Source organism: Ruditapes philippinarum, unplaced genomic scaffold (assembly GCF_026571515.1).
Source record: "Ruditapes philippinarum isolate M1 unplaced genomic scaffold, ASM2657151v2 ctg1837_1_1_1_1, whole genome shotgun sequence".
Classification (NCBI taxonomy): Eukaryota; Metazoa; Mollusca; class Bivalvia; order Venerida; family Veneridae; genus Ruditapes; species Ruditapes philippinarum.
In genome coordinates, this window is record NW_026865453.1 from 1,994 (window position 1) to 74,082 (window position 72,089).

At 32.1% G+C, this 72,089-nt stretch overlaps 4 protein-coding genes across 4 annotated transcripts; 2 read left to right on the forward strand and 2 right to left on the reverse strand.

Annotated features, from left to right (window-relative positions):
• The first annotated feature begins 891 nt into the window (after positions 1–891).
• LOC132729089 (probable peptidyl-glycine alpha-amidating monooxygenase pamn-1) lies at positions 892–7,737 on the forward strand. The gene is made up of 3 exons (XM_060714832.1): positions 892–1,058; positions 6,524–6,624; positions 7,079–7,737. The coding sequence occupies exons 1-3, from the start codon at positions 917–919 to the stop codon at positions 7,211–7,213; spliced, it is 378 nt and encodes a 125-aa protein (XP_060570815.1). The 5' UTR covers positions 892–916; the 3' UTR covers positions 7,214–7,737.
• Positions 7,738–13,676: 5,939 nt separating this feature from the next.
• Positions 13,677–24,961, reverse strand: LOC132729090 (heme-binding protein 2-like). The gene is made up of 5 exons (XM_060714833.1): positions 24,821–24,961; positions 17,343–17,523; positions 16,340–16,472; positions 15,860–16,040; positions 13,677–14,034 (listed from the first exon to the last, which is right to left on the reverse strand). The coding sequence occupies exons 2-5, from the start codon at positions 17,520–17,522 to the stop codon at positions 13,863–13,865; spliced, it is 666 nt and encodes a 221-aa protein (XP_060570816.1). The 5' UTR covers position 17,523; positions 24,821–24,961; the 3' UTR covers positions 13,677–13,862.
• Positions 24,962–37,794: 12,833 nt separating this feature from the next.
• Positions 37,795–42,157, reverse strand: LOC132729092 (heme-binding protein 2-like). The gene is made up of 5 exons (XM_060714835.1): positions 41,913–42,157; positions 41,555–41,705; positions 41,142–41,274; positions 39,570–39,750; positions 37,795–38,928 (listed from the first exon to the last, which is right to left on the reverse strand). Exons 2-5 carry the CDS (start codon positions 41,702–41,704, stop codon positions 38,757–38,759), a joined length of 636 nt encoding a protein of 211 aa, XP_060570818.1. The 5' UTR covers position 41,705; positions 41,913–42,157; the 3' UTR covers positions 37,795–38,756.
• A 19,074-nt stretch (positions 42,158–61,231) lies between these two features.
• LOC132729091 (retinal homeobox protein Rx1-like) lies at positions 61,232–68,936 on the forward strand. The gene is made up of 3 exons (XM_060714834.1): positions 61,232–61,632; positions 66,337–66,698; positions 67,766–68,936. The coding sequence occupies exons 1-3, from the start codon at positions 61,497–61,499 to the stop codon at positions 68,348–68,350; spliced, it is 1,083 nt and encodes a 360-aa protein (XP_060570817.1). The 5' UTR covers positions 61,232–61,496; the 3' UTR covers positions 68,351–68,936.
• The last annotated feature ends 3,153 nt before the right edge of the window (positions 68,937–72,089 follow it).

Here is a 72,089-nt window from a genome sequence, read left to right on the forward strand (position 1 = left end):
AATAAGTAACGATGTGCACGTCGCGGTACTCATGACTTGAGTAACGTTGTGAATGTCGCGATACGCAATCAAGAGTAACGTTGTGAATGTCGCAATATTCAGTCATGAGTAACGTTGTGAATGTCGCTATACGCAGTCATGAGTAACGTTGTGAATGTCGCGATATTCAGTCATGAGTAACGTTGTGAATGTCGCGATACTCAGTCATGAGTAACGTTGTGAATGTAGCGATACGCAATCAAGAGTAACGTTGTGAATGTCGCAATATTCAGTCATGAGTAACGTTGTGAATGTCGCAATATTCAGTCATGAGTAACGTTGGGAATGTCGCTATACGCAGTCATGAGTAACGTTGTGAATGTCGCGATATTCAGTCATGAGTAACGTTGTGAATGTCGCTATACGCAGTCATGAGTAACGTTGTGAATGTCGCGATATTCAGTCATGAGTAACGTTGTGAATGTCGCGATACTCAGTCATGAGTAACGTTGTGAATGTCGCGATACTCAGTCATGAGTAACGTTGTGAATGTAGCGATACTCAGTCATGAGTAACGTTGTGAATGTCGCAAATTTTAACAGTTTAAGAAACAGTCAGAGTTATTACAAAAGTAGAAAATCATTTAAGCTGTCTTATTTAAATCTCACGTTATATAGTATTAGTATTCAAAGGGTAAAGCACCTTGATTTTTAAAACACATCTTGTATGACATTTGTTCCAAACTGAAATTATTTTGTGAGAGACCGGCAGGTACTTTGATGAATAAGATGGGAGAACAATCGTACAACAAACATTATTACATTTAAGCAGAGTTTCTTCCCTTTTAATAAAAAGGTACTTTTGAAATTATATAGGGGTTGTATTATGAAAGAATTATCATTTTAATTAAACGTTTATTAATTGGATACTGTATTGTATGTATATTTCTAATAGCTGTCTATGTATTTACAGGATTCTGTGTTATACGGCTGGTCTGAATGGAACAAAGGAAGGGGAGTTTATAAAACGCTACGAGCCACAGAGGGGCACTATTTACGCCATAGAGTTTGATTCCAGCGGTATAGTTTTGTATATTTATTCATGAATTACCTTAAAGATGTACATGCATTATCTTAGGTTGTTAACTGTAAGTGAAGGTTCAAGTCAAAGCATCAGTGATATATTTACTGAGAGTTATGGTGCCGTATAACCATATAAAACTGTCATATAACTGGTACAGCTATCGTATATAACCGTATACATTTATCGTATATAGCTATATCCAGCTACAGTATGGCCGTATACTGCTATCGTAGAGCCGTATATAACTGTCGCATAACCGCATACAGACTATTACAATAATGTACATGTTTTTTTTTTGTTTGTTAGTCCCCTACCGGTTTTCCCTCCGCCCGTCTGTCCGTCCGTCTGTTCAATCCGTCTGTCAGTCCGTCCGTCCACAAAACTGGATCCCGCGATAACGCAAAAATGCTGATAATATTTTAATGAAACTTGAAATATGGATAGATGGCAGTATACAGATTATGCACGTCTTTTTCTTTTCTTCCTATGTTGATAATTACTTGTTATTTTTCAGTTCAATATGCTTGTTTGTCCACGTAAGCTATATTAAAAGAATAAAAAAAACATGTGGGTGTTGTTAATTTAACAAGAACCACACACTACACCAAGGATTGTTTTTCAAAATCTAATTTCATTCAAAGATAGTTTTTCTTTTTTAAACTTTGCTAACTCAAGATGCTTAACTTAACTGCACTGTTCATTTATTTATTTATTTATTTATTCCGCCGGTTTCAAAACATATTGGCTATGTGTCGGTGGTCGGTCCATCTAAGCGGCTTCCTGGATAACTAACCAGTAATTACCAATTTCTTCGCGAGTGACCGCCAACATATCCTAAATGATTCCAGAAACAGCAGTAAAAGATTACTATATTAGACGGACAGTTATCACAGAGAAATTTCGGCTCGCCCGAGAAATGCGAGAATCTAACCTGCGGTCCGAATCTAAAGAGCTTAAAGCTGCATTAAATATAATATGTTAACATATTTTTTCGTCTGCTTAAAAAACAAGCATTCTATAGTTTCGTTAACATTCTAACAGTATTGTTGTAAACCTTATTAAAAATTGTCCATAAACTATGATTTTTAAAGGAAACCCCCACGGTAACACTAAAGTTCGTATACGAATGAAGACTATAAAAAAATCTTTTTTATAGTTTTCGGTATTTATTTCCACAACTATGTCTGAATTTGCACAATCCTGCATTTTTTTAACAATTCTGCATTATGGGATATATACGACGCTTATATTATTGGTGCATATCGAATCAAAGTCAACTTCTGCATCTTTCTTTCCCAAAATATTACTTTCAGTGAGAGTATATATATAGAGTTAGTTCATATTTATTATAAGACCGTTTTTCTCATTTTTTCCCAGTTACTTTTACATTACAATTTGGATTGTGTATACCAGTACCAAGAATACGACTTGCGCTTCCATTCTAGACCACGTGCTTGCATGCGCTCTTATAACGGATGATGCTAATTAAGAATACACGGAAAGAAAATTCTTCCAAACATGGATGAAATTCAAAGAACATTTAAAAACAGCCATCATAAAAAACAACAACAACAAAACCCAACTTACATAACGTTGTAACTACATGTATTACTAATATTTATTCATAGAACCCTGTCTTTTACTTTCCTTTGAAAACATCGTATATTTTAATTATTTAAGAAATAGCCTGATCACCTATTTACCATGAAATTTATTATATATAAAGATAAAGTCTTCCGCTTTTATGATTAGAAAACATTTTTATCTTCCTCAGTATTTGTTTATATTATTTAAGTATAGGTTAGAGTGCATATTGGGTGTTCTTCGTAAATAAGAAAGCTAAAAAGGAGCGGAGCTTGCGAAGCTACTGTAGCTTTCTTATTTACGAAGAACATCCAATATGCACTCTAACCGGCTTAGTGCTCCGCCCACTTGCGTTTTATAATATAAAACGTCCAGTTTATATAAAAACTGTTCTATTAAGATTTGTAACCTGAAAATTTGAAAAATCCTCGTCGGTGATTGGCTTAAAAAAATTGGCGAGCACTTAATTAATATGTTATGTATTCATATATCAAAATAATGATCTTACCTTTCCCTACTCGACAAGTTCTGTTTTCATTTTCTGTGACTCAACAAGTATATTACCTGACCTTATTACATAATGAAACCCCACGAAATTCACGAGAATATTCAAATAACACCTGATTTGTGAACGAATTACAAGAGCGTAGCGGATGGTATCTTTGCTTGGCTTTGGAATGATTAAGTACATAAGAAGTATGTTTCTTGTGAGTAATATTAATAAATACTGAGCTAAAAACTGATGTATGGATAGAAAAAGAAAAGAGCATGTAGGTAAGATAGTTACCGCACTCGGTATAGGTCTGCATAGTATTTACAGACCCGGTGACCTTTTAAAAACCTCGATCGCTACGCTCTCTCGGTCTTCAAATCGCCACCCGGGTCTGTAAATACTATGAAGACCTATTCCTCGTACGGTAACTATTACTTGTTACCATGTGGATTACAGCAAATATGAGATATTCTTGTGCAAACAAACTTTTACCGTTTTAGTTTCACGGTGCATTAGCCCTGTCAATTACAAAAGAGTAACTCATAAAAAGATCAAATTTGAATGAAAAACATCCGTAATATAATGCGGAAATATACCGTTAAATTCGGACTGCTACTTAAAAATGTGTGTTGATTTTCTATTGATGTACGGATGACCCAAAGGCGGAGTTTCTCATGCAAATAGAATACTTCCGATTTCGCCACTATAAGGTTGGAGAATTTTAGGCTTATAAAACTCATTTTTGTTGTCTGGACACAAAAATAAGAGCGGGAGTCGATATGAAATACATTAAATGTAGCTATTTCTTTTTTTTATGAAATTTATTTAATGCAGCTTTAACATTACACTGTCCTAAACTGTACTGGTCGGTGATTTGCTTATCTGAATTTATGCCTTTTATTTCACTTTAATATTTCTGTAATATTCTATAGTTCAAGTAACTATAAATTATTCTGATGTACTATTTTATACCCCACTATTCCCTTTGATATTGCTTTTTTATATAGTTTACTGATTTTTTCTATGCTATGTTACAATTCACTTAAATTTACTTCTTTTCATTTTGCTTTACTTTCATTTATATTTTACGACATGTTTTAAAATTATACCGACACTCTTACAGATCGTCTTGCTACATTCAATTTTCGTTGACGAAAACAAATTCCAAAAGTGTCCATCTGTTCTCATTGATTTAAGTAATTTGAATAAAACAACAACATTCCAACAAGAACCATCGGTAGCCTTCTGGCTTCAAACAATTCAGAGTCCCTGTCTGAAATCGAACCAACAACTGTATGGACAAGTGAATCGATGTCCGTGACTTAAGCCACTCGGCACTTCCCTAGAGATTTTCCAATATATGACTTGTTTTTAATTTCAATATCATTTGAAATAATGTACCTATTTTCACATTGTTTTCATAATAAATCAATACCATTCTTTGTTGAACATGTACATGTTGTTGTTGGTTATGTTTTTCATAACAACGGATGTTCTCACGTAGGAACGATTAATTGTAATATAAAACAATATTTAGGTGTTAATTTAGGTAAAAATAAGTAAACAGACAATTGTTGGCTACTCCTAGTTTTAGGAATATTTAATTTTCAATAAAATAACAATATGTAATATCAACGTGTACGCGAATATTCATAGAGATATTCATGATTGAAACATATCACAGTATACTACATTGTAATAATTAAACGGTATAAAGTTATATATAATGAAATATTGCATACGTATAGATAGTATTATTACCCTTCCAGATTTTTTTCCGCCTTTTTGATTGGATATTGATCACCCGAAAGAAATTTGTATAACCGAGCCAGACGGGTAATATACACACTAAGTTTCCCCGTTGGGTACCCAACGTTGTAAACAACATGCGCTGAGGTGATGCGCGTACGGTTCGATTTTACGCGGTGTAAATTCCGAATTAAAAGCACTTTTTAACTGTCAAATGATAAATATTTACCAAAGAAGAGTAATGATACATATTACCATCAGTATCGAAAACAAATATGATATTGTGAAAGCTTGATATTAATTACAAAAAGGTGCGTTCAATAGACTACTCCTTTTCTCTTGTTTACATTCGTTAGGTACGGGAAAAATATGTCATGTATTTATGCAAACTCCTCACACTGATTACCTCCCTTGGCAGAATTGTAATCACTGCCTTCACAGACGTCACATGATGATGAAAGTCACATGACGTAACGTCGAAATTCAAATGTAAATATCGACCGTTACATAGAAAATCTAACGTCATTTTTCTCTTTCTGTTTTATTTTTAACTTTTTGTACGTACGTCCGTTATATTTTATCAAAAAATTATCAAAAGTATACAAAATAATGAAAAATAAATTAAAAAGCTAAAAAATATAAATATCCAAATATTGATATTTCAATGTGTGTGATGGCAGAGATCTCTGTACTGATAAGGGGAGATCACTGCGTAGGAGATTGGTATTTATGTGACGTCATGTTGTGACGAAGAGGTACCCTAAAGGGACTCTTATTTCGACGTTTCATTTGAAACAGCAATGATTTTTTTTTTAAAAATCGTCTAAACACGGCAGGGGAAGGGTAATAAAATTATTATTTTGGTTTTGGAGTGATATATGTGGATATATTTCGGAGTGATCACCACTACCCTTAGTTGTGCATATCGCCAGTACGTTCCACTTCGCTGAACAAAATGGCTGCCAGAGCTATAAATAGAAAAATATTGTCAGGCTTTCACAGATATAACTGCTGGTTTTCAATGAAACTTCACAGGAGTGAACAGTACCACCCCATTGTTGTGCATATAGCCGGCATGTTCCGCTTTGCTGCACTAAATGGCCGCCAGAGCTAAAAATAGAACAATCTTGTCCAGCTTTCACAGGTCAAGCTGCTGGTGGCATTAAAAAAGGCTACCAGAGCTAAAGAATAGAAAAATCCTGTCCGGCTATCACAGGTCAAACTTCTGGCGGGATTTCCACCAAAATTCAACCATACATAGTTTATGGAGACATAGGTTTTGTGACAAAAAAAACCTTCTAGTTATACTGCAAACTTGTTACGTCGCTTTTTCAGCCAATAGTCATGACGTTTAAATTATTAGTAATTAATATTTTTGACAGGTTATATGGCCTAGCGGCTCGAGTCATATTTCCAAACAACCGTTTATATACGGCAATATATTTATAACGAATTTACAATACAGCAAGCGTCTTTTTTGGAGAAAAAGTGAGATTCTTCATTGTTTCTGAGGTTATTTAAAAAAAATCAAATATATAGCATTTTACACAAGATAAAAAAGATAATAATTATCAAAGTTTTTTTAAATTGAATTTAATGCGATTTAAATGGATCTTTTTTTTTTATTATGTACAGGTAAACTGTTTGCTGTGAATGGTCCAGGATTCCCTGTCACGGAAGGATTTACATTAGATACGATGGGAAACATCGAGGAATTTTGGGGACCAACCAATAATGTAATTGTTTATCAATTCCATTTATTTGAAATCTATTGTATTTTTTTTATTTATTTGCAATATTCAGTTTGTTGCCATTTATTTACGAATCAAAGTCAGTAAGACTTATGTATGGTATCAGTTTTTACACTATAAGTTAATGTAACCTCATCAAGATTAAAATTGAAAAAAAAAATCTCTCTGAACAACCCTCGTTGAATACGTAATAGCCAGAGTATTTTATACTCTGAAAGAAAAACAAAACGATCGGTCGATTTACAACAGTTGCAATTATCAATCAGAACTTACCTAAAAAGCCGTTCAATAAAAGGAAAGTATGCATGCATACACACATGGGAAAAGAATTATGAAATAACCATTACTGTGATATAATACTTGCTGTTACTTACAGTAAATTATTGGAGCGAGCACATTTTTGATAAAAAATTATGTGAACTTTATTTGCATCTTTCAGGGCTTCCCGGGACAACCGCATGATGTGACTGTATCACGCGACGGCAGTAATGTATTTGTTGGAGATATTGAAGGGTCTCCAAAATTGTGGAGATTTTCAAGTACAGAAGTACCCGTAAAAACTGTTGGAAAATGAATTTGAAAAGATATTTCTTTAAAAAATAATAAACTAAAATAAAAAAAAAATAAGTAAACCATTTCAACATATTGTGACACTATTATATTTTGTATATATACATTTATTCGGGGTTGCCATACATAGACTCATGTGTCTGATTTATATTAAAGTAGGTCAGATTAATATTTAAGAAAGTTTATATTTGAGCTGAGTTATTTTCCCAAAAGTATCCAATTATAAGAAGAAAGTAATGAACTAAATTGGCATATTTATAAAACGATATAATATTCTCTTCAATGTGGAATCGATTTGTGAATTTTGCAGAAATCTAACTTATAGTGTTACCTAAAATACAATGTATTTACAAGTATAGAATCCAATATTTTATAGTAAAAACATTATATCTAACTTACATCTACAAGTATTACTTAATGTTAGTTTGTTTTTGTTTTGTTTCTTCTAATAATAATGCTAATTTGAAACTCATTTATTAAAGAACATCATTGTTTTTGCATAATTACAAATAAATCATTATTACTCTACTGGTATTTTATTTTTGAACCATGATTAGATTATAATACGATTACTCGAATATTGCATATCAAACATATGAAAAATCAACAAGGATACTAGTAAATACGTCATCGCGCACCTGATACTCTAAATATTTCTTATAATAAAGTCGTATTTTACCTTTATCTAGAATCAAAGGGCTGCAAGCTCTGTGGTATTTTCTGATCTTTGCAATCTAAATCGTACAGTATCTGTATGTATTTTCCTGTATAAGTTTATTTTGATATACTATTATTCATCTTGCAGGGCACCGAGTTGCAGCGACTACGTTTAGGTTTTTTTGCTATAACATTTTGAGTTTGATACATACAGAATTTTGCATGACCAGAGTTTCTAACTTGCATTATGAAATCATTTATGTACATATTTATGACAGCCACACTTTATCCTCGCATATCGTAGCTAATTCTTAAAAACAGAATGTTTAAATCGCTAAAAATACTTTTAAAAAAGTTAAAAAAGAAAACAACATGAGTTGCCTTGACTGGGATTTGAACCCCATACCTCTCGCTTCTATAACGAGCTCGTAACCCCTGGGCCACGGGGACGTCTGAAGCAAACCATATCATCCTAAATAAGGAATTGTAATCCTTATTAATTTCGAGGTAAACCTGTTGTTTGACACTGATGTAAATAATTTAGCAAAATACTTCTCGCCCAAACAGTCCGACATGTATTGTCCAACAACATTGACCTGGCACTCTTGAATTTGACCCTGTAGTCGGTATATTCCGTAAACGTTACGATGTACTTAATTAATTGTAAATCGATATACTTTAAATGTAAATGTCCAATTGTTAAAATGATGTAAATTAAAAAGCCCCTTTAGCGCAGTTTGTAAAGGGGTCTCACTTGAAGAATGTAGACGTATACTGGTAGGTTCGAATCCTATTTCAGCGATTTGATTTTTTTTTATTTAATTTTATAATTGCCATTCTCTTAAAACTATTGCTAACATATTCGTTGTGTGTACTATCAGTGTTGTATGTAATAATTTTAATAACTGCCTTTATAGCATGTATGCGCTAAAGCATATACGATTGCTTAATGACACAAAGGGAACCGTTGAAAGATAATGTACAGTAATGAAATATAAAAATATAATTGTGTATAAAAGCACCACTTAAAATGCCTTCTAAAACCAGGTGTAGTAAAGCGATTTCAAGTCAATTCTTGCAAATAAATTAAAAATAATAATAATATTGTGGTGCTGGTAAGGAATCGAACCAGAGACCTTTAGATTGGTAGTTCGACATCTATACCAATACACCACACGTCACTGACAAGAGAAGTATATAATATATCGATATATTCGATAGATACTGGTCAGTTATTATTCAAATGACCTTTACGAAATTTAATGAAGTGCCAGGTCAATATTGTTGGACAATACTAGTATATAATATGTGTAAAACGCGCTGAAGTGTGGCTAAAATAGCGTTTTGTTTACGTGGATTAAATTATCGGGTACTTAAAATGACATTATACTCATATTTTCATTGTCAAGTTAAGCTGAACTGACTATATATTTCAAAAGATTGACTGTTAAAATGGTGATTCACCAACAGTTCATATTGGAAAATGTTTAGGATAAAATTTAAATTTGCATATAATATAAAAAGACTGCCCCACTCTTTTTACGAAATGAACGTTGCAGGTAAATTCTAGCGGATATTCACGAAAATTACATTTGAATCCATGCGTGTTATTGTTAATGTGAAATTATTTTTTTATATTGAAAGGAATTATGGTAAAATGAAAATTTATTTTGACATTCACTTGTTCACTCATTTATACCATTGGTTACGAGCTCGTTATAGAAGCGAGAGGTATGGGGTTCAAATCCCAGTCAAGGCAACTCATGTTGTTTTCTTTTTTAACTTTTTTAAAAGTATTTTTAGCGATTTAAACATTCTGTTTTTAAGAATTAGCTACGATATGCGAGGATAAAGTGTGGCTGTCATAAATATGTACATAAATGATTTCATAATGCAAGTTGGAAACTCTGGTCATGCAAAATTCTGTATGTATCAAACTCAAACTGTTATAGCAAAAAAACCTAAACGTAGTCGCTGCAACTCGGTGCCCTGCAAGATGAATAATAGTATATCAAAATAAACTTATACAGAAAAATTGGGCATAATGTCACTTTAACTTTAAGACAGTTACTTATGGTAGAAATTGATTATCAATCGTCGACTGCCTAAATTTGTCCCTTCCTAGAGTCAACATCCTTACTTTTTTTCAGAAAGTCCAAAAATCAAATGTTCATTAGGAGATCACAATAATCTGAAGCTTTACGAAATTAGCCGAGCAATTTTCATTGATTAAAATGATATTCATCCGCGTAATTTGTGAGTGTGCATTTATTGTCAATTCTATAAGACAAAGCTACTTTAAAACTTTGAATGCGTTATAATTCGCTGGATACTTGTAATAAAGTAAAACTATGTCTTTTACATCGCTAGTTTTAAACTGTTTTGGGAACTAACTTTTGTTGTTAGGAGATTGTTTCCTGAGATTGAAATTCCTGATCTGCGATCAAAAAATACAAAAATGGTCCGAGTGGGAGCATGCAGCAGGTGCTCGATGACGTTGTATCCTACTGTTAGAATCGATTTTATGTTAAAGTGGTCTAAACAATTACTTGGTTTCAGAATGATTTTACTTTACATCGTCTTCTTTTGGTACTAGGAGTATGTGTTCATACGAGCATGGTTTAGTCAGACTTGGCGTCCGTGGTCGATTGGTTAAGGTTGCTAACATCGAACCACTTGCCCCTTACCGCTGTGGGCTCGAATCCCGTTAGTAACTGCACTATTTCATGTGAAGAAGCTATATCCTGACAAGACAAAAACAACAAAACAACAAAAAGATCGACTTTAAGGTGAACCGAGGAGACACCAGGAGCCAGTTAATGCATGAACAGAACGGACGACAGATACAATAGGATAGTGGAATGTTTACTAGAAGGACAACTGTCATATCTTTAAATGATTATTTTAATGATTCAAAATTTTATTCAAACCAACAGCGAATGATTGGTTTGTAACTTAAAATTTTATGCCGCGCCACAATGAGTATTGTTTACTCATTTTGACTGAGGTAAAAATTGTTAAAACAACAAATGACATGTTCGTCATTCTGATTTTGATATCAAAATATGAAAGAAGAAAATGTAACTTTCCGTATCCGGCTTGCCTCATTTCTATATCGACAAAAATTGATGGTTACAATGTATACTCGTATGTAACAATTGTTGAATTTGTTTCTTAGTTGATCAATTATAAGTAAAAACATTGATCTTCTTCAGTCATTATCTGTTTTCAATAATGATTAGCAATCAAGTATATTAGAGTGGGAAAGTGACCTAGCATCCCATGTGCCTATTTGATGTATTCTAATACCGTATTATAATCTCAGTTTGAACTTTCGCTTGTCGTTCTTTTCCTTAAATTTTACTCACAATAAAACCAAATCACACATTTGTGTTGGTTGAAATAAAAGTTGTTGATTGAAGCACGCAGACCAATTTTTGCCTTTCAACAGCAACTGTTCTTATGTTGTTCTGACCAAAAATCCGCCATCCCATATATATTGTTAGCGAAATAATATTAAACTGAACATTTTCACAATTCGCCAACACGCCATAAGTATCCAACAGTTTGGTATGTAATGAAACTTTAGCTTTTAAAATCACACAGGTCTTCCTTATTTGATTTTTTTTGTTAAGTCCGTGGGAGATTGATAGATCCCTACTCTGACATTTTATTTGAAACAATAGATCTAACCACAAACATTGACATGTGCTGTTTTGTTAACAAAATGTAGTGGTTAAATTCTCATGGAAATATACTAATCTGATAGAATAGGACAGGTTAGGGATCTATGCATTAGTTAATGTCGTTGAATTTTAACTACTTGCCCCTCACCGTTATAGGTACAAATCCCGCCAGATGCAAGTAAGGAGGGTTTTTTTATTTATTCAGCAAGAAAGAAGTATTTATGACTAAATTTGTTAGCAGTATAAAAATCATTCAATCATCTAAAAAGAAGAGTTCTAAACAAAATTTGAACAGACAAAGATATGATCCCGATTCTGTTTTTACTTTTATTGTATACACTTAAACAACTTATTTTTTAAACGATTGTAGAATCATATGAGTGGTGATATATAGAGTTCCATATCATTAACCACATCTTATGTGACAAGGTTCATAACTCTAGCACCAATATTTTAAGATTTATCTCCCCTTGAACTTGGAATTTTCCTTTAAAAAATACTATTTTTTACTGTTACTCATTTATTTCTTAAGGAATCAACTTCATACTTCAAATATATGTACCTTATCATCAACCACATGTTATGTGACAAGGTTCATAACTCTAGCACCAATATTTTCAGATTTATCTCCCCTTGAACTTAGAATTTTCCTTAAAAAATATTATTTTTACTGCTACTTCTTTATTTCTTAAGGGATCAACTTCATACTTCAAATATATGTACCTTATCATCAACCACAAGTTATGTGACAAGGTTCTTAACTCTAGCACCAATATTTTCAGATTTATCTCCACTTGACCTTAGAATTTTCCTTAAAAATATTATATTTTACTGTTACTTATTTAATTCTTAAGGGATCAACTTCATACTTCAAATATATGTACCTTATTATTAACCACATGTTATCTGACAAGGTTCATAACTCTAGCACCAATATTGCAAGAATTATCTCCCCATAAACTCAATTTTTTTTACTTGAAAAATATTATTTTTTACCATAACTTTTTTAGTTTTAAAGGTATCTACCTCAAACTTCAAATATGTATTCCTTATCATCAATTACATTTTATGTGACAAAGTTCATAACTCTTGAAACAATATTTACAGATTTATCTCTCTTTGAACTAAGGATTTTCTTTAAGAAATATTATAACTTCTTTATTTTTAAGGTATCTACTTCAAACTTCAAATATATATTTCTTATTATTACACACATGTTGTGTGGCAAGGTTCATAACTCTAGCGTGACTATTTTCAGAATTATTCCCCTTGATCTTGGAATTTATGTTAACAATGTTATTTTTTTACTATAACTTAATACATAATTGATTTTTTTCGTAGTTTTGTCTTCCTTACTGCGTCTAGTATTTTATTAGTCGAGCTTCGCTGTCTCCTGTGACAGCTCTTGTTTAGAGTATACAAGAAATAGTGTGAGGTTTTGAATCGTTTCTTGAAATCTTTTTATTGATTGATTGATTGATTGATTGATTGATTGATTGACATTTCTTCATTTAGTAAGCGTTTCTACAGGATGAAAATGTGTAAGATCGGAAACTTACACAAAGTTTCTTCTGGTGTTATTTGTCCCCATGATTTTACTGTAGAGGAGCAAAATGTCGACAACATTTCAGATGTTCACATTTATTTTGACCACTTAAATAGAACTGTCGCAAAGCAAAACTAAAATCTACATGAGGTACATATTTTATCCAGAACGTATGCTTATACATGCCGACCAAGCTATCTGCTTACATATTTCTTTCCAAAAACAAGATCTGGGACAAATTATTTTATAATATATATTAATGAAGAACGATGACATTTATTTATGTGATAATATTCACGAAATACAAAACAAAAAACACAATGAAATAAACTTCAACACAATAATAAGAAAAAATGGAAGTAACCGAAAGAAAACATGTAGTATAAAATGCCATAATTCACCGAACCACGACCATTTCCTTCCTGAATAGCTTTCAATCTTAAATGTCAAAAGATTTGCATTATAAGAGAAGTTCACATTTGAGCCGCGTCATGACAAAACCAACATAATAGGTTTGCGACCAGCATCGATCCAGACCAGCCTGCGCATCCGCGCAGTCTGATCAGGATCCATGCTGTTCGCTTACAAACCCTATAACAAGTAGAGAAACTGCTAGCGAACAGCATGGATCCTGATCAGACTGCGCGGATGCGCAGGCTGGTCTGGATCCATGCTGGTCGCAAACGCATTATGTTGGTTTTGTCGTGACACGGCTCATTTATCCAAATAGATGCATTTTATTTGTCTTCTCAGTTTTTGCAATATTACAAAGCAGTAACCCAGATTTCATTATGGCGAACTATAGAATATGGTCCGTCGTATTCCATCGTAAAAAAGCGGTCGTCATGGTATTTCTTCCCAGCAGCGTTCAGATCGTTTATAAATTGTTCAAGATTTTCTCGCTTCTTGTCGTCTGAAGTGAAACCCCCATATTGTCTGAAACAAAAATCTTCTATTTAGTGCTGTAAAAATACGAAGGAATGATTTGCCATTGCAGATAGCAGATTCTTTAGTTCTTATCCGTTTTCTAATTTGCTCTAAGGGACAATGTATCATTATTGCCATTCATGTAGAAAACTAGCAAAATGTTAACACTACCCTTTCCTTTGAAATATGCATTATCACTTGGTAAAACTTTGCGAGCCTCTATGGTAAAAAATCTGGACTGCGCCTGTTGTTTAAAAGTACATTATGGCCTTATGGTCTTCACTAGTAACCATGATTTCAAATTGCTTAGTGTCTATATTTTCTCTTGTTAATTGTACAGCTTTGTTAAATCTGGATATGATATAATTTTATTTTCATAGTGTAGTTGTGTTTGTTCTCTTATTTGTGCCATAACAGAGGCTATTTCTGTATTTGGACATCTGTGGTGATGTAATTCTGTTGAATATCTAGTGTACAAAATCAGTTAAAATCGTTTTATTATGCCCCCTTCGAAGAAGAGGGGGTATATTGTTTTGCTAATGTCGGTCTGTCTGTCTGTCGGTCTGTCGGTCTGTCCGTCGGTAGACCACATGGTTTCCGCTGATTATCTTGAAAAGTATTTATCACAAAGTCTTCATATTTTACATAGTGGTTGGTCATAACTAGTAGATGACCCCTATTGATTTTGGGGTCACTAGGTCAAAGGTCAAGGTCACAGGGACCTTAAATGTCAAAATGGTTTCCGCTGATTATCTTGAAAAGTATGTATCACAAAGTCTTCATATTTCACATAATGATTAGTCATAACTAGTAGATGACCCCTATTGATTTTGGGGTCACTAGGTCAAAGGTCAAGGTCACAGGGGCTTTAAATGTCAAAATGGTTTCCGCTGATTATCTTGAAAAGTATTCATCACAAAGTCTTCATATTTCACATTGTGATAGGTCATCACTAGTAGATGACCCCTATTGATTTTGGGGTCACTAGGTCAAAGGTCAAGGTCACAGGGGCCTTAAATGTCAAAAGGGTTTCCGCTGATTATCTTGAAAAGTATTCATCACAAAGTCTTCATATTTCACCTAGTTATTGGTCATAAGAATTAGATGACCTCTATTGATTTAGGGGTCATTAGGTCAAAGGTCAATGTCACATGGGCCTTAGATGTCAAAATGGTTTCCGTTGATTTTTCCATAATTGAACACTTCCATGTACCCATTTTTGGCAAGTTTCTTTAATAAAATTACCAATTATGTGAGTCAATGGCTAGAAAGGGGGGTATATGTGTCGTTCGACATTCTTGTTTTAATACTTGACATTGTTCTTATTTCTAACTAGAATAATATTTGTACAGATTTGCTGTTTTAACACTTGGCTTGCCTGCTACAGTTGATTCTAACAATGTAGACCAAGTTCAGCCGGCATATCAATACCGTCTAACCATGGTCTACATTGTTGCTATTCAGTCACTATAAAAATGTTCATAAATTTCTCCCGAAACGATAAATGAGCCACGTCACGACAAAACCAACATAGTGCGTTTGCGACCAGCATGGACCCGGACCAGCCTGCGCATCCGCGCAGTCTGATCAGGATCTATGCTGTTCGCTATCAGTTTTTTTTTTACTTGTAATATGGTTGGTAAGCCAATAGCATGGATCCTGATCAGACTGCGCGGAGGCGCAGGCTGGTCTAGATCCATGCTGGTCGCAAATGTACTATGTTGGTTTTGTCGTGACGCGGCTCAAATGTTTGTGTCCAAACTAAAAGATGGACTAGATATTTATCGAGGTAGTAGACAAATAAATAAATATTCAAATATTATAAATGCCTTACTTTACATAACGAATAGCCTCTGGAAAATGTTTGAAAAAGACACCAGATTCGGTGGGCTGTGGTGGGTTGTTTTGCAGAGCAAATGGTATCATAAAGTGCATGGTGAAGTTGCTCTCACAGTCAGGTCCCGGGCCATGTAGTACCTCAGTAACGACCGGTGTGGTCATTGCAATTTTCATACCTTAAAAAACAACAGAACAGTTAGGTTCATACACTTGCTTATAGACCTTTTTATAATTCGTTAATTCCATGGCAATGCGAAAGATATCATGTGTATACTAGGCAAATCCAAAATAGATGTAGCACTGTAAGAATTAATTTAATTAGCATAAAACGTACCATTGACCATTAAATTTGTCCAAATAAGGTTTTATTGCCCGTCTAGAAGATTTTGAAAAAGTGATGAAATTTTAGAATAATTAACAATAACATACTTCTTTTATATTTATGACGTATTACTAATATAATTGTTAAACTCACCTCTAGAATTATTTCCTGATATATAGTGAAACAACTTAAAGAACATTTCCCTGCTTTCTTTATCTGTGTAGTAAAATGCAACTGTTTCTGTCGCTACCCACATACTGGGCTTGTATCGTCGCACTTCAAATTTCTGTAATAAAGTTGTCATAATTATATAAATATTTTATCCGATATGCACTTTTTCTTTTTAAAAAATTTAAAAATTGGTGTACTTCAACTTAAAGTATTCCTCTATGGATTTACTCAGTCAAAATATTTTTGTAAACATCGTCACAATTCGTGTCACGCAATAAATCATAGCTCCTGGACACATATATTTTACCAAAAAGCATTTTCTTAAGCCTGGGAAACAGAAAGAAATCACAGGGAATTTCGTCAGGAGAATAAGGCGGATGTTTTACAACTTCAACATTTCAGACAACAAGAAAAACTTAACAATCTCCTCTTTGTAAGAGGAGGCATTGTCATGTATAAGTGGGACTCTTAACCATACTTTGATTGGACCCTTCTTATTGTTAAACACCTTCATTTTTGTTTCAGTACATAATTCTTGTAGAAATGTCCAGTGACTGTGTGATCAGATACAAGGCATTTGAATGACTGGTCCATTGGCATTAAAGAAAATCGCATACAAAATCTTCTTTGTATGATGGTTCTTTTGGCAATAAAAGCCGTTTAGATCATTTCGCAACCACTGTTTGTCGTGAACCAATCTTTGAGGCTCAAACATATGCACGCAAGCTACAAGTAAGAAATAACCCATCACAGTCTTAGTTCTTGGGCAAACTTAAGGCGCTGTTTCTTTTGCTCCTTAGTGAGCTTTCAAGCTTAATGCGACTTTTTATGTAGCTTCAAATTCAGTTTTGTTGTCCATTATACATTATGGTCAGTAAATTGGTCAATGTACATATTGATTAAGTACATAACTTTTTGAATGATCCTCGTTTACGTTAAGAAAATTATCAATCCTTCAAAATGGTACATTTGAGGTATTACTTACGTCATTGGTCTCGAGAACTTCGTACTCGGGGCAGTCTAAGTCATGACAGAAGGCGGGTTTCTGAAAAACATTTGTCGTCTGATGTGTGTTGTCCAGTCCTGGCAGGTTGAAGGAATTCAATAAAAACCCAGACTGGACTGATGTCCCGACACACATAAACAAAATGGCAATCGACAACATTCTGAAATAATTAAAATATCAATGAATTTGTTGAAGATGATGTCAACTATTGCTCTGTACTTTCAACTTTGACAATTAATAAATAAATCGTCGCGCAAAATAAACGGTATCTTCAATTATGTCAAATATTTCTACAATTAAAACACAGCACTGCTGACTTTGTTTCAACCATTTCATTAAATCAGTTTCGTTTTAGCAAAACTTGGACCTGTTTATAAAACAAAAACACAAATGTATTTCTTTTTCACTTCTTGATTATGTTCTTCTCGTTGAAAGGGTCGAACATTTTATTGAATGAGTCGAAATTGCAAGACATTGATGACCATAACGCAACACCATACTACAGGTATATGTTAACGCTTCATTCCATACTGCAACTTTCTAGTTTAGTCTTTGATTGGTTTTGATGCATGCTAAGCGAAATATACAAAAGCGTTTGAGTTATGAAGTTCAATTTCCGATCCAATGTATATATAATAAACATGACGAAGGATAGAGATCCACTCGGCAAAGCGACATATCAAGTATTCAACCTTTGTGTAATTTAGTTTTCCACTTGAAGACATATATTTTTATATAAAAGTCTAAAACGTTTGTCTATAAAAACTGACCCCTGGACGGGCATATATGACCCAAGGGTTAGGAATAATGTTTCCCTTTGCAGATAACCCATAGGTGATTTATCCAAAAAAAAATCTTGTAATTTCTCATTTTGGTATTCTTTATGTAATACTATATTCATATTGTTATTGCTATAGCGAAACAAAATAGAGAAACTTGTATACGGGATAGTTATTCTGATGATTCTCATAGGACCATGATTTATCTTAACTAACTTCTTTTTCACCATAATATAACATGATACTATGTCAGTCCAGTTTATCATTTGCTCATCATTAAAACCAGTAATACGATATACTCTTTTGATGAAAACATATTCATATGAAAATAACACATTTTTTTATGAAATATAACATTACACTTTTACAAATTAAGATCCGTGAAGACACCTTCTTAAACCATGTCCCGTATGAACCAACTGCACAAAAAGGTGCACAGCAAAGACCATTAACAGTGTAGTTTTTTGTTGTTGTTTTATTTATTTATTTTTATTTATTTATTTATTTATTTATTTATTTATTTATTTATTTACAATTTATTTATTTATTTATTTATTTATTTTATTTATTTATTTATTTATATTGTTTTTTGTTTTTTGTTCTTCCTTTCCTTTTGCTCACAAATCCATATAGGACATTCTCTTGAGAATATTGACAATTCTTGAGTCAACAATTAATAAATATCGTTATATCAGTTTACCTTAAATTGTAATTGTTATAGAGAGTCAACTCCCACTTAACTTAAGCTTACCTTTAATGCAAAAGCAAAGCAAGGGTATTCTTTATGTAATACTATATTAAATGACCTTTTCTATTCCATATCATTGCAAAATCATTCTATGCAATTTGTTTTTGCTTTCCCTTTTATGTTTCTCAAAATTAGGCGAATGGCAATTCGGACTTTTAAATATTCTTATTGATTTGCAAAACTGGTCTTATAAAAGGAATCATAATTATTTGGCAGCAATGTATTTTATCACCATGATTCATATAATGGTCTCAATGGCCTACCATGTACCAAAAGGTAAATGTTACAAAACCAAAATTTTATACATTTAAATTGTATCATTCGTTGAAGTACTGAATTCAAAATCTATAAGTCACCTATTGGCAGAAAACTGTTTATAACTTAAAGACATGAATGGTGACACATCCGGGGTCCGTGTAAGGGGAATGAACCCTGATTAACTTATAATTCATTTATCCGTACGCATACAGGTGATGATCTGGACTTCCTGAGAAGCTATCTTAAAGTATATTTTAAGCTTTAGTTACTTTTTCCATCAGGCTAGAGGACCACAAAAGACCCGCGCCTGCGAAGTTTGTTCAAAATTCACTTTATTGTTATAAGAAACTGCAAAGCTGCAAGTGTTGTATATTACATAAATGCCGATTCAAATGTTTTACTCTTATTGATATTATGAAAGTTCATGACCTTTCAGAATTTTCTGATCACTGTCCAATTTCATTTTCAGTTTCATATGTTGATAACAAACCTATTGCAAAGGAAGATATAACTTAAGACAAAATAGTATGGGAAGATACCGATAGTGATAAACTTGATTCAATATTGAATGAATATAAAAATTCTTTTGATGAAATTACAAATAATTTATTGTGTGATACCATTGATATTGATACTTGTATAAACTTGTTTTCTGATTTAGTTTTTGATATTTCATTCAAAGTGAATGGTAAAACTATAAAAAAAGAGTTCAACAAGAAAACCTTCCAAACTTAAAACGTCATAATGGTTTGACAATGATTGTATTTAATAGGTGCAAACGATTATTTAAAGATGATCCGTCAGACCGCAATAGAAATTTGGTTTTGAATGCAAGAAGCATCTTTTGTGCGAGTAAGCGCAAAGCCAAAAAGCAGTATTTTTATCAGGAAAAGAAAACGCTTTCTAAGTTGAGCAAGACTAATACTAAACAATTTTGGAAATACGTTAAAAAATATAAAACTAAATCGAGTAATGCAAATCATGATGTTAGTTTACATGAATTTGTTGAATACTTTAGTAATATGTCTAATACACAGCCAGAAAATGTTTTTAACCCTGAACATTTTTCTAAAAGAACAGATACGGTACAGATTGAGAGTCTAAATTGTAAATTTAGTATTGATGAAATACGTAAGACAAAAGCATGTTTAAAAAGGCATAAAAGCTGTGACATTGATAACAATGTAACGGATTTTTTTCATAGATTCTAAAGATTATATAGCTCCTTATCTTGTAAAACTTTTTGATAATATATTTGATAAAGGTGAATATCCCGAATCTTAGAGTAAAGGCGTTATCATTCTTATCTTTAAAAAACGGGGATCGTAAGGTACCTTCAAATTATAGAGGGATTACAATTGTCAATGTTTTAGCAAAGATATTCTCATAGGCATTAAGAAACCGCATTAATAAATGGTGTGAAGAGGAAAACGTTTTTAATGAATCCCAATTTGGTTTTAGAGATGGGTGGAGTACTGCTGATTATGTGTTTATATTGCATAGTATTATTCAGAAAATATTTTTTTAAAAATCTTAACTTTACAGTGCGTTCATCTATTATGAACATGCAACATGAAATAAAGTTTCAATTACTTTTAGGAATAATTGGCTGATAATTATACATGCTTTACACATTGACTGCTATGCCGGCAATCTATGATTTCAAAATAGACACCTTTTTAACAAATATAAGTAAAGTGCTTTTAAACAAATTAATCTATATCAGGTATCTGAGATCCCAAATGTCTTACATAAAACCTGCACATTTTAATTTACCATAAGATGTTAAAGTTTTTTTTTATTTTGATAGAATAGCATTTGTGTTAACCTTTATGGACACTGGGTCATTTTATAATTTGAATGCCAAGAGTCAAGGTCAGTATGTAAATATTTTAAATATTGCCTGTCATCTTCACAGGTCAGCGACTATGTCTCTGGGCCCGCATGTCGTATTGTACCCGATTTAAAATAGAAAAAAAAACACCAAAAAACAAAAACAGAATCCCTAAAAACGATCAAAAAGGCAAAATTGAAATCGATGTAGGCTCGATTTGATTGGGCCTGTATATGGACGGTACTGGAAATTGCAAGTTACCGTTCTAGCACTCTAGCACCGGCCTAAGCATCATTCATATATCAAAGGGGGAAATTGTGAAATTTGGAATTTAGAAACATCCGCAGATGTGTTTACACGTTTTTTTTATTGTTGTATTGATATAGCTACTTACAGTCGTGAATCGTCAATATATTAGAAGCATAATTGGCATCAATTAACTGTCTTATCTTTTATGCATGTACCATCATCAAATACCACATTTCCTTGTTAAACTTGCTTTCAATTTTTTAAATTGAAGTTACGTCAATATCCACCCAATGAATGACAAATTTCATGACAAAACATTTCCTTCAAAGTATTTATAATTATTTTATATGAAATGAAATATGACCTTTAATGTCATTGTCGGAACCCACGGTACACATTCCGTATAATTATACTACATGTATACGGTAAATAACCTTGATTACCGAGGATGCTTTAATGTCTGAAATCTTACTTTATGCGACAATTCTTTTCTCACTCAAGACAAATTGTTTCAAAATACCACGTATTTATTCTTAGCTCTCGCTATATAACACATATGTGGACTGGACATGGCCACCAATGCACTCTCATAATATGACTTTTGAAATACAAGTGTGATCTTGGACCATTTGTACGCTACATGTCGTCTTACAAAGAGGCGCCATATGTACCCCAAATGATTTTTTAATTCATCCATGAATGACAAAATCGTTAACCAGACATTTTAGACACTTTAAAGAAACATTTTGTTTGAAGTGAAAGTATGATTTTGGTCTTTGATTTACATCATCAGCTGGGTTTTACATGTGACTCATTATCCCAATGTGCCATATATTTATGCAGAATTTTTTCAAAAGGCATCAATTAATGAGAAAGTTATAGATCGGACACAACCATCGTGTCACGTTTATATCATGATTTATGATATAGAAGTTTAACTGTAGACATAAACATGCTTGTGCATGACACGATCTTTTAAAATTACACATTTACGCAAAGTTCCATACAATTTTAGGTCAGATAATTTAATACCACATGATAACAAAATAGACGACAAAAGTCTTAAAACAGGGGCCTCAAACAACATGTTCTTGTCGGACTACCTAAGCGAATGCAATACTATCCTCATGCACGAAGCTCGGCACTAGTATGTAGGGGCTTCTATTGGATAAACACTATGTGGAATATTTCTCTTACAAGAAGAAACATTAACTCTATTATTCAGGAAAGGAGTATCTTCCATGAAAAAAAAGTTTTCGAATGCCAGCCTGGATAGCGATTCCTATAGTCCTTTTGGAAATACTAAGACTTTTTTGGATATCAATTCGTGCATGAAATATTGTTGACATTGTTCCCCACTAATGAATGTTTACAAAATTGTCTTTCTTGATAGACATGACCCTGATCGTTGGACTGTTGAATTGGCTCTCAAGTACCATATGTCCCAGTACATGTTCTTGTGCAATTGACATTGACCATGAAAATTAACCAAACAATTTTTATGGTATCCCTGTTTGAAGATAAGGTAATAATGTTAAGTACATCACTTCCCAATCCGTTATTATACCGTATATTTATGCTTAACTATTTCAAAATACATCTCTGAATGACAGAATACTAAAATGCACGTCTTTTTTCAAGCACTTTAAAGTCTTACTTAACAAACCGAGCCTGCAACATTTTCAATTTTGCCGTGTTGAGCTTTCTTTAGGGATTCTGTTTTAATCTATTTTTTGAGGAGTTGAGCTTCAAACCTGTGTCTCTCTTATGACATTGTCTCAATGTGCCACACATTAATGCAATTTATTTCAAAATCTATCCAAAAAATGACAGATATGGACAAGATTAAAAACGGACAGACGGGGACAAGCTCTTACCGAGAGATTTGTTAAGATGTCTGTGATCTTCATAATTGTTTCTAACTCCAAAAGCAGCCTTTTGTTTCCCTTAACCAATGATTCATCCTATAGGTCGGGTGTATACAGAATTAATCCAAACGCCAAATTGTGATCGCAAATACCCCTATAACTGACACAAGAGGACGCTCGGACTGATAGACAGACGGACAGACATTTGAGCAGGTCCCCCATCAGTGCGATACAAACCCAATTTAAAAATATTGCAATAATTTTAAGAACATGCATTGTATTCTTAGAAGTATAAAAATTACATCTAAATGCCAAAGTGAACGCAAACATGACTCTCATTTACGTTGAATAACGGCATCTTTTTGCACCATAAAGTTTGTAGTTTCAATGGATGTTTTTCAAAGTCTGCACTTGTAAGTCTTAATTAGTATCACTGCACTTCAAATAAAAGAAAACAAGCCAAGTAAAATGCATTCTTGTGCTTGTTTACTTAAATAATGATACAGTGTATAAAACACAGGAAAATTGCAGCCATTTTGTAATTCAAGATGGCTGTCGCAATAAATTTTGTTGTGTTAGGATCTATTCTTCTCGTTCACACTTCAGCAGACTAAAATTGCAAAAAGTCTTAAATTAAAATGCCAAAAATGTGTTTATATCTCGCCCATGGGAGAATTAAAGTAAAAAATGAAAAATCAATGGTGGCCATTTTGAAACTGATTTTAAAAGGTCAAGGACTAAAAATAAGAAATGTTGCAAAATTTACTTCATGTGCTATAAAGTTAAGAGCAGAATTGCTTGCAAATATGTCTGCTCCTTAAAATATCTGTTTAAATTACTTCCGAGTTATAGAAATATTGTTAAAATATTCGTTTGATGTATATATGTTTTTGTATGTTATACATGTATTTATACAATTGTATATATTTCTGTTGTCTTGGCCATAATGAAAGTTGTTGTAAATGGCCAAAGGCATTTTCTCATGCCGATTTAGCCAAATAAACTGTAAACTGTAATAAACTGATTTGATGACGCCATGAATGCAGGTCGTTGCATGGTACAAATTTGTAAAGATGACTGAAAACAACGAAAAAGAACTAAATGGAAAGAAAATCCGTTTAGTGTTTCGAATGAGATTTCGACAAAACAGAAATAAGGTTTGTACGACAGAGAAAGGGAAAAACTGTCAAAAGTTCTGAACTTTATAATAAAAGATGAAATTTCTCGCATTTTTAACAACGTAAATAGGCATTTCTGTAAACACTTATGAATTGTCAATTAAAACTTGTGTACGTTTTGCTTTTGAGAAAATCAATTCCGGCGTGGTTCCGAATTAAAATTGCCAGGAAACCAATCCAAATGCGATATTGAATATTTAATAACTATTGTCATTGATTTATATAAGCTTATAACAAACACTTACTTAAACGCTAATGATATTATACGAAATGACTTTCATGACATCTATCCTATATTCTAATTCGTATTTCAAAACAATAAACACATTTTCAGCGTGAAACAATCAGATTTTTAATGAATATAAATACAATAGTCTGAGAGTAGATTGGCTTAAAAGGAATATATCTGAATTGTCTAATATTGCATATTTATGAACATTTATTTTGTTTTCCGTTTATACATGTATTCTATATTTATTTACGTATATGGCTAGCTAGTCTTATTACAAACGTAGAAAATATATACAATGTTTTATGTCTTACCTAAGAGGCAGCAGTGTAAACAATCGCTTTATGTCAGAGAATAAAACTTCTTAATTGTATTTGTACACTGATTAAAACAGAACATTGCTTTAATGGCGTGAGATAAAATAATTTATGTAACTGTGTTTAACCTGTCCTATTTACTATGTCACGTGATATAACACGAGGATAGAAATATGTGACAGTTCACACAGACGAAACTAACGGTGCCTCTATATAATCTGTTGCAATTATGTTAACATAAATAATCAAAATTTTAATACTAAAATGTATTTGTCCAGCACGGAAACGGTCGTCGTACTTGTCTGTGACTTTTGCTATCTCTTTTAAACACGTGTGGTATTAACCTGACACACAAACTAACGAATGTTATTGTGTTTTGGACTACCACTTTAAACTCAAGCTTCGTCAAATTTAATTAGAAGTCGCATAAAAAATAGAGGATATTTAATGAGTGTAGGTTCAATATAGAATTTATTGGACAAGTTGAATAAAATTATACAATGAAAGTCTCTGACGAGCATAATATTATTTTATTCCACGAGTTCATTAAAAAATAAAAATGAACCTTCACATTTTTACATACCTTAATAAGAACCATTTTCTTTTAAAACAATGCAAAGCCACATTAAGAAAATGCAACCAACGACAAAATACAGCCACACTGGACTACCGTAAAGGCATTCAGTAGGGCACCGAACAAAAAGCAGGAGAGGACACAAAGGACGGGGCATAGTGTGGTTGTATCAATACATGATAATAAATTACAATTAAATAAACAAACCCCTCAATGTCAAAGCCATTTAAAACATTTTTAAAAGCAAGTGAAAAAGCACAATTGCATGTATAAAATTTTCAAGGAACATATGTGACTTATCTTTATGATCTTAATTGAAACCTTTGGTAGTTTAATATTCGACTAGCAACCAGAAATGCGTGAACTTCAAGTTTGCAACTAAATGCGCTTGAACAAGATATTTTCGTGTAATGAAACTTCATTTGGAACATGCAAGTTCAAATATTAACACAGTATTGACAGAATCATATTTTGTCCTTTTTGGTGAACTTAAAAACTTACAGATGCGAATAAATGAGCATAAAAATCACCCTGGACTGTCACTTGTCAAATCTCAAAATATGTACATAACCAGTTTATATCTTCTATAACTTGTCATATCAGAAGCCAAGAAGCTGAGACCTTAAACCGCCGAGTGTTTAAACATTGCTTTAAGGAATAGGCATATTAAAGAATTTCAAAATAACTTACAAACCCACTTACCTGAAGAAAAATAAACGTGCGAACGTTGTAAATATTTTTTACTCGGCAGCCATTTCGTCAAGTTTGCAACCAATTTTCTCGCTTGAACCAAGTGAGCAGCCACTTCACGTCCTGCCCTTGCAGTAAATATGATCAAGACATGCACACTACGGATGTACAAGAGACCAAAATCGTACAAAGGACTCAAAAAATGGCAGGTGAACGCTCAGTAAAAGTAGTAAAATTGAGGTAAGCATACAGTTAACGTTAACTTTATAGGTAAAACAAGGCCGCACGGAACCCCTGTATAAAAACCACATACTGTTCTGTTATTGGTTACCTTGTAGCTCTCTTAGTTTGGGCCTGAAAGTCGAAAAAAGTTGTTTTGGTTTGTTCTGCAACAAACAAACTCTTCACTAATAGTATAAATGTTTTTACCCTTGAAGTTACATTCTCATACATAGACCTAATGATATCTAACAATTTACTTTCCACTCCAAATTTAATCAATTTATGCCAAATAACATTTCTCATCAAATAATCAAAAGCCTTAGTGAAATCCACAAAAATCAGCATACAACTTTTTTTTACAATTTTATAAATGTGTGATAATACCATGTAATATAGGTATAAGCAAAAATGTCCATAAACGGTAGGTACAATGCAGTGTGCGTCAAGAAATCGCGCGTAAAAGGAGGGGCAAACTGACTCAAGGCGTTCTGCTCCTGCACGACAATGCGCCAGCTCACACATCCCAAGTTGCAATGGATGCTGCAACTGACTGCGGCTTTGAAATTCTTCCCCATCCCCCATATTCTCCGGACTTGCCCCCCTCTGCTTCGTTGTAGACGTTTTTGAAGCAATGAAGGTGTCATGAAGGCGGTCAATGAGTTCTTTGGGGACCAAAATAGAGAGCTCTATTTTGAAGGGTGAAAACAGTTGGAGCACAGGTGGGCAATGTGCATTGATGTAGACGGCGATTGTATTGAAAAGTAATTTTCTGACTACCGGAAGTACATCGGGCCAAGAACTTTTTGATCAATCCTCGTAATGATGCTCCTACTAATACTTATTTGTTCAGAATGTTAAAATCTATCTTTGGTACGTTGACTTATGTGAAAAATAAACTTGACACTCTGAGTGTACTAGAAAAAGGTTGTCAGTTTTGAGCATTGAGTTAACAAGATATGGTGTAAGCTTCTATTTTGACGAGTTGGGCTTTCTTTAGGGATTTCATTCTCTCCATTTGATGACTTTAACAAGCAATTCGCAGATCGTGTCAACACAATATGAAAGTAGAATCGACACAATTGAGTTCAATGAAGTAGCTCAGCGGTCTGAAATTAAGCACTTTACAAGGCAAAGTAGTGGTCTACAAGACGAACTTATCTATTTAGAATCGCCGAGTTTGCGCAATAATCTTATATTTGGTGGGACTGAGGAACCAATCAACGAACGACAGCAGGATATCGAACCTAAAGTGCGCAACTTTGTGGATAAAAAGCTGGAAGTTGCTCAATAAATAGTCGGTACCATGGTAATTGAGCGTGCTCAGGGAAACCGGATATCAAGAATTGGATCCAAACAAACAAAGTAATAGCATTATTGTCTGCACGTTTGCTAATTTCAAGGATAGGGAACAAGTATGAAAGCAAGGATTCTGCTTGAAAATTATTAAATTCTTCCATAAAGAACAGTTCCCTTCTGAAAATGCTGAAAAAGGCAAAAGTCGACCCCTAACTAAGAGTGTGCACGTGACTAGGGTAAGCAGACTTGGCTCGCATACGGCACCTTATATATTGACTGGAAGCCCCAGCATAGATAACGTGTTTCGGAGAATGAGCTTAAAATTATTGTTTGGAATTGTAATAGACTATCCAGTGACAAAATTAACTGATCAAAAGTTTGTTGAAATAATCAAAAGGAATGACGAAGTAATTCTTTCTGAATGGACTGTTAAAGACTCTGTTTTAGATATTGACGGTTACTATTGCTGTAATTATGAAAGAAAGTTCAGGCATTGAAGAGCGAGAAGAAATAGTGGTGGTTTAGTTATATAAATAAAAGGAAGCTATACCAGTGGCATATATGTTGTTAAAAATACTCATGACACAATTATTTGCCTAAAAATTGATTACTTTTATTTTTCACTTGATATTGATATTAATTTGTTTGGAGTTTACCTATGGTCAGACGAGTCCCCTAGTAAAATAAATGATGATTTGTTTGATTTATTATTTGATGATGTATTATATTTTGAAACGCTAGGAACAGTTATGATTGCTGGGGATTGAAACTCAACTTGGTGGCCATAATAATTTTATTTCCTGTGATGCTTTTAATAATCAGCTCGATTTTGATTTTTATACGCCTGATATTTCTTCCGAACGGACCTCAAAAGATATTGTATGCAATGCTCGAAGGTTTAGCATTGTAACACCACACTTTGGGGTCAAACGCACTTTGGGGTCCGACCACAAAGTGCGTTACGTAGAGTGCGTTACGCACTTTGGGGTCCAATTTCGACCCCAAAGTGCGTTAAACAGGTACATATGCATTTATTAACATCAGGCAAACGACCGCACTTTGGGGTCATAGAAAATGAATGTTCATTATGTTTTAAATAATATATTGTAGTCAAACCCAATGGTAAACAAAAATCAAGGTATTAAATAGACACAAACATGTGCCCTGAATTACAGTAGAATCAATAGGGATTCAAATGGTCTTGATTAGTAAGTGAAGAAATTTCACCACATAAATAAACAAAAAAAGAATATGTATTAATTATTAAGCTTAAAATATTTTTTTCTCAAATTTTCCATTTATTTTAAAAGAATGTATACCTTTCATTAAGTCCATTGTTTTTAGCTATTTGCATTTATTTACACATCTTATAGAAATATGATAGACTTAGCATATACAAAGGTATAAATACTGGGTAATCTTAGTAAGACATTTCAGTAAAAAATGTGCCTTATAATATGTTGAAAGAGCCATTTATTTAGCTAAATGTGACATATAAGAAACTTGACTAGGTGTAGATGCGGCTTTAAGTAGTAGTCCGTACAGGCAGTACTAAAAATATCAACTATTTAAGTAGTCGCACATTAAGAGCGGAGCTTCAGAATAATGTAAAATTCTCACTGGGGGTATAGAGGGGATTGTGGGGTATCGATCCTCCCCCTCCCTGAGGGTGAACAATAACGTTTTAAAGGCCCATTATGCTTTTATTTGTTTTTCTTGAAAGCTTTTTTATTTTGATGTTCTTCTATATTATCCAAAAAATATACATTTGCCAATTACCTGCACCATCTTTTTCATCTGTTGCTTTTTTGGCAATGATGAGTACAGTTATAGTGAATTAGTATTTTATATGGAAGTCTAATACTTCATTGTTTTGACTACTTTTATGACAAATAATTTCACATTTATCGCTACTTTATTCAGGTAACAAGCATCTTACATTTCTCTGATACCATTATTTTAACATTAAAGTATTCATGTTTGCTCTTTCTAAAGAAGTATGTAAGATTTCCCATCAAAAAAAGCCTCTGGCGAACGGTTGTTACGGAGCTTACAAAAACCCTTAAGTTTGTTGATAAGCTTAATAATGTATTTGTAAAAATCACTATTTATAGTCCGATCGAAAAACTTGATGTTTCACCAGGACATTGCAATAGTGTATATTTATAGTTCTTTGGAAAAAAATATTAACTGCATTTTTTTCATTCCCAACATATTTAAAATAGGCTCAATATGGCACCAAAAGTTATCAAGTAAATGACTGACAGAACGGGATATTTTTCGCAGCATCTTTTAATTTAAGGAATACACAATTTCTGTACTAGAGTATTTTGAACGGTGGCATAAAAGTGACATTTGCATTTTTTTGATACTTTTTTGTTTGTTTTTCGTACATATTTTTTGTTGTTGTTTTTTTTTGTCGTACATATTTTTTATTTTTGAATACATACTTTTATGTTTTGCATACATGTTATTTTTTAGTTTTGCATAATTATTTTAATTTAGTTTTGCATAGATATTTTGTTTTAGTTTTTAGTACATATTTTATTTTTGTTTTTTCGTACATATTTTTTACATGACGCAAAGTAGAGGTTTGGATAATTACGCCATTTGTAAAACACCATTTTCAAACATTTCGCCATCTGTAAATTACAGTACCCCAGTTGCAAATGCCATTTGCAAATACCAACATTTTCATATTTTTGGAGGTATCAAAAAAATAACAACATATATATATGGTCCGCGGTAACCCAAATAAAGGTTCTGCATATGGTCTCGATGTGGTTAACATTTGACACAAGGTGCCTTAAAATCCTTCATGGGGTTTAGGAGATAAGGAGCGGTAATGAAACCCAAGTCTTAATCATTTGACCTGCAGGTGTGACCCCGGCCTTGAGCCGGCACACCTAGCATATAAGTGTTGCACATTATCTGGATGTGCTAAAGAATTGACCCAAGTTTCATAAAAATCCTTCAAAGCTTTAAGCATTTTTTTTTCTAAATCAGTGGAATATAAGGACCTATTTAGATCTTTTATTGTGCATTATTGTAATACACCAGTCATTTGTAACCACCTCCCTTGCCCCGGGGGGAGTGCGGGTTTAAAAAGAATCGTGTTCTGATGTTTGCGCTGTTCCGGGGCATATGGCAGGAATGTTATTACCTGAGTATCCCACGCAGGGCGAAGATTTTACCAGTGGTCGGCTTGGTTTAAAGTCAATGCCCCCGCTATTTTCAGGGGGTTTGGTTGATTGGTGCATATTCATGGAATATTAACTGATCACCAATCAACAGCCCTTTCCAAATAGACACTAATATAATAGTATATGATAATAAAAAACAATAATTATATAAAATACATTTAATTTCAAGAATGGGCCGAAAAGGGTCGGCCGAAACCAGACTTGTCTGGCTGAAAACTACTGGGCCGATTCCACATATGGGCCGAAATGTGACCAAACCACTCTGCTAGTTTTATACTCAACTATGGGCTGTTATAAGATGTTTAGGCTGTTTGGATTGGCTAAAATATGTACGAAAAACAAAAATAAAATATGTACGAAAAACTAAAAAAAAATATGTATGCAAAACTGAAAAGAATATGTATGCAAAACTAAAATGCAAATGTCACTTTTATGCCACCGTAATTTTGTTACATGAACACAATTTTTACATATTTCAAGTGGTAAAATTAATGAAGCTTTTATGATCACTTAAGCATCATCAAAGTATTGACTGTCATCTTGAACTCCACCTCAATTTTTTCAATGTCGCAGATCGAAAGTAATTCAGTACTCAGTATTTAAGCAGAACTCAGATGACACCTTTAGACATCTGGAACCCAAAGTGCGTTGATATGTAGCATATTAACGCACTTTGGGGTCAATTTCTCGATTTTGACCCCAAAGTGCGTTTGACCCCAAAGTGCGGTGCGAAGTTTAACGCACTTTGGGGTCGGACCCCAAAGTGCGTTTGACCCCAAAGTGCGGTGTTACATAGCATGCTTGATTTTTGTAAGTCTACATCATTGCAAATAGGTAACGGTAGAAATGGTGATACCAGTTCGTTCACACCTTTTCACGATCATTTAGTACAATTAAGTAATAGAAAGAGCATCAAACACGAGGCTGTCTGATTTGTACGACAGGTGTGGCCTCCGAGTATTAATCAGATTGCTGAGTGTTTTGAAGTTCTTCCTTTTTTGTATCATAGTCAAACATAAAAATACGTTCCCTGTTGTCACAATATTAAACCCCAGAAAAATGTAACCAATGAACGAGCATCTGAATATGATATTTCTATCGTTTTCCCTTTCTCTGCCGTCACAATAAATTAACCCCAGCAAAAATGAGCCAATCAATGGACATGCCCTGGAGTGGGGGTACTTTATAGCTACACTCCAGTCAACGCAGTGTGCATGTATATGTATACGATTTAACCCTGACACAAAGGTCCCTAAACTATGATACAACTATTTGTTTTTGAATGATAAAGATTTTAAGTGAATTAATTCATTTCAATTGTTACCGTTTAACGATTTCAATGACCATGCACCACCACTATGCTTAGAAATTGATATTAATTCTCAGATTAGTAAAGTAATCAAAATATAAATGATTATGAAAAAATCGGAGCATACAGTTTATAAATGGTCAGATGATCACAAGATAAACTTTAGACGTGATATCATTTCAAACCTTCCCGAGTTTAATGCACTAAATTACAAAACTCGGTGTTCGTTTTGCTAGGAAGGGGGAAAGATGTGCTGGTAGCCAATTTCTTTTTTCTACCGGATTTTCGATTTTTAGGAATTCCAAGTGTGAAATACTTTGTCATGCCAAGTTGAAAGGCTTCGTTATTTTTCCTTTTCTTCTTGTGTTTCAAATTTAACTATACTGTAGAAAGGGCGACTACTAGCGGACATTCCTGCACAAAGACAGAGCCATGATCTGCATTAGACATTGAATCAGCTTTGTGAAGTAAACCTTCGTCGTCAACAAATTAACTCAGTTCTAGGTAAATCGGTAGCATATACTTATTTGTTGATGACATTGATAAGGCCTACCAGGCAAACTGTTGCTAAATGTTATGAAAGGCGTTTACACAGCAGTGGACCGTTATATGCTCATTGGTGGCGACATACAATGAATGTGCATGTTTATTTCGGACCGGGACAATTTCTGTCCTGCCGAATTATAAAGGAAAAAGACCATCTCATCACAATTGTAAATACATTGGTACTTTGACATGAGAACACAACTTTCAAGTGTATCTTTAATCAAGGATTAGTAATCCTGTAACGCCTTAATATTTGATTAAGTTGCGCGACCTCTGTCCAATGGATCAGGAATTCTAGTACTAAGCCACGGATTTCTTTCTTTGAAACCTTTCAAACAAATATGGGACGGGCAGTTTTTACTTAAGACGTCGCTTCTATCCTTTTCTTCGGCAATACACCAAGCAAACCGTAAACTTTGTTGAATGGTCATGGTAAGCCCGCGATTTGCCATATATTCTATGTAATGGAATAACAAAGTTTATTCCTCGTTAGTTAATGCAGGTTTAACTCCCATTTTAGCTTCTGTTTGTACTTATCCATTTACCCTATTGAAAGGGTCATTCTTGGGACATTATATGCCCTGGACACTGCTGAAATACTCATCGTTCCTGCTTTAACAGCGATGAACGCATGTGCCATGTTTTCTTCACTCCAGTTTTTGTTTAGTTTTTTTCCGGCCTGCCCTTTTAACTGGTCATTCCTGAAATTTACGCATGAGGTACCTTTGAACTTTGCATTCATTTTTTGTATCATTTTAATTTTCTTCTAAGTGTCTTGGTTTAAGTTAAAGAAAATAAATGAGTTAGGCTATATAATTAAACATGTACATGTTTTTAATTAAGGTACCTTTTTCAACACTGACATAAGCATTGCTCGGGTAATCAAAACAACACATTTTTACTATTTTGCCTGCCTTAAAATCGCAAACATTCATATTAAATTATGCACATATAAATAATAACTTGCAAAACCTTCGACAATACAGTAAAGGTATTCGCGCTTGTAATGTTTCGTTTAGAAATTTTATTACATGGAAATATGTAAGACGTTAATGTTTCGAGAAGGTTGGAATATTTGTTGTTTCCGTATAATATATATATGTATAAATGTGTCATGGTGTGTGATATGTACATGGCAATTTGTTATTATAACAGAGTCAAACAGGCAACAATGATTTATAAAACAAAAAACACAAAGTCAAAGCAGCAGGGGTAGCATCAAGAACGCATCAGACAACATATAAAAACATCACTAACTATTAATGTAACAAGTAAAATGGTTTCCTGCGGGGAACATTTTTAATGATATAAAGATATTTCATTTAACTATTTTCAACATTGTTTTGGGAGAGGGGAATAAATAAACGTTTGTATCAGGAATATAGTTGACACTAATCGGTCAATATAGAAGAAGGTCTTTGGAAACTGGTGACCGTTGATGACCGGAGAAGGTCGAACATAAAACAATTATTTCTTTTTAAGAAAATGATTAAATAGGCCTACCATTTTATGAATAATTCCAAGCAAAAAAAATAAAAATAAAAAAAAATAAAGTAAACACACAAGTTTACGCAGAAAATATCTCTATTTATTATGGCAGATGCTACTACGAATATTTTAATTTTGTAGATTTTCAGTATAAACAATTTATTGTTTGTTAAATTTGAGATACATATATTAAAGAAACAATGATAATTTTCAAATACATCATTCAAGTTTTTCCACCTTAAACGGTAAAATAATTATAAAAAATTAGAAATATCACGTAATAGTTTTTTGTTCTTAATTTGGTGTAATTCTGACTAATTCCCTAGAGGTAATTCCGTAACGTACCGACAAACGGTATTTAGCCAGGTTTTCGAAAAGGTCAATTAACCAATCGTGTACGGTTTACAGATCACATGCTCCTCCATGTACCGAAAACAGGTCACGTGCTCCTCCATGCCTCAAAAGTTAAACGCGTACCAATACCCTGCGGTCTCCAGACCGCAGGGAACAATAATACAGAAACAACCAAACGCAGTCATTAGATTCAAAGAAATGTTTATTCATTAACATTCACTTTTATAATTTAAACTTGAGACTGCGCAAGATTTTGGAAAAATTGTGAACCAGCGAACTTGGAATTATTATAAACCTACCGATCTTTAAAGATAATTCTAAACAGACACATAATGTTAATTTAACAAGTCGATCACTGCTCCAAATTACAGAATATACAGAACGTCAAAACAATTATCGTAACCAAAACGCTGCCAAGGAAACACATTAGCGAATATATATTTTTTAATGATAATATGAATCTTAGTAATGGTAATCAATATTAAAAGTAAATGACAGGACTATCCTGTATCGTGATATTTCAATTTAATATAAATAGTGTAATATCATGGTCAAAATTTACCGACATAATATCTAATAATAAAGACACATTAAACATAAAAATATATGATGTTCTTGTGTCTATCTCTGGGGAAAAGGGTCTTTTTATTATTGAATTATAGTTTATAACACGCAGAACGAGTTCAACGCAAAACAACAACAGCAACAACAACAATTATTTCAGCTTTAAGTAGTATACTTTTTCTTGTAGCCTGCAATAATGAAATTTTAATTAAACGATAGTTCAGCAATTTAACAATATATATATATATATATATATAGATATATATTAAAACGTGATGAAAGTTCCTTATGCAGTGTTAAAATAGATAACCTAGATTCAATGCTTTCTTGACATATCTTCAGCCGAAATTTTAACAAACAATAGTAAAAAGTAAACAAATAACGTAACGTCCTGAAAACGTTCAGGCATTATTTTGTGAAATCGCCAATCTCCGACAATAACCGTCATATCTCGCCAACACTCGGAACTGCCTCGGCTATTATCTATAATACATCGGAAACAATACGGAATGAAAGTAGTTCTACCACGAGATGTATTTAACAAATGTTCACATAATTGACATCCAAAAAAAAAAAAGTCTGTTTCGGTTCAATTATGATTGAAAATGTATCTGACAACCATTTTTAATTTAAGTAATATGCCCACTGATGTACAATTTTATACAAATGCGACTGAATGTCAACTGGTTTGTTGGCATTTTGTACTTTCTTTCCGTTTTTACAACCATTATAATAAATATACAAATAATGTGTTGTTTGCTTTTGTATTTGTGAATTCACCTATTTTAAGCGGGCATTTACTTGATATATTGAAAATAAACTGGTCAACAAAACCCAGCCTTAAATTACCATTTGTTTACATCCGAAATACCATGTTCATACTATTGTGCTCGAGGTCCTTATCCGAAGACTGACGGAAAGGGCCGAGTAGTTGCGATTGATCTCGCCAACTATCGTAACAAACTTCGTTTGTGGATTCTAGTGAAAGCGGAAATTCCTTCTCACGTGGTTTTCCCCAAGAAAACATTGGTCTATAAGCCAGGAAATACTTATGTTGTTATATCTATTGAATATTTAATTGAATCTATAGATATATTATAATCCCATTTTTTGTTTTTCAATTTGATGAGGTAACCATCTCAGCCATGCTACTTAGATTTCGTCTTGGAAAATGTTGAATGAATTCTTAAAAATTTTCAAAACCCTAGGAAGCAGGGCTCGAAGTTAAAACTGAAATTAAATTGAATACACTTGGTTTGGTTGACTCTGCTTTTGTGTTACCAAGATGGCACAGTTGAATGCAAAATAACTACGAGTAAATCGTATAAAGTAAAATGAAAACAAGAAATCAGTCTTTTTAAAAAAGGTTTATTAATAAAAAAGTGCTAGGTTTGTAGATCACTCGACTAACAAAGCACTCAGTATCTGTACAAAATCAAACCCTAGCAATCAAATGTAATAGCAACAATGATATAAATTTCCAACAACATTTATAAACAACATCATATAATCTTGATACCAAACTCTGACAGTATTCACATTTATTAGAAAACACACACATACACAGAGAAAAATGAAGTCCATATACAAATATTTTATTCAAATGTTGTCCTTGTTTTGGGGGTTTTTTTTCTTTCTTCCTTATTTCTTATGCTGTACAACGCGTTATATTTTGTTCAAATAGTATTTGTCATTTATCTGATTAGTGGGTATAGTCACGTAGTTCATAGTAACTGTACAAAACAAAGGAATCTAAACACTGACTAAAACATGTGATCATAACTGATCTTAGTGATTTCCGAATATGTTTAGCACTGAGTAAAACGGTCAATATCGTTTAATATAAATTGGAAATGTCAAATTCACAGTACCATTTTTGTATTAATTTCTTTGCAGGTGGATATTTTTGTAATCAGAAAAAGTGCCGTGTACGCGATGAACCTGTATCATCAATGTAGCATAGCCATATTTCTAACATTAGAATTGCTTTTCAAAAACAAAATATCGTGAATTCGAGTCCTACAAATGTCTCCGCCGTGTTTCGACGTTGTCTTCTCAAGAAATCAGTCTTTTAAAAAAAATGTTTATTAATAAAACAGTGCTAGGTTTGTAGAGCACAAAGCACACAGTCAAATACTTTTACAAGATCAAACTGCAGCAACAAAGAAAAAACTTTCCAGCAATATTTATAATCAGCATCATATAATCTTGATACCAAAACTCACATCTATTTAATTCAACCCATGAAATAGGGTGTTTTATTGCATATGTTACTATAATAAGTCATAAAAATGCGTTTCTTTTTTCTGAATATGACATGCAAAAATCCCGTATTTGCGCAAGTGTGTCAAAATCCCATATCTTGGCTATTTCCGGCATGATAAAATGCCACATATTTTCATATGCAATAAACAGTCATTACATGAGGTAAGTGTGCATGGCATTCTTGGTTCAAATTTGCCATATAATATTGATAATGAAATTTAATAAAATGTGGCTTTTTATCATGTTGCGTGAAAATATATTCCACATTTCACGAAAAACGAAAAAAATAACCTTTTTTATTTAATTTCATTATCAATTTTATAGGGCAAATTTGAACCAAGAATGCCAATATGGACTAAAGGCACACTTGCCGCATGTAATTACTTTTTATTTCATGGGTTAAGTTAAATAAATGTGAATTCTGTCAGAGTTTTGGTAACAAGATTATATGATGCGTCAATATTGTTATATAAAATTGAAATGTCATATTAACATATTATTATGTCGTGGCATTTTTGTATTAATTTCTTTGCAAGTGGATATTTTTGGAATCAGAAAAAGTGCCGTGTACGCGATGAACCTGTATCATCAATGTACCATAGCCATATTTTCAACATAAGAATTGCTTTTCTAAAACAAAATATCGTGAATTCGAGTCCTACAAATGTCTTCGCCGTGTTTCCACGTTATCCTTTCAAGAAATCAGTCTTTTTTAAAAAAAATGTTTATTAATAAAACAGTGCTAGGTTTGTAGAGCACTCGACTAACAAAGCACACAGTCAAATACTTGTACAAAATCAAACCATAGCAACAAAATGTAATAGCAACAATGATATAAATTTCCAACAACATTTATAAACGACATCATATAATCTTGATACCAAAACTCCGACAGTATTCACATTTATTAGAAAACACACACATGCACAGACAAAAATGACGTTCATATACAAATATTTTATTTAAAGGTTGTCCTTATTTTTTTTTCTTTCTTCCTTTTTTATGTTGTAGAACGCGTTATATTTTGTTCAAATAGTATTTGTCATTTAACTGATAAGTGGGTATAGAAACCTAGTCACGTAGTTCATAGTAACTGTACAAAACAAAGGAATCTAAACACTGACTAAAACATGTGATCATAACTGATCTTAGTGATTTCGATTAAGTTTAGCACTGAGTAAAACCGTCAATATCGTTTAATATAAAGAAATGTCAAATTAACAGATTGATATGTCGTGGCATTTATTTTCTTTTAAATTGCTTTGAAGATGAATCAGAAAAAAGTGTCGTGAACGCGATGAACCTGTATCATCAATGCATGGGTATACTTTAACATTAGTATTGTTTGTGATAGACACTTTTTCACACAAATGAGTTTGGAATAAAGTAGATAGCAAGTATCTGTTTATATTAGAAAAGAAATTACAACGCAGCTATCCAAACTTCGTTATGTCGGATGAAAGCATATGGTCCATCATAACCGGCTGTGTAATAGTGGTCTTGCTTAAATAGTTTGTTTGCGGTCTGTAAATCTTTCATCAATGTGTCTAAATTTTGTTTTGTTATTGTTTCTGATCCATAACCTCCATACGATCTGTAAGAAGAAAGCTGAAGTTTTATAATAATGTGATGTAAGCAGTCACCAGAAAAGTTATAATAATGTAATGTAAGAAACTATCGGCATTATTAAAATGGTGTAAAGGAAGAATTCATCAGCACTTTTATATAATAATGAGCTGTAAGAAGTAATCAGAACTATTTAATTCTAAGTAATGTTATCTAAGACAAGTGATGTAAGAAGTAATCAGCACTTTTTAAAGCAATGTTATATAAGAAATGTGATGTAATAAGTATGCAGCACTATTAAAAGTAATGTTATGTAAGAAATGTGATGTAATAAGTAATCAGCAATATTTAAAGTAATGTTACGCATGAAATGTGATGTAATAAGTAAGCAGCACTATTTAAAGTAATGTTACGCATGAAATGTGATGTAATAAGTAATCAGCACCATTTAAAGTTATATAATGTAAGAAATGTGATGTAATAGGTAATCAGCACTATTTTAAGTAATGTTATGTAAGAAATGTGATGTAAAAGATATCAGCACTATTAAAATCATATGAAATAATGATAAGAGAAATGTTCGGAATTCAGAAGTTTCAGGATTTTAAAAGTTCCAGAATTCAGAAGATATACTGTATAATAGATACATAATTATATATATTAATTTACCGGACATATACGGTAAATTCCGGAAGTCTTCGTATAAATACTCCAGTCTCGGTGGGTGTCGGAGGGTTTGCCTGAAGGTTGAATGGCATCATGAAATGTTCCGTCACGTCCGCTTTGCAGTTTTGACCTTGGCAAATACCTATTTGTTTCAAAACTGGAGCTGTCATAGGTATTTTCAAGTCTGTAAAAAAGCGAAAAGTGTGTATACTTAATGCTTAATGTACGCATTTATTACTAATATTATGAAACCTTCCAGTGATGGAACATTTTTGTTATATGTGTTAATTGAAACAGACAAATCAATATCTTTTCTTGTAACTCACCATGTTTCCTTGTAAGATATAATTATTTACATCAGACGCGTATTTTGCTAGGTATTTTATATTTCTGTGTTCCTGTTTGAAAATTGATATTCTTAGTAGCAGGTAAAGCCTTAACCAGATAGAATTGTCCTTTGATTTAGAAATTCAAAGTTTTCAATATAAAAATAACAAAGATTGGAAACTTTTCCCTCAAAAGAATTCAAGAGAATCCTCCTTCTCAAACAGACACGCACACAAAATAAGTAAAGTATTCCACCCTTATTTCTAGCTAATAAAGTGTCTGTGGTGCCTGGGTGTCCCGAATTATTACTTGTTCTACTTGCCAACAAGCATTTTATTGGCTAAAATATGAAATTATCATTCATAATCATAAAAAGATTTTAAGGACTACAATTTTTAAACGTGAAATAGCTGAGCTTATTCATCAGTAGTTGGCCGTTTTTAAATGATTTCATCATATTGCAAAAATACACACCAACTTAAATTCAATTTCAAATTAAAGGTAAATAAAGTGGCTAATTTTATAAAAAAAATTCATAAGTAACAAGTATAGGTTATATGGCGATGTTCCAGCTTTTCCTGGTGGAGGAAGACCTGAGGTGCCCTTCCGTGCATTATTTCAGGCACGAACGGGCACCTGAGTAGAAACATCGACGTCCCGTAAGCTAGCTGGATAGCTTCCTCACATAAAAGAATCCAAGGGACCTGTCGTAATTCGAGCCCATAGTGGTGAGGGCAAGTAGTTTGAAGTCAACAACCTTAACCACTCGACCACAGACCCCTGCTATAGATGAACTATAAATTTTAAGGTTGTTTAGTAGAACCAACATAATTGGCTTTTTAATTCGGCCATATTGAAACTAACGCTACACATAGAAAAAACAGGACGCAATTTTGAACAGGATAATTCTGCATGTTGATATTTTTTAAATATATAAGCCACTTTTCTGCGGTAACAGAGAAGTACGCTGAAACTTTATGAAAGGAGCTCTTTTAACACTTTTTAGCGTTTTTATTGTAATTTTCGCATCAAAATCTATTGGAAACAGAAAAACATGCATATTCTTGGCCATAAACCCTAAAGTTTTTGACATTTTTAATATTTCTATGTTTATTAATAAATTGTCAATAATTAGTTTTTAATTAGAGTTTTTATGACGGCCTTATTCTTTGGCTGAATACCGCCATATTTGCATGAGGCCTTTATTTATGAAAACTCTTAATTATGAACATTATATTAATTACTCACGTGCTGAATTATTTCCTGAAATGTAATGAAACAACTTGAAGAACATATCTCGTGTTGTTTCTCGTGTGTTGTTCACTAGAGACTTCTGGGTAGCAATCCATACTGACGCGTTGTAGTGACGTGTTTCAAAATTCTAAAAGAAAGAAATACAAACGGCGTTTTACAAGTGGCTGTATAACAGCAGATCATCGGTTTATCTAATCTATCAAATTAGCAAAACTGCACAATTTATAAGATATAAAAGAAAAAAATAAGGTGTCTCTTATACCGATACAAATGTATTAAGCATGATTTTTTCTAAGAAGTGTACCGCCATCTTAACTTATAAAAGGAATTCGACGAAAAACATATCTTTAAGACCTGACCTGTTCATTGCACCTCATAATATGAATAATATTATGTAATATACATACGCTATTTGTTTCCACTACTTGGTAGACCGGACACTCGAGATCATGACAAAACCATGGTGTCTTGAACCCTGCGGGTACTTCGGCTGCCACACCCAAGTTTAGAACAAGGATCGAACTTGCGACGAGACACGTTAATTTTATAATCATCATGCTGAAAGTAATCAAGAGGTTTAAATATCCGTTAGAAAAAAAAACTTATTATTTTATAAAAACTGCGAACGCAAGTATACATTGACGGTGAGGAAATACAATTTTAAAAGACAATAAACTAGATATTACGCCACAATAGTTCAGTTTTATTTCATATTTTCGTAAGGCTTACTGTGCGCCAGATAAATATTTTTAGAAAAAGACTTACCTGTTGATAAAGAAGTTAGATGCTGAAATTGTTTAATTTGAAATCGATGAGAACATCAGCTTTTTATTGTGCTTCAATTTTATACAGTTTCTTTTATACTCACTTGCCAGACAGCGATAACATATGCCATCAAATACATACGTATATACATACACATGTTCACGTGTGAGTAAATTGTATTTCAAATGGTTATGTAAAGAAAAATAATGGTGCCAAAACATGTGACTGAGGGGATTAAAAGTGTGGTCTAATTACAAAACAAAGTAACTAAGTAATTGATATAAATATGTCCTAGATTTCCCTATACAGATAAGAAATGTGATGACGACTTCCTGTGGCATTTGGTCTACATTTGTCTTACTTTGGTTATTTCAAAATTTTTGCTATTCATAATTACATTGTATTTTGATCACGCTAGTGACAAATAGATTTTGATAATTATATAACAGTTTCAGGGTCCATTTAGCAACATGTTATTGTATACACAAATTTTATCTTATTCTTCCTCTTGCACTTACTTTATTAACTGCCTACTTTCAACTAAATATTTCTAGTATATATCTTTCAACGAAAATCCAAACTTAAAAGAAATTAACATTATATCTGGGCGTGTGACTAAAATTAAGGATTTTTTGTTCTTGTTTCTTGGTGATCGAAACTACACAGCAAGTCCGTCGCTTAAAATTGTTCATCCATAGATGAAGTCTAGACCAATAACTTGCGCGTAAGAATTTATTCGCTCACTCTTTTTTTTTCGAGAATAATTATGATTGTGAAAAGTAACCCAAATTTGAAGAGCGTTGCAATGCGTTTCACTAAATCAGGCTAAGAAAAGCGCACAATTTGATTTATTTCTGAGTATATTGTATATTTCTTAAGTCAGTCAGTTTTAAGTGACCCAGTTGGATAAATACTCAATTTTAAGGTATGTTTAGGGGTCATTTTTTTAATGTAAGTCTATGGGAAAATTAATACAGAAGTCTGACCATGATCATCTTTTTTTTAAATTTTGAAACGAATTTAATTTAGTCTTAGCTTTCGCTTTCGCTTCAAGCTGCATGGCTCCGGAAGAGCCAAAATATTTCAATAAAATCAAACCCCAGAAAAATATACTTAAACTTAGAGAAAGTAAAAAGCTTAAAGCTTTGTGATTAATAATTTACATGTTTTTGCGATTAATGGTTGATTTTTAAGTATTTATAACAATATTTCTACTGCGATATTTTTTTTAATATTATTTCTTCGTTTTGGATACTTACGTAGGGTGTTAACGCTGTTTGTAATGTGTAAATTGCTTCATTTTTGGATACTTCACATCATTATACTTTTAAATACATTTTCAAAATTTTCATGAAAATAAGCATTAATTTTAAGGTGCGTTGTGACAATAAATAAACTTATAACCGAGTACAATCTGCATTGGTATTTCTTAAGTTATGTATTATATATCATTATTAATGAGCCGTGTCACGACAAAACCAACATAATGGCAGTCTGGTCAGGCTCCATGCTGTTCGCTTACCAACTTTTTTACAAGTCGAGTAACTGATAGCGAACAGCATGGATCCTGATCAGACTGCGCGGATGCGCAGGTTGGTCTGGATCCATGCTGGTCGAAAACCCACTATATTGGTTTTGTCGTGACACGGCTCAATTTTAATTATTGCTATTTGTTTTTATATACTTTTCATCTGTTATATGAACGATTTTAATTTAGTTTGTTAATACGTTTTGCTCTCCAGTATTTGGGGATAATAAATAAATACATTTGTATACCGGTATATGATTTACATAGCTATAGTGTATAGTTTTATTTATTAAATCCTACAAACAAAATTTATCTCGTATTAGGTTATCTTCTCATAAATTAAATATCAGAGATTTATGGCCTTATAGAAAGTAAATGTGAATTATGTAATCTTCAAGAAATTCAGGATGAATATCATTTTATTATCATTTGCAATTGTTATACTGTATTACGTAGGGAGTTCATTAAGTCATTTTTTTCAGAAAGCCGAGTATGTTTAAATTTGCAGCTTTTGAAGTAAAAAAAATAAATCCGAATTAATAGGACTTGCTAAATACATCACCTTTGCTACTAAGCGTCGATATGACTTAATCAATATTACAAAATTTACAAATATCAAAAAGATTGCCATGGCATCACGATTACATACAAAAATAGCATTGAAACAATGAGTAATACATGTACTTCTATAATTTATTAACAATTTCAATATGAACAAGTAAATAAGAAATATAAAACCACATGTACATTGATTTTTTTAAACAAGTAGTTTTGAGCGATTAAGCAGCAAGATTAGGCTTTTAATTTGTTGGTTTAAACATATTTATTCCCAAAAGTATATATAATGTACATACAAAAAAATAACAAACAAATTAAATTATTTATACATAATAATGAAAGATGATAAATAATAGAGAAAGATGAGAATGAAAGACAAGTCTTACAGAATTCTTCTCCGTTTGCGAACTATTGTTTGTCTTAAATAAGTTGATAGTTATACTAGACAAGGGAATAAGAATTAAATATACATATATGTTAAAATATATTTATATTTAAACTTACTATTATATAGAGTAGATTTACAATTTTACAAGTACATGTCTAAAATAAAAGAATACAATGTATTAAAGAAGAAAACAAAACAGTGGGAAAGAGAAGAAAGGGAATAGGAGAGGATTAAAGTCTCATTAAGAATGAATCTAAATTAATCTTTTCGTTTTTTTTCTTTATAATTTTGAACATGTGTAAATATAATAACGGTGTTCTTGTATGTAAGAGATGGGTCACCATAGAGAAGCTTATGAAGTTTTATGCTGAAATCTTGCAAGTTAAGGAGGAGTGTTCTGTGGACGGCATCGTATGCACAGCACTCGGAAAAGAAATGTTGGGTAGTTTCAATTTGCCCACATCTATAAAGGAGTAGGAGAAATGCTTTTGAAAAAAAGGTTATGATTTAAGGCGCGGCATTGTTGTAATTTGTTCGAACATGCAAAGAAATTAATAATTTTAATTTTTTTTTGCTAGAGATCACTAAAAGTGAGGCACCTTAACAAAAAGTGGTACTCTTTCTCAACTTTGTCAGAAAAAAGTTAGCATATTCTTAAGTTTGTATCAATATCAGAATATCTCTCACTTTCGAGCCGAGTATAATCTTAGTTAATCTGTTAATGTGTTATTAGATCAATTTATGATCAGTATATTCAACAGTTGTTTTTTTTCTGAACTTCGTATCTCACCAAAACTAGAAACATATTGTTAGATAAAGACAGATTTTTGTACAGAGAAATATTTATCAAGTATCTCTATTGTTAATCACAGAATTGCATTATCTAGGCTAAGATGTTCCGCTCATAATCTACTTATAGAAAAGTACTCAGATTATCATTTTAAACAAAACCTCAAGATGTATATATTTAGCTAATGTTAAAAGAAATGTGTAATTACCATATTACATTTTTTCATCATTTTTTAATGAGTTTGTATTTATTGTTATAGTTTGTTAACTACTTCCTGCATTGTGTTGATAATGTAAAATAATTTAAAAGAATTATATCTGACTAATGTCATTTATTGCCTAATAAATTATTAAATGCATGTATTGTCTACAACTGTAACTTTGTAATATCATACTTTTCTCAATTGTACATTAAATCCTCCATACAGTTGTGTATTGGCGATGCACATTGTATATGTTTATGTCAAATAAAATATTGAATTGAATTTGAAGGAGAAAAAATAAATATGATTAAAAAGTGTTTTCCGTATAGAAATTTCGGATTGTCTATAGTAGAATAATTCAGATTGATTGTGGTTCCAGTCATGTATATATTGGTCGTGTTATTTTTGTTTCAACATTAGCATATACTTTGTATCAAAGTTGATTGTATTCCATAAATACCTATCTTCTAAATTATCTTTCCCATGCTCAGATTACTTTGTTACTTTCACAAAATGTGAACACAATTTCCTGGTCCAACGAATCCGCGGAGAGTTTCTGGCTTAATGTTTGCGTCTTTTTTCACTTTCTGTGCCGGGACTTATTATTGGTTGGGTTTACATCGCATCAACGCAATATTGGTCATGTGGCTACTTTCCATCTTTACTAGTGGAGGGAGACTTCATGTGCCATTTTGTGCACCTGGGAAAATCTACCGACGCTCTGTATGCTACCTGGATAGGTTCCTCACGTCAAAGGATTCAAAATTACTGTCGGTATTCGAACCCAGAGCAGCGAGGGACAAGTGGTTTGAAGTAAGCAACCTTAACCACTGCGGACGCCCCTATCAGAAGCATCAGTATGAGATTCTTGTATTCACACAAAATCATGTTAATAAAAAATTTAATAATCTCTAGATATATTCTGAAGACATTTTTAATGCGCACGTGTAAGACGCACAAGCCACCGGCTCGTGCTTTACGTAATAAGGTGTCTATCTTCACAAATGTATTATGCCGCAAAATGTAGTGGCAGTCTTAGTTTTTCTCCAAAGTCAAGATATTTTGAAAATGGAAAATGTGGTTGGAAGTAATTCAAACAAGACTGAAAACATATTGAAGGATTCGAATTTCATTAACCAGGTATGTATATCAACATATCAAAATGTAATTTATTTTCCAGATTTCACTGCAAAAATATTTAAAAAAAAAACAAAACAACTGCTAATTCATTGGGTAAAATGACACCGAAGTGGTCTATCTCAGCCAACAGCAAGTTTTATATACCAAATTGTTCGTCTGGGTCTCTAGTTTCCGGAATGAATATTCATTTGGTTCAAGTCCGATGCGTAGCTTAAAAATCCAAGATGGCGTCAAAGATGGCCGCCAAATCCCTAAATATTCTAGAATATTAATATTTGCTCATATTTGTTTCCGCTTTTGTATTTCAAGTGAAATTTTTGCACGGAAGATATCATTTAAAGCGTTTTATACGAAGAGAATTTAATTTTCTTGGATAAAACAGATTGCCTTTTGCTTTTTTATACGTAAATAAGCAAAATAATGCTTAACATATGGGTTTTTGCTATGATACTCTTGTCTTAGCTTAAACAGAGAAATATCTATTAATTATTTTGTTATTCCACTATTGTTATATATTTATGAGAGTAAATGCTTTAATGCATTCATATCATATCTTAAGAAATCTTTCTTTGTAATAATGCAGTAAGACATATAAAATGAGATGCGGTACATTAAAATAGTTTTTCAATGTAAGGTTGTAACTGGTACTAATTTGTTCTATCAATTATTTCCCCAAATTTTGTGTTTTCTGTCAAATTATAGCTTCTTTAGTGCAGACCATGTAACTGACTAACATAATAAACCAGGAATATGATAATTTGCTTCTGGTTTATTAATGAATTATTGTTCAAACCGTACCCCACCCACTAATGAATAAAAATCTAGAGAAACTCTGACCCCTCGATTATACTGATTATATGGAATGACAATATTTATGTAAGTTAATAAACACAAAGTGATTTTCAAAGTGTGATACTATTATAGGTATCCTGCCAAATCTAAAAATCTGTTCAAAAATGTGTTACCAATTTAATAAGCATTTTTTATTGTAAGTTCTCCTTAGGATTTGAAAAGTACAATGTATGCAAGACAACCTCTGTTCATTTATTTATATGTTACACACCTTTTTTATGTCAATAAAATGTAATTTATTTTCTAAAGTTTCTTTAAATTGACAAAACACTCATTTAAAAAGTTTGATATTTTGATCATTCGGTTTCATGAAACATGCATAGTAGTCGGATAAAACATTATGTGTATATGAAAATCATTCAGCTTGGCATTATAATTGTGCTTGTGTTATTTAAATTCCTTCTAAGTGACTTTTTTAGATTTGTGTGGTTCTAGTACTTCTTTTAAATAGTGTATAACAACCCTTTGGATAAATATTGTATAAGAACCCTAAATTTGGATATGTTACCAGCTTTTAAAGATTATATTTTGACATTTGATCCCGTTTTATAAATCCATTTTATTTAGTATTCCCCATTGTTCTCTATTTCTTTAGGACAATATGTTGTATCTCGTGAAATTGCACAAACATTTTACATTGAAGATTCCATCGTCACTTTCGTATGAATACATCTATGGACGTGTCTTTAAGTGTACCAGTTTATATAAAATTGAGAATTCTGCTTAAGCCGGTGCTAGAGGGTGTAGATGGTAACTTGCAAGTACCACTACCGGTATGTTCCTACATGACGACAGAGTGTAAATAAAATAAATCCCCGCCAAGTAAAATATTAACAATTGTTATTGTTACATTACACGAAATAAATAAAAAAATACATGATCGTGTAAAGATGTACATATAAGGTACAACCTAATTACCATAACCAAAGTATTCAATGCCTTAAAGGAAGGCAGAGCAACAAGAACATCACTTACCAAGACAGAAGACGAAATTAAAACAATTAAGAACTCACAAAACGTCAAAAATGAAAATGTTGCAGGCTCGGTTTGATTGAGCCTGTTCATGAACGGCACTGTCAAGTGCAAACTACAGTACACGCCCCCTAGCACCGAATGAAGCAGAATTCAACTTTTAATCATGGTTATGGTGAACTTTTGGATTAAGGAACAATCGCAGACGCTCTTATAATGTGGTAATCATGGAACCTTCAATGTGACACGTTAGTGTCATTCCATAAAAGCGGCGTATGGTCCCCAAGTACAAGAATGTGTGTGCCCTACTAAAAGAAAACAATGAGCGTAACTAATTAAATAGAATTTTGAAAATGGATCAGAGGTTATGAAGCCTGCATGCCACAGATAAGCTGTCAGCTCCACATAAATCAGGCCTGCTTATACCTAGACGTAAAAGAGTTTTTAAAGTACAATTAAATTTTAAATATATCTGATTTACAACGACAGGACTTATTTATTTATTTATTTTCTGTATTTATCTATTTGTAAAATATTTACGTAATTTATGATATCGATAGCCAGTAATTAATAAATTGCGTTCATTAAAATCATCCACACGACAGCAGGCCCAGGCAAATCTAATTAACCTAGAAATATATATACCCAATATGGTGTTGTTCTTGTGAACAGTTAACAATGTTACATGTGTTTAAAAAAACAATTATCATAGATTTTAGTTACTGTGTTATTGTTAATGAGAGAAATGTTTAAATTTGAAAATATTAAGAGTTTGTTATAATCATTTTACGTTCACTTGGATATACAAATGTATTTAAGATTTCACTTGATCAAATTTGATTATTCATGTTAAGGATATCATATAGGTAAGTGCTATTTAATGCAACGTATAGCCTTCGGTTGTGAAATAGTAGAGATACTTAACATATAATCCCTCTAGTTACAATACAAAATTAAATATAAAGTAAACTAACATGTCATTGGCATTATGATTGTGAAAATCAGGAAAAGAGAAGATCCTTTTAGAGCAATTAAACATGGCAAAGTTGATAATTCAAACTATGTTTAATGGGATCCATATCTCACGTCTTTGAGTACCGACTAAGTAGTACCCAATCCTTAATTAATATAAAAGTTTTGCAATCAATGATCCCGAAGGACCTAGTCGTCCAGTTAGCTCAATAGGTAGAGCGTTGGACTGTGAATCGGGCTACAAGTGTTTGATATCCGGACGGGGCAGGTCACTTACGTTGTAATTGATCATGAAATAGTTTCTACGGTTATTCGCACACCACCACCCCGAAGGACCTATTAATATTGAATATTACACTGTTAACCTACAGACTCGGTTTGATTGAGCCTGTTCATGGACGGTACTCATAAATATTGTAAAAAAAGCTTGATACAGTGACCTCCTCTGTACACAGGTTGAGATTATGATGGTGAACAAGTGTGCAAGGTCTCAAAGCGATTTGTCGATGGAATTCTGAAATTATCTGAGGTGGTAATGTAAATTCAAAGTTAAAAAAGGGGCATAATTCTGTCAAAATGCATGATAGACCTCCTCCAGTGCTCAAGTGGAGGGCATGATTGTAAACATGTGTGCAAGTTTCAAAGCCATATGTCAATGGACTTTGAGATGGTATGCAAACTTTAACGCCGACGCTCGGGCGACCAGGATAGTTGTCCTTAACCATCGAATAGTTGAGCTAAAAAGAAACTGCCCTCATAATATATATTTTTAATTCACTCAATATATATATATATATATATATATATATATATTATACATATATATATTGAATATTTTATTCATGATTAAGATCCAGTCTAGCAGAAAATTCTCTTGCTGTAAACTGAATAACCTACCCATTTTAAATGTTCTAGTAAATTTCATTTTACATTTTAATATACATGTATATATTATATCCGTCACCAATAATGACAAAACTTCAAATATGGTTCAATTGTAGATTATCAATGCCTTAAAACAAGAGCTGCTTGTCAGACAGCACGTTCGAATATTTAATATCAACAGCCTGCATAATAAAGAAATTCTCTTATTCATAAAGTAGTATAACTCTTTGAAATAAAAACATGTTACAGGGAAGTATCTCAAAGATGTATTTAGTTTCAAGTGCATTGCCTCAATGGTTGTGGAGATAAATCTTGTCCGAGAAATTCTGTAAGTTAATAAATAGATATTATTATTTCCTAATAAATGCTTAGCTTATGGGTTTTGAACAGTGACCTACAAGTATAATCAAAATCACATTTGAAGACTAACAATGAATGTTTATGGCTAAGGAGAAACAAACTTGCAAACAAATCCTTAACAAAAGGCTAGCACAAGGTGTACGCAAATACCGAATTGCAGGTCAGTAAATTAGTTCCTTATTGTGTGCATACAACAAATAAAAGAGATATTTCAACATTTAGACACACATGCAGGGCATTTTCTATGAAAGGTAAGATGTCTCATCACTAACCAATTAAATAAAATTGTTTGTTTTTTTAATATCACTATTATAAAATAAAACGAAAAAGTATTTAATTTAAAGTTGACTCCCCGTTCGTAATACCCCACCCACTTTGTATATGAATTTAGATCAATAAAACACATTTATGGCATAGTTCGTTTATTCTAACTTATTCTAAATATGTGTAGATATAGTTTTTAAAGCTGTATTAAACGAAATCATGAATGTTATTCAGTTTAAAACAGGAATAAAACTAATAAGTTACACATATTCAGAAAAAGACACCCAGTTTGCAACATATTTTTTTCTTCTTCGTTAAAATTAGGCGATGAAAACTAGAAAAAAGTCAATAAAGTCAAAATTTATAGCATGAGTAAGTTGAAAATAAGAAATGTAAAATTTCAATTGATTTACAAAACTGAAAAAGGAAATAAGACAACGTAAATATACTAGAATATTTAATGATTTGGCGGCCATCTTTGACGCCATCTTGGATATCTTAGCTTCGCATCGGGGTTGGGCCAAATGAATATCCATTCCAGAAACTACAGATACAGACGAACAGTTTGGTATATGAAACTTGCTGTTGGCTGACATAGACCACTTACCCCTCTAAATAGGCTAGTAAAACGGGCTGATTTGCAGCACTATAACAAAACAAAGAAGCAAGAAAAACAGTATTTCTTCTTCTGAAAGAGGGATGGATGATTCCTCGGAATCAATGAAAACGAACGAAATTACATGCAATTTGCAAACTCGGTTTAACTAAGTCTGTAATGAAGGAAAATGAAAAGGTGCGACATCATGCCCCTTGCACCACAGGGGCTTCTATTATTTGTGTTTCTTTTCTCGAAATAACATAACAAGGGATACAACTCAAAATTGCTTAATTCACGAAAACATAAACGCACATGCATAATGGGCGACAATTTGACAGTCAATGCAAATATTGAAATGTTAGTTATTTCCTGCAATGTTACAGGTTTTAAGGAAGAGTTTGTAGTAGAACTTGGGTAATGACCAGTTTATATATTAACTTCTTCAATAACTTTGATGGAATAGAGGATATTTTAAATAGTCTACATGTGTGGAGGACGTACATATTTGGTATCAAAATTTGCAGAAATGAATTGACTACAAGATGTTTATGAACAGGCTCAATCAAACCGAGCCTGCAACATTTTCAATGTTGTCGTGTTGAGCTTTCTTTAGGGATTCTTACCTTCTCTTTTTCATATTCAATTGAATTTTGACCACTTGTAAAATGCTGAGCGATAAAATATAAAAATTGCAGAATTGTGATTTCTTAAATCCGGTTATCAATATTGCTTAATTGTTTAAGGGAAATCATTTATTACGACCCATTACGTTACTTCCCTTTTCTAAGTCTTGAAACTTAGGTTGATAAAAATTTTTAAGTTAAACGCAAAATAACTGAAAAAACTTTTAATTATTGGGGTTTTAAATAGGTTTCATATATTGTCGGGTAAGTTTTATAATTGTCGACTGGGTTTGAGGGTTAAAAGCGGGCGACGGGGGGCTTTTTACTTGAATAATATATAAACAAAAATTTTTTTGCAATTTTAAAAATGATTTCTCAATCGAAAAATGTTTTCTAAATCGTATTAAAAATAAATGATTACATGGTAGTCTCATCGACATTGCACTATACTCTCAAGTTATCATATTATTACCTAATTTAGGACAAATACCTTCTTGTCAACAAGGGTATGTAATACAAAGACAAAGAACAACAAAGATATCTTATTTGTTATTAACCGATACGATATTTTATATAAAACGAACGAGGATCAAAATTCCAGATAATTAAATTAAATAATCACTGTTATAAAAAACAACGATTGAAAAATATCATAAACGCGGGTCATGATCTCGTTGCAGTCATTCTTTATAAGACGCCGATGATTTAACGCGAGATATCACGAGAATTGTTTTGTCTTAAGTTTCTTAATGCTTTGTCTATAACAATCTTCCGGTCTTATACGAAATCTGTCGTGCTTGTAATATGAAAGCATGCAACACTTCGATTAGATTACAATATCTAGATTATAATTTCCCTTTTACCGTGAAATTCAACTATCATACTGCTTTTATAAATGATATTCTGTCTGAATGTACCGGACGAGAATGTCAAATAAATAACATTATCAGTTATGAATTGATTGGATTTGGGTATTCTACTAGAGGCCTTAGAAGATACGCCGCTCATAAATCAGCTAACCATTACCGGGGTATTTAGCAGGTAACACGTGTATTAATACCTTTAATCAATTTTTATGATTACCTGGCGTGCTTCTATTCAATGATTAAGACTTAGTCGGTTTCTTAAGTCAATACACAGGCTTCTTTTGATTATATGCTATACTCTCTTTTTTCCATCTCATAATAATGCTGCTTTTGTTGTTGTTATTGTTTTGTTGGTTTTTGTTGTTGTTGTTTTTTTTTGTTGTTGTTTTTGTTGTGTTTTGTTTTTTGTTTTTGTTTTTTTTTTCGCTGTTACTAATTATGATATTCTTACGACTGTCAATCAACAAAAATCATTCTAAAGCAATTGGATTTGTTCGATTAATCATCAATTTATATCACAGTTCCAACAAACTCAAGTGAATTCATGCATTAATTTCCAAGCAATTCTCTGGTAAAACTCCATTGAATAGTTTAACCAAGGAAAGGAGATAATTAAAATTGTAACCAGATACTATCATATTATTAAGTCTTTCAATACTCCAACTGAATTTTTAAATAAAAAAGCTACCCTTTGTGAAGTAAGGCAGGGTTTTTAAGTATAAAACGTACGAATTCAAAAAGGTCCCGTACTTGCTAGTTTCCGATCGATCCATTTAATAGTTTCAAGCTTATTCTAGAGACAAACTGAAAATGATATGTTCTGTATATTTTAGTTTATTTTATTGCATATTTTGTTACCATTTATATATATATCTTGTGAAATACTGATTACGGAGAGAGATTTTTAAAGAGCTTTTTAAGCTTATTATTCAATCAATATTAAAAATTTCGTTTATGTAATTTATCATGTAAATGAAAGATTACAAATAAAAACATTGTTTACACTAAAACTGAATTTATAACTCAAAAAGAGATGAAATTACAAAATGACACTTGTTAGAGTTATAATAAAATTCAAATCAATATATAAAAGGGGGAAAGCTTAACAAAAGAAGGTACATATAATACTATTTTTGAAATAATCTTTGTCAAACAATAAGATATGCATTCAATATCTTATAACCTCTTGTCCATATAAAGGCATGTCTGACTTTTAAACAAGCACGCATATAGTACATGTACAAGCGGTTTAAACAAACGAAATTCAAAATCAATGAACGTTACAAAACGATGTTGCTTTTTTTACTAACCTGCTTACAGTTGTGTACAGGCAAGTCAATGACGTATAAATATTGTATTAATAAAACATTAACAACAAACTTCATTTGTGAATGTGATTTATGAAAGTGTTACAAGTTACATTATAATGCAATATAATTGTCAATGTTTTAAGCTGATAAACTGTGCTGTGCTGTAATGTGCTGTGCTATACTAAACTGTACTGTAAAATCTGTAGTGTACTGTCCTGTCCAGTCCTGTCATGTAATGTCCTTGCAGCTCTGCACTGCACTATGCTGTGCTGTACTGTACTTTAAAATTTTGTACTATACTGTGCCGTGCCGTGCCGTGCCGTGCCGTGCCGTGCCGTGCCGTGCTGTGCTGTTCTGTGCTGTGCTGTGCTGTGCTGTGATGTGCTGTGATGTGCTGTGATGTGCTGTGCTGTGCTGTGCTTTGCTGTGCCATGCCGTGCCGTATGTCGCAGTAAAATACTAGTAGTATAAAATACTAGAATAAATCATGGATATAGAAAGCAAATGTGATCTTCCATAAAAACATTTATAAACGTAAGAAAATTTTAAAAAATATGAACACAGCGAAAAAAATACTCGTCATGGTTTTGCTTTATGAATAATTTCTGATATCAAATCTAATGATGTAAATCAAATAATTATCACTTAAAGTGACAGAATCCTGATTCACTGTTAGGTACACTTATCGACATAATCCAGTAGTTATTATGACTACTCTAGATAATGTTGTTTACAAATTTATTGAAACGCATTTATCCGTAATCCTGTCCTATAGCAAGATAGTCTTTTAATTGCTTTTAACGAAGCTCAGATTGATTTAATATTTGCCAATACTTGGAAAATTTAGCAATGCAGTCTTTATCATTCCGCCATTAGCGCGTGCTTATCAAGTGAATTTCCCGCCTTCTGTTGTGAAGAGTATTTTGTAGATTAGCTAAGGGCAGCAACCAGAGAATGTGTACACATCGAAATCTTTTTTCTAGGGGTTGACGCGTGTCAAGTCTTCCTGCGTTAGAAACATTTAAATTAAACAGTCGTGCTTTTGTTTCATTGATACCAATAATTAGTTGAGAATATAGAGACAATCTTAATATACTATGTTGAAAAAATCTTTACGCCCATTACCTCTACATATCCGTTAATGGATAAATGTATTGAATAAATAAATAAATAAATAAATAAATAAATAAATAAATAAATAAATAAATAAATAAATAAATAAATAAATAAATAAATAAATAAATAAATAAAGTCAACAAGACTCCCTCACAAATGCAACCTTCTAAATTTCATTGTGATATTACAATGCTAAACAATTTTTTAAAAAGAATCTGCAAAACCAGAGAAAAAAACATATTATTAACCTGCGACGCTATTGAAAGGTAATCAATCTGTGGGGCTAGTGACAAAATGTGTAATCAATTTTTGCGGTTAATGGTATAATAGATAATAATCTGTCAGGTCAACGGTATAATAGGTAATAATATGTGATGCTTATGGTAAAATAGGTAATGATCTGTGATGCGAATGGTAAAAAGGTAATGATCTGTAATGCTAATGGTGAAATAGGTATTGATCTGTAATGCTAATGGTGAAATAGGTATTGATCTGTGATGCTATTGGTAAAATAGGTAATGATATGTGATGCTAATGGTAAAATAGGTAATGATCTGTGATGCTAATGGTAAAATAGGTAATGATCTGTGATGCTAATGGTAAAATAGGTAATGATCTGTGATGCTAATGGTAAAATAGGTAATAATCTGTGCAGGTAATGGTATAACAGGTAATAACCTGTGAAGCTAATGGTAAAATAGGCAATAATCTGTGATGCTAATGGTAAAATAGGTAATGATCTGTGATGCTAATGGTAAAATAGGTAATGATCTGTGATGCTAATAGTAAAATAGGTAATAATCTGTGCAGTTAATGGTATAACAGGTAATAACCTGTGAAGCTAATGGTAAAATAGGCAATAATCTGTGATGCTAATGGTAAAATAGGTAATGATCTGTGATGCTAATGGTAAAATAGGTAATGATCTGTGATGCTAATGGTAAAATAGGTAATAATCTGTGCAGTTAATGGTATAACAGGTAATAACCTGTGAAGCTAATGGTATAATAGGCAATAAGTCAGTTATATAGATTGTGCTAAAGACATTATTCGTTACTAGTACTTTGTATTAATTACAAACGTCCATTTTATTCTTTTTAGATACATATTTGTTAAGCACGAAAATCGGTGTATTCCACTTGCTAGATCTGGTAATTTTTAAATATGTAGAAATAAAACATTTTCCGCAGTAATAAACTTTGATTGTGAAAATGATTTCCATAAAAAGAATATTTTTGAATGTACAAACTGTTCGTCATTAAATGTTTTACATGTTTCCCTTTTAAGCCAAATGGATTTGCATGACATAAACTTTGAAAATTTTACTATAAACGACAATGAAAAAACGACACGACCATGTAGACATGCAGTATTAAAGATAATAATTGATTTATTTTATCGCATAGACAATTAGTTTGTTGTAATTAACATAGATACATGAATACATATCTATGCATATATATATATAAATAACGTGTTTATATGCATCTAAAACGAGGATGTGTACAAACAAAATGTATCTATCTGTTAACAAACCGCTGGAGATATTTGGTTATTTGCATTGCGATAAAAACAACATGTATTGACTCGAGGTTTTTTATGATATTGACTGCTAAATAATTGTATCAGCAGTAAGGGGTTGCTAACTAACAAATGGACGTTATTCTCTGTTTTCCGCCACCCATGAATTACATTCAATTAGCTAAAATAGTGACAGCTGTATAGTTATAATTTACACAACTGATATCACAATCAATGTCTGAACAAAAAGAATAATGACCACGAATTAAAAGTAGGCGCAATATGCTGTCACATTAAAATAGATAACAAAATTTAAGTCGAAATATTATCCATATCTGAAAAATATTATCCTACAATGTGTAAGAATTGGGAGGTGTTCGGATTATCGCGGGATTATGATAATCTCGTGCACTGCGAGATACAATGAGATTAGGAAACGTTGACACTTATCTAGTTGTTTGGTTTAATCTAGTTCGTTGACTATTAAGGATACGTATTGACTTTAATTATGACACTTTTCATAAATTAATGAAATCTTATTATAAATCATGATTGACTGTTTATTAGCCAATATCTATTTATTAGATTTATATATAAACTCGCCGATCCGATAAAATTATCAACGTAGTTTAGGGATTTGTTAGATTTTGACAAGCATAGACAGTTGAAGTCAAATTACATGTTTCATATCAACATGTGTAAGTCATATATATGTATGCGATGCAAAATATAATTGGAATACTCTTACTTCATCACAAAAGCATTTTGTTCCAATCATTTTCTAATGCACAGACAACAATTCAATCTACTATATTATACATGTAGAAAACTTAGATCAGAACATATCTTATTCCGAACAAAAAAAAATACAAATTGATAAATGTCTCAGCATAGTCATACAGTGTCGCATTAAAATGACGCACTTGTGAAATCATTTAAATATCATATGTAACAAAATGTTATGAACATTTTACACCAACAATATATGATAATAACAATAACAACAATAATTGTCATAAGATTAGAATAGTTATCGTACAACTGGCGAGTGATAAATACTCAATACGGTACGATGTGATGCAACAATGCAATGCAATACCAATACCAATTCCAGACAAATACCAATTCCAGTACCGTACCGTACCGTACAGTACAGTACAGTACAGTACAGTACAGTACAGTACAGTACAGTACAGTACAGTACAGTACAGTACAGTACAGTACAGTACAGTACAGTAGAATTACCAATACTATGCTCTTTTATTTCATCAAAGTTACATTTGTAACAACAGACATTACAATTATAACATAAATGAATTGTATAGATACAAAAGTACAAAATTTAAGTGACAAAGTTTTACTAGCAAACAAAATATAATGTCCGTATTATGTATTTCATATTTACCAGTTGCAATCCTAAGAAGTTCACTATAGCCCTACAAGTTGCAAACCTCCGCTATCAATACTTGTAAAAATTAAATTTTTTTAGACATGTTAGATTCTATTAAAAAAGTATTATGTTAACTTGTGTTCTTCCAGACAAAAATAGTTTTTAAGGTAATACAAAAATCTAAAATTTATAATATTTGTACTATTGCCAAAAAAAATAAAAGATTTAGTTATTTTTTCTAAGAAACTATAAAAATGTACGTTAAAACATCGAAAGTGTTTAAATTTTGGAATTATGGCCCTTAAAATTAATTTATGTATTTAGTAAGAAGTTCAATGAATTATGCTTTTTAGCCCTTATTTCGCATAAAGGGATGTTTTTTATTTTTCATCCATTTTTATTGATTTTTTCAGAGATATCATGTTTTTATACGAAACTGTTCAGCTGATCAGCCAACTCACACAGTCTTTGGAGAATGCAATGACCGTGCCGCACGTGACAGAGACATATATCTTTTATCTTGTAGAAATTATTGTATTATACACATGTATAATATTCTCAATATAAAGTAATAACTAAATCATTAAGTATATGTTGTTTAGCTTTTCTATCAACTATTTATCTTAAGTTGACGACATATTTTTAGAGTTAATTCCAAAAATGTTCAAATTCAAACTCACTTAAAATCACTTGGCACTGATCAGTCCTAGCGGGAAAAACGAGCGAAAATGGAGGACAGACCAGGTTGTTTTCAAGTATGTAACTTCATTCACTTTTTGACGTGTTAACGTAAAGATAATACAGAATTAACAGTTTATTACCTTTTTACTTGTTTTGAGCAGGTGTTTAAGTTGCGTAGTTTTTTTTTCAATTGCCCTTTTGTCACAGAACATATGAATGTGAAAAGATAAATTTCGCTTCTGTTTTATTGTTTAAACAACGAATTTGATGACTGTACTCGTAGAAATATGAAAGTACAGTCTGTAGTTTATTTCAGAATCATTAGAATGCTTCACTTCTTTATACAAAACTTTCTCCCGATCATGTAATTCGTAAAGGACAGTTTTAAGTTTGGGTAATTTCAATATCAAATACAGTCATGTTCATGTATATGACACTAAGCCGTTCAAAGTATGTGGATGAGATACTTTTTGACCATCATTATCATCATCATTCATCATCATCGTTTATCATTATCATTCATCTCATCCATCATTCCATCATCATCATCATTATATATTATTATCATTTCATCATCATCCATCATTTATTTATTTATTTATTTATTTATTTATTTATTATATTATTTATTTATTTATTTATTCATTCATTTATTTATTTATCATTTACAAATAAGAATTGTGTTGTTGCTGCAGCAGTTCCTGTGGTGTGGTGATTTATCATATTATTATTATTATTATTATTATTATTATTATATTATTATTTATTATTATTATTATTATTATTATTTATTATTATTATTATTATTATTTAAAATAAATATTCCTTTAACTAACATTCGATTGTGTGAGGTATAACGCCCATAACTGATATTTCAGTACAACAGAATATGCGCAATCATTAGAAAAATATACATTTCTTTATTTATGGTATGTTTATTTAAATCTTTCTATAAACTTGTTAAACATCTGCATAATGAGGTCTTCTTTACTTGTCATATCCTAAATTTGTTTACATTACAAACCCTTGTCCTAATTTTTCTGCCGTCAGAATGTACACTTGCTTGTAAAAAGTTAAATGATACTAATTTTTATTTATTTAAAAATCCGTTTTCAAGAGCACTTGAAAATAATGCATTACTAACCATAGTATATAAAGTCTATTTAATCAATATGGTAAATGATTAAAGTTACTACACTTTCAGTACTTAGTTAATTTTGTTGGCAAACACTCGAGGCCTTGACACCCGCGGTAAAGGTTTCAGTTTTCTTACCTCCTGTTAAAGGGATATTCTTTTAAGAAGGTATATAATTGATGCGGTTATTTACTTACATTTTAGCCAAATGTGGCCGACGGTTTTCCAGCTTAGTGTCATTTAATAATCAGTAGATAAGAACGGACAAACTTGTAAAGTTTGGCAAACAAATCGGGTATGTTTTGCTCTTCAAAAAATCGCTTAAATCGAATTATGATTACATTGGCACACGCTGGTTAAGAAAAGTGCCTTTGTTCGACCTTGTTGAAATAAAATATCAATTAATTGTTAGCACCTTCTATGTAACACACTTATGAAATTCTCGCTGCTTTAGCCATTTTCATAGTTTGTATCATCACCTATCGACTTTTCTTTATCAAATTTAGACGGTTGTTCACGAGTCATTTATTCATTTTTGCTCGAAGCTGGCACCGGCCAATCTAGCAGACAATGGCCCTTATTTGCGGAAGATAATTTTCTCTGAATAAAAGCGAGTGGCCATGTCAGAAACAACCCTACACACGCGCTATATTACATTTCAATTGTTAAATTTACTGGTTATCAAAAAGGCTTTGATGACAGAATTTGTCACCAAAAAATTGCCCACTTGAGATAATAGAAGAACGAAATAGTTAATCTGCAGATTCCTGCTAGTATTTGAACGTCGAAGGATAATACGATTGTAAATGAAGCGATGAAAAGTTTACAGGGGGTCGAATAATCTTTATTAGGATTTGTTCATGCGAATTATATGACAATTTACCGTGCTACAAATAATGAGGACGAGTTTTGGCCTCTCATTATAAATTAATAAACTGTAGAAATCACCTATTCAATATCTAAACGGATAGAAAAAGAAGACATCTATTCTAATAATGCAGCGCTAATTTGGTCGCTAAGAGGCTAGGCCCCGCCTCCTGTGAAAAAGGATTACCGGATATCAATAGCAGATCAATGTCCCGCAGTTAATAAATATTTTGTCCATTCAAAAGGCGAATAACGAATGAACAATAGAAATAACCAATGAGAGTCCAGCTTTTATTCTCAAGTGTTTTCGTGCGTTGAATAGACTCAATTTGTGGCAAATTAGTGCTATAATTACCTTAAAAGGTTTACAGAACTGACAGAATTAGTAAATGGAATTTAGCAGTGATAACATCGACACATCATCTTAAAATGTCTTACTCTTAAAAGATTATTATTATTATTTTACATTGAATTTGGAATTAAATATACAACTTTTGGTTGCTGCAATATATCGGTATATTTACATATATTTCGATATATTTATTTATAAGAAGAAAAACACGGACATGGAAAATTCAGAGAATTTTACTGACAAAATGCAAACACCGAAACCTTTGGCTTCTTCTGTAAAATACAGCATCGACAGCATCCTCGGACGGACAGAAAGAAAAGTGACCACGGATTTGCCGGCAATGGTTACATGTAAGTATTACATATAAAGATAATTTATCATAAATCTTAAAAGTTAGGAAACAGCTTTTGGTTTCTTACTTGTAGATAATATTTGAAAATATAAAACTAACTAAAGGAACTGTAGATAACTGAATTTAGTTAAAAATGACAGAAAAAAATAGATAGTTTATGAAAAGGTTAGAATTCTTCAAATGTTTAGATAGATTCCTTTGTATTTTGAGATATACAATTCATATACTATAATCAAACATAATATTTTAAAATTATATATTTGTAAAAAAAAACTGACGAAATATAAAGCTACAAATTAAGTAACGACAAGAAATGAAATTATAACTAATATTTGCAAATATTTTGCATATTAGTAATGAAATTTAAATGGTATACTATACAATGTATACATATACATTTTTGAAATTTAAATGACATACTATACAACGTAAATAGAAGAGAACATAATCTTTATTTATTTATTTAATTATTTTAACAGAACATATAATTTTTTTTGAATTAAGCATATACAGCTCATCTTCATATACAACAAATATATAGATGCGTGAATATGAAAAATGGTAAACGCATATCAATAAATGAAATAAACTATTGAGAGTGTAATACAGCACATTTAATGAAGAAGTACTGGTTACAATAGGTTATATTTTGTAATGACATGTACACGGAACTTATATCAAGTCCTTAAGCGGTATCAGTATTTTAAGTTTCTTGTAGGGAAAGTGGTAATAATTAACTTAAATATTTTATAGATGAATATAAGATTTTCACAAAAAATATAATAGAAACTATATACCAGTACTGGGGCATGTCTTTTCCAAATTATGACAATATGAGCTCATATAAGAAAAGAAGTAATATTTATACAGCAAATGGGCTTAGAAGACACACTGGCAATTTGAAATATAATTGTGCGTCAAAATGAATATAAAATAATGGATGCAATGGCAAATGGCATGTCCTTCAACACATATTGTAAAAAACCTTGTATTTCAGTCTTGTCTGTAATTAAGAATTTCATCAAATATTTGATTACATACCTTAATAAAGAGGTTTGTATCATGTACAAATAATTACTTTAAACTAATTCTTGTATCACTGACACTTTTCTAAATTAAGCATTTCATAACTTTATAACTAAATTGGTAAAATAAAATGATTCTCATTAAAGAACTATATCATTTAGTGTATGCATACATGTATTTTTTAATATTTGGACGTATTTGTCTTTTGACACCACAGATTTTGAAGTACTACCACGCGTGTATGTGTGTATTATTTGTAGAAGAAGAAATATGAATATAATTTATAAAGCACAGAATAGGAAGGAGATCAATTAGTAAAAAAATTGTTTAAAGTTATACAGTCAATTAGGAGAAAAGACGCTATTTTTTTAATTTATTTTTTAAAGGGGAAAAAGAATAAAAGATGGTTGCCTTATTCGCTGATTTTGTAGCTTTTTTAATACTGTAGTTAATGAACTCTTTTTAAACTTATTGATTCAAATATTTACTGTAAATTTTAGCAATATAGTTATAATCTTATTAACAGAATGTTTATTAACGTTAGTGCTTTTCTGAAACAGTGCTGTAAGTCTTTTTTTGACAACTGAATGATGTAATTATAAATAAAAATAAATAAATGTTGATAAACAATATAGAAATGAACACTATATTGACTATGAAGTTATTTTCGATTGTAACCTTGAGTCGTATTCCCGAGTGTAATGTTAAAGGGTGTAATTTTAATGAAAGAATCACTCTGGACGGTAGACATGTATTGTATATATACGTTAATAAAAATTCTGTTTTGTTCTTTAATCATATAGTTTATTCTCTTTTTATTACGGGATATTATTGTCAAGATAAGTTAATTTTGATAGAAAACTTTGATGTAAATTAAGTATAGGTGTAAGTATTTACACAATTAAATTAGTCAAGAACGGCGCAGTCATTCCACCAATTTAATGTAGTAAATGCTTACTAAAAGCACTAACCAATTTAGTGTTTGAAATTATTTTTATATAACTAGACTTATCAAATTTATACGATTTACTAAAGTAATTGTGTTGTGTTTCATTTGAAATACTGCCGTTCTTCTGGACAAAAAATGCAAACACTAATTTCAATTATAAATGGTAAATGAATCAGAGAAAAACGTGATATATTATAATCTAATTACAACACCAACAAGTGCTCGTCACTTGTGATCGAATTTATACCAAGGGAAAATGATGCAACTTCCATAAACGAATGTCAAATAATAATATAAAAAATACTACATTTTTTCAGTCTGAATTGAAAACAGTTGCGTAAAGTTCATCTGTTTAACAAAATGCCATTTAAGATGCGAAAAGCCACGGTGTTAACGTATGAAAACGCAGTCGTGATAGATGATGATTCCATTTTTATATTTAGAACAAACGTTAATTGATGTGTACTTTTCTGTCAGGATTACAATAATTATTATATATCAAGTATCTAGTTATAAATAGTAACTAATTTCTCTTTATTGTAACAAAGTTATATTTGCCAAGTTTTAATGAAGCGTTATACACGAAATATTTATAATGCAAAAGTTAAGTCGTTATACGTATAGATAAATATATTTCATCTTAACAAATCTCGACAGGATCTTTTCCGCTATTTTCACCAGTTGCTCGATCATATAGCAAAACTAGAATTCTGTTAGTGGTAACATTAAATTTTCAGTCCTTAGACATTTTATATAAATAAATCCTGAAGATTCCAGTTGTCACCTTCAAACATATATTTCTTTACCTTTTATATTAGTGTTACCATTAGATTAACAAATTTATATCTTTATATTATAAAATATTATCTGCTTGCTTATACATGATTATTTTATTTTATCTTTTTATATATTGATAATGTAACTCTTCTGACTTATAAAAAGTACATCACTTTAAATATGCTCAATTAATTTTTTTTCCAAAAAGTTATTAGATCTAGTTCTATTACAATTCTGTCGTATTTACCACTTGACCGTAACTATACTGTCATTTTAATCCAAAGTGGATATATTCCGTAATATATTACGGAAACTAGCGGAAAAAAACTAATAAAAAAAAACTGAAAAACTAATCAGTCTCAGGTCAGTTTTGCAAAATAATACTTCATTATGTTATGTTTTATATGAAATAAAAGAAATAAACACAAACAAGTAAACATATATGAAATAAGAGAAATAAACAAATGAAAAATAAATAAATATATATTTATATATTTAAGTACAGTATAATTTAACAGTATGAGTAAAAGATGGTTAAATTATGAAACTATGATTCGTAAGCATATTATAACATAACATATATAATATTTATATGTTATATAACATCATAGCAATTTCAAATCATATATTGTACAAACACATGTAAATAACTTAACCACCAAGTTATAGAACCTACAGCTTAAAGATATTATCACAATATATTGCCCCTTCGATAGCAGTTCATTCTTTTTTTTAAATAATATTATTATTGCTGTCAAGATTTAACTTTATCGGCACTATAAAGGTCAAATGGCGCGTTATTTATTGCCTGATTTATCGTTTATTCCAAACTATCAAGTCAATCTATTATTGAAAAAAAGGATATAAGGATTTTTTTCGTAATATATCGCTACAATCCCGGCCTAATTTTCTCCTTCACTATTTATTTATTTGTTCCACAACGTAATTAGCCAATGATGACAATTGAAAATTCCTTTCATAAATTTGAATACATCTAGATATCGTGAAAATTAAGTTTATGGTGAAACCATTGAAATGCGAGAAAATGTACCTTTTCGCATTTTCTACTTCATTACAAAAATAGGTCCGCCCTAATAATTGAGTTTACTTTGAACATATTGAGCCACGCTATTTTAATGAAAATTATTAACTTCTTTTGGTCTCTTGTAGACGATGTAATCAAAATTCTGTAGAAAATTACATAAATAACTTATTACATAAACCAATAGTGATTCCATTCATACAAAAACTGTATTTTCTAAATCAGACCTAACGTCGCAATTTGAATGCATAAATTCGCTACAATTTCCAAACCAAATAATGATGCACACGACTAAATAATACATAAATTAAAGTTTAATTTCAGAATGAAAATAGGATAAATATACCCTTAATAATGTGACACTGTTCCTTTAATGCGCTGTACTGAAAATATAATAGACTATCTAAAGACAGTAATATTTATCTTTTTATCATTCAAACAAGAGTTTAAATAAGTTTAAAGGATTTCTAATAATATTCTCAAACAAAGCTAGTAGTATTCTGTCTATTATCAAAAGGCCACGTATTTCATATAATGACCATCATAAATTATTTAAAAAGCCATTCAGATAGCTTGAAATTATAAATTGTTAAAATAAACATAATAAATAAACATGTAATTGTGTATGAAATCTTTTCGAGTGCATATCTTTTATACTATTATGCTCATTGAAGGAACGGACGCGAACCGATCTATCAAAGTTAACTTTTTGTGTATTTATATATGGTGCTTAAACATGGCGCGACAGAAAAAAGTTCCCTGGTAGAGATAATTTAACTTCAATTTAACTTACATAAAAATAACGAAAAAAAGCTTGTGATTCAAAAATCAATTCATTAGCACATTTTTACATTTTTGTACATAAAGATTAAGTTATATATAACCAATTTAAATGTTTTATTTTAAAGGTGAGCAGACGAGGTGTATCACGATACCCGGTCCTTCGGCAGATGGCGCCGAGCGATCTCCTGGCATATCTAGAAATGGAGAAAATTATTTCGACTCAAGCCCCGAGAAGTCAGAAAACAGCGAGCAATCTCCAAATTGTTTGGATAATAGCCAAAGCGATTTCAATTCGTCAATGTCAGACCAGGATGACGCTACCGGAAACTCCTCGTCAAAGCCCCGGAAGTTGCGCAGGAGTCGTACAACTTTTACAACATTCCAGTTACATCAACTTGAGAGAGCCTTCGAGAAGACCCAATATCCAGACGTGTTTACAAGGGAAGAACTTGCATTGAGACTTGATCTGAGCGAGGCAAGAGTACAGGTGCGTTACTTTGATATAACATCACAAAAAATCATATGCTTAATGTTTTAAATCAAATCAAGCAAATAATTAAAACGCTCACAATTGACTTAAAAGCTTCTTAAATACAAGTTAAGGCTGTAAATGTTATAGTCAGAAAACAAATCTCAGCTGGAATATACATGTACATTAAACCTTGATGGTATCATTTGTTGTTGTTGTTAGATTTTTAGCTTATTTATCTAAATTATTATAACACGGCAACATAATTTATCAATTTGTGAAAAAGTTTTCCTGAAATGGCTCAGCCGCGAGAAGACTAACGTTTTTACACAGACATAATTCTACCCGACTTTAACACGGACTGGTTCTTTAATAACTTGTTGTGTAATCTGTTATAATTGATAAAAGGATTGTACTGAGAGTCCTATTGAATTAGCAGTCGTAATTTAATGACAATTCACGGCAATAGCTAGTCATGAATCTGTGTAATTGGCCACCCGCTGAAACTGGTTAAGCTATTTGTAGGGAGTTCTGTAACATGTGTGAAATGACGGCTTCGTTTAATATAGACACCTAAAGAATGTAGTGCTAACAATTAGTCTTTAAAGTCACGCAGCTTTTATATATGGTGGTCATATATACTGTAAATTCAGCGTTGGGGAAACACTGAACACAAAATAATTTCAAACGTGTTTATTTATACATTAAAGACTAATTCTAATAGAAACTTCTTTCAGACAAAAAAATTACCAAAAGTATCATACACACAGCTCATCTTCCATAACTTAATTGAATAAGACAACTGGTGACAAATTAATCAATGATGCACAAACCTGTCTTCTCTTTTTACACCCAGAAATAAACTTTGTTGGAAACTCACGTCGAGTAGTATATGATCAACAACAGTGTTTAAATCAATACCTGATGCTTTGTTAAATACATCTGATTTATTCATTATTGCACTTTTATATGCTGATTTAAGCCTTTTTTATTTAACACTAAAAGTATAATTGTTTATATAAGACACACTATACCGGGTATTGTATTGGGGAATTTTTTAAAAACTGTTTTTTTTTCTTATTTAGGTATGGTTTCAAAATAGACGTGCAAAATGGCGTAAAAGAGAAAAGGTTTTAGGCAGAGAAAGTCCTAATTTTCTCCACGGTGAACCAGGAATGGGTTTATCCGACTTACCTCATGGATCTCAGCACATGCCAGCCTTTCCTTCTTCTCCTATGGAAGCATTTTGGTCAAACCGAGGACAACATCTTGCAGGTTTGAATCCCATGATGTTGCTTCCACATGGTCCGTCAGCACTTTCCAATATAGCAGCACAATATATGCAGGGGAAAATAAACTTTGGCGGTTTATTTCCTAATTATATGATGAGTGGTGGAGCTCCAGTTCCGGCTGGGTTTCCAGGAGTTTTCATGCGTCCAGGTATCCACGACGTAGCCTCAGCACATGCGGCTGCAGCCGCTAGCCTCAGCCAACACATCAATGGAAGATTTCACTCCCCTGAGCCCGAACAAGGTTTAGATTTTAGGCGATCGAGCATAGACAAGCTGCGTCTAAAGGCACAGGAACACTCCACAGGAATTGACAGAGCAAGTCCAGGTTCTCCCGACATCAAAATTGAAAACATGCCATCAAATCGCCCAAGATCATAAAGTTGTTACACTTGGTTTTCATAAAACGAACGAACTTTTTACAACTTGGTGGCTCGATTTTATAGTGTTTCTTCTTTTACTTCAGAATTTTTAGTATTCGTTTTAAGAGTTAATTTTAAACAAGTTAAGTCTCATTTAGAAAGTGTTTGATTAAGATAGTTCACTGCGTTAATGACAATGAGCCCTGGAACACAAAATTGTGTAAAATGGTACGTATACAAGTGTACATTGCTATTGTTTTATTTCATATTGTGAAAAAAAGAAAGTTGTACATTGGTTTTCTTGTGGAGGCTTTTTGAAGAAACTAAATCAAAATGTTCAAAGTGACAGTTATTCGCATTTATTAATTATTGCAGCATGAATTTTGTAGTGCATTTGTTATTTGTTTATTTTGTTATATATTGTTTTGTTGAAAATTGGTGCTATAGTTTCGTGAAATAAATTATTGAAAATCAATTCAACAGTTGTGTCATGGTAACAATTTGTTATAGGCTATACAGTTACGTTTATGTAATCTTGCGATAGTTGAGTATCTAAAGCTGTCCTCACGTTATCTATATGTATTAAACAACACAAATTGTTTACCTTATGTAGAATGCATTATGAAAGTAAAGCCAAAATATAATTCTACATAAACTTGATCTAGATCAGCAGAATGTTAAGAGTAGATAGCATGCATTTGGATGACATTGTTATTTTGTGAAAAAATCTCAATTATGATATAGAATTAGGGCTTTCGTTGAATAATTGATTTATCCAAGATAAAAAATATAACAATCTTTACTTTTCTTTTTATACGCCCGACAAAAATGGCGTATATTGTTATGCACCTGGCTGTCCGTCCGTCCTACCGCCTGTGACCAGTTTCGTGTCGGCTCTGTATCTTTTCAACCAGTGTAAGGAAATTTAAACTACTTAGCAGAAATGTTTACCATGAGACGATGTACTGAGCACAGGTTTGACCTTCATCAGGTCAAGGTCAAGATCAAAGTCATAATGTATTAATTTTCTTTATCTTTTAAATTGATAGAAGCTATATGACAGAAATACTAATATTACTGAGACGATGTTCAATCCGAAAGTTTGGGCTTCCTCGGGCCAATGTCAAGGTCACACTCAATGAAATAATAATGATAATACTTTATTATGGGTTTTTTCATGAATTTTTTTTCTTAAGATTTTTTCTGTTAAGATTATAATTAATGAGAAGGGAAATATAGATGCATTTTGAAAATATTTATTAAAATGTTACGACAAAACCAACATAGTGGGTTTGCGACCGCATCCGCACAGTCTGATCAGGATCCATGCTGTTCGCTATCAGTTTCTCTACTTGTTATAGGGTTTGTAAGCGAACAGCATGGATCCTGATCAGACGGCGCGGATGCGCAGGCTGGTCTGGATCCATGCTGGTCGCAAACGCACTATGTTGGTTTTGTCGTGACGCGGCTCATATTTTAAGGATAAGTTCGGATTGGAGTGCCTACAGTTGTAAGTTATGAGAAGGCTACACCAATTTAGCCTTTTTGTGTGCAGTTTTCCTCTAATTAAAATACTGATCTGGATTGATGGGCTGATATATAGTTGCTGTATCTGATATATTACCATAACAAAGATGATCAAAAGGAATTACCAATATGATAAGTTGCAGAAAGTTTATCCCATGACTACTTCAGCTTTTCTGAATGGCTGAGTTTTAAAAGCCCCCTCAAAGGGGGAGGGGGGGGGGGTAATAAGAACTCAAAATAGTAAATATAACAAAAATCGACTTAAATATGTATTAAGTATCATTCAGTGAATCAATAAATTTAAAATTAATATGTTAACTTTAAAAAAAAAAAAAAATATGTTTATATATAGATTATGTTTTGCACTGATGAAGGCATATAGCCGAAACGTTTGCAATTAAATTAAATTACTAAATGATCGTGTTTGTGTGGCTTGTCTGATTATGTTAACTTTTGGCAGATGCAACCTTAAAGGGCATAAATAGTGGCTTGCCCGGGGTCCGTACTCTAATGCGTGACGAGGGGATAGACCCTCAATAAGTCATTTATACATACATACATACATACATACATACATACATACATACATACATACATACATACATACATACATACATACATACATACATACATACATACATACATACATACATACATACATACATACATACATACATACATACATACAGACATACAGACACACGCACGCACGCACGCACGCACGCACGCACACACGCACACACGCACACACACACACACACACACACACACACACATACATACATACATACAGACAGACAGACAGACAGACAGACAGACAGACATTCATACATACATACAACATACATACAGACATGTGTGCACGCTCACACGCTCGCACGTACGCACACACACACACACACACAAACACACCGGGCTGGCCAAGTAAACTTCCAAATTAGTATTTTTGATAAAACTTTCAATCGAGGGCCCCTGTATGAGTGCTTAAACACTTTGCATGCTAAAGAACCAGGAGAGGCTTCTGGAATTGGGACATCTTTCTGTACCTGTACCATACACTTTTGTCCAAAATCTGAAATGACTATAATACTTTTCTGAAGGACTCGTTCATATGGGCAACCTGTAGCGAGTATAAATAAACTCAAATACATACATATGTAACATCCGAAATTAATCTCTACGCATATATATAAGTGCCTTTTAGTTTTCTTGTTACAAAACATAGTTACTTGGCATGTACAATATACATGTAGATATCAACAGAAGTTTGATAAAATAATCATGCGCTTATGGTTTAAAATAAATCATGTTTTGGGCAAGTGGAGTAAATGGGTGTCTTCTTTAATTTACAGATTATTTTTGATTACTTTAAAATTTTGATTCCTTAAAACAAATTTGCATTCGGGCGTATATTGTCCCGCCTGTGCGGTGCTCTTGTATTACAAATGTACTTCATATTTTGAAGGAATTTGGGATTTTATTTGTAATAAGTTTGCTATTACAAGTCCTTTGAAATAAGTAAAGTGCAATCTTTGATCCGGCAATAGATTTTTAATTCCTGGTAAGAGCATGAATTTTGTGGTGCATTTTCTATTTGTGTTTGCTGTTTTATATTGTTTTGTTGACAATTGGTAAATGGTACTAGTTTTATCAGAAAAAAAGTTGTTAATAAACACTTCAACTGAATTGTTTTACATAAGTTGGTTGGTAACAATTTAATATGGAATAATTACATCAAAATTTAGTATCCAATAATTCTGTACTACGTGAACTTCACAACATTTGTAGCAGACTCTGTAATTGCTGAACAGCCAATAATTTTGAAGTAGTTGAACTGAAGTAGTTGAACACTAGAGAGTAGTTATCACATTATCTATATAAATTACATAAACTGTTGCTCTTATGCAAAAAATCTGTATAAAAATAAAGCGGAATATAGTTTTACATATCATTTCTTCCATCAATAGCAGACAAACATATCATTATTCTGTTATATATTGTTTTGTTGACAATTGGTAATTGGTTTAAGTTTCGTCAAAAATAAAAAATTGAAAAATCCATTAAACTGTAAAGGCGTTGATTTTTTTAATTCAGTTCGTCACAATTTTGTTACCGTTTGTATTTTTAATTAGGTTACTAGTCATTACGAAATGATTTACTAAGGTCAAGAGGTTATCAGTTGAAGAAAACCTTCCCGTGCATTTCCCGTGCATTATCGTTAATAAGTAACT

What these genes read in the sequence shown, in the direction of transcription:
- LOC132729089 (XM_060714832.1), top strand. Translation starts at nt 917, where the DNA reads ATGTATATTTCTAATAGCTGTCTATGTATTTACAGGATTCTGTGTTAT. An exon ending in CATAGAGTTTGATTCCAGCG is followed by an intron (nt 1,059 to 6,523) that starts GTATAGTTTTGT and finishes TATTATGTACAG; the next exon opens with GTAAACTGTTTGCTGTGAAT. An exon ending in TTTGGGGACCAACCAATAAT is followed by an intron (nt 6,625 to 7,078) that starts GTAATTGTTTAT and finishes TGCATCTTTCAG; the next exon opens with GGCTTCCCGGGACAACCGCA.
- LOC132729090 (XM_060714833.1), bottom strand. Translation starts at nt 17,522, where the DNA reads ATGTTGTCGATTGCCATTTTGTTTATGTGTGTCGGGACATCAGTCCAG. An exon ending in AAGTTCTCGAGACCAATGAC is followed by an intron (nt 16,473 to 17,342) that starts GTAAGTAATACC and finishes ACTTTATTACAG; the next exon opens with AAATTTGAAGTGCGACGATA. An exon ending in ATCAGGAAATAATTCTAGAG is followed by an intron (nt 16,041 to 16,339) that starts GTGAGTTTAACA and finishes TTGTTTTTTAAG; the next exon opens with GTATGAAAATTGCAATGACC.
- LOC132729092 (XM_060714835.1), bottom strand. Translation starts at nt 41,704, where the DNA reads ATGATGATTATAAAATTAACGTGTCTCGTCGCAAGTTCGATCCTTGTT. An exon ending in AAGTAGTGGAAACAAATAGC is followed by an intron (nt 41,275 to 41,554) that starts GTATGTATATTA and finishes TCTTTCTTTTAG; the next exon opens with AATTTTGAAACACGTCACTA. An exon ending in TTCAGGAAATAATTCAGCAC is followed by an intron (nt 39,751 to 41,141) that starts GTGAGTAATTAA and finishes GCTTTTTTACAG; the next exon opens with ACTTGAAAATACCTATGACA.
- LOC132729091 (XM_060714834.1), top strand. Translation starts at nt 61,497, where the DNA reads ATGGAAAATTCAGAGAATTTTACTGACAAAATGCAAACACCGAAACCT. An exon ending in TTTGCCGGCAATGGTTACAT is followed by an intron (nt 61,633 to 66,336) that starts GTAAGTATTACA and finishes TTTATTTTAAAG; the next exon opens with GTGAGCAGACGAGGTGTATC. An exon ending in TGAGCGAGGCAAGAGTACAG is followed by an intron (nt 66,699 to 67,765) that starts GTGCGTTACTTT and finishes TTTCTTATTTAG; the next exon opens with GTATGGTTTCAAAATAGACG.